We start from the raw sequence: 72,089 nt of genomic DNA on the forward strand, positions 1-72,089 counted from the left end.
GTCTCCTAAAAGAAGAGGAGATAAAGGAGGGTGCTAGTGAGACTGGGCAAGTCTCCTAGACACATAGGTGGGCTCCAAGTATCCTTATCATTGCCCTTGCAATGATAAAATAGATATCAGGGCAACTATTAGACCAAGTCGGTCTCTATCTTAGAGATAAACTCTATAAATGAGGCTAAGGAAACCTCTTAAGGCTGACTCACTATCGAGACAAAGACTGTCTCTCCAAAGGATTTGACTTTCTTTTTTCTTTTTTTTTATTATGAGACATAGCTTGTCTCGTAAAGGGGCTCCAGATGACTCTTTCATTGCCCTTGCAATGAATGAGTTTCTAATGTACAAGGGATACAAACCATACAGACTGGGCAAGTCTTTTAAGTAAAAGAGGGGAGTGCTACTTGGACTGAGCAAGTCCCCTAATGATGGGCTTGGGCTAACGCCTTCATCGCCTTTGCAATAAAGGGAAATTCTTTTTCATTTCAAGGGTATTCCCTATTACTAAAAAAAAAATCTATTAGAACTAAGCAGAAAGGAGAGACGAATGTGTTCTTCTAATACAGTTGTCAACATTAATTATGTAGAATCCATCACCAGTTCAGAATAATGTCAATATAACCTTGTACCATGACACTAAATCATTTTATCTTTAACTTTAAATATTGTAATTCTTAAAGAATATTGATAATCATGAGCATTACCTTAAATACTTTTATCAAGTCATATAAGCATCACAACATTTCATTCATTGTAACCCACTATGGACATTCTAACCCTATATAAACAGTTTTTACCATACAAACAAAATACTTAGGTCTAAAATATACAACATACAAAATGAAAAAAACACTCATTTGATTTTGACTATGACAATATAAATTTTTTTCTTTTTGCAGACATTAAAAAAAAACAACTCTCCTAATCTAATGAAATCACTTCCTTTTGCAGAAGAGAAATTGAAGAGCCACAAGGGTAAAAGAATCTATAGATCTATGGATTTCCAACTACTTTTTACAACTTATTTAGAAATCTAATTTTCCATTGTTGGTGACTGAATTGGATACCAAAGGTATAAATTTCAATGAAAAATAAGAAAAACACATGCTCTAGTAATGGATCACAAGGACATCTCAGTTGTAGCCACCACCATCAAGATAAAACTGTATTGATTACAAAGAGTGGGCAGGCTATTTTCAAAGCACAGTGAAATGGACAAGTGCAATGCTATTATAACTTCCTTAAGAAAGTCACTATCTAAGATAAAAGAAAGCTAATTGTTCGGTCCTTTAGCAAGTGATGCTAGGCTTGGTCCCTTTTCTACTTGAGGTAAGGGCTATTAATGTCATAGATATGTGAAGGCTGCCATTATTAAAGGTGTGGGGCTGCCATTACTAAAAAAGTGTGGGCTGCTATAATTAAAGATTGTGAGAGGGTTGCAAATATCAAAGTGTTAAGAGGGCTGTTAGGGGATAAAAAATCAATTAGAAATGACTAATTCAAAGAAAAGCTTATGGTCAAATTGCTATTACCTTGATGATACTTATCCCACTCGATTAGGTTAATTACATAAACAAAAATGGTCAACTCAACCAACCTGGTATTATAATAGTATCATAAGACTACTTTGACCGAAAGTTAACACAAATTAAGTATTCCACATGTCATAGCATTTATAAAAAAAAAACATGCAAGCAATACACCAACACAACATCACAAAGATTCCCAGATTAAAGTCATTATCAGACTTGCTCCTAGACAACCCAACCTAAACTGAAATTCTTGTCCTACTCTAAAATGGTTTGAGATCGATTTTTTATCTATTTTAATAAAACCAAGCCTAAACATGAAAATCACATTAATACCTAATCCCAATCAAAATCTGACCTCCTTGCTTTCCATGAACAAACATCAACAGACAATATCACACAAACAATTATATAAGTCATTTATATCAAGCATCTGTAACCATATTTTTTTTAGAAATAAAGTGAATCATGGATTGATACTTTAGCAAAGAAATTTATAAGAATAAGCAATGTTACCTGTATCGAATGGGCAATGTTACCTGTATGTGTAGACAACATGAATTGGCCGAATGTTGGAGATGGTGTCCACGGCAATGGGGTGCAAAACCCTTGCTGAATTGAGTAACTTATTGCCAGAATTGCACTTCAGCGAGGCCAAGCTAATGAAGCCCAAAATAGATGATTTCACAAATCTTTCATTTTGTTCACTGCGTGTCAGCTCCAATTGGCAGTAGTTATGGATCCGGTAATGGCCCTTTCTTTAGACAAAATATTAGCTGGATCAAGGGTTATCAATGGATAGAATTTGACCTATAGAGAATATAGGGACGATAAAGAGGGTTTCAAGTGTTCAACTCAGAAATCGAGAGATCTAAACTTCAAAATAATGATCAAAGCTCGTATAAGTGGCCAGAAATGAGGAGTTGTTGCGATAAAGGTTAATGGACGGAAATGAAGTAGAAAAAGAGTCTATAAAAAGACTAGGGTTTGTAGGAGAAAATAAAGGTATAGCAAAATGGAGATTTAAATGGCAACAATGGAAGCAAGAGGTGGAGGTAATGGCGATGTAATGGTCAGATCTCCGACGGAACGACCGGATTCCGACGAGATCTCTCTAGAGAAGATAAAATTAGGGTTTGGATTTAAGGTTTAGAGTATAGATCAAGGGTTCTATGGTGTATATCTAGGGTTTTGATGATTATAAGAGTGAAGAGAATGTGGAGGAGATGAAAATATCTTGAACAACCAGAGCTTGACCGGATTCCGGCGAATTCGGTCGGAGAAGAATCACGAAGTGTTAGGGTTTCAACAAGGATTTTCTCCCTGTCTTGCTTTCTCTCCCTCTCTCAAGGCATTGACCGGTCGGAGCTTGCCGGAGCATGATCGAAACTCGATCGGAGAAGAAGAAGAGATCGGAGTTAGGGTTTGGCTTTTTTCTCACTCTATTTCTCTCTGTGATTTTCTAAACGAAAATTAGAAGCCTCCTCAAATGAGGCCCTTCACCTCCTTTTATAGTGATTTTGGAAAAAAAAAATTAACCCCCTTAAGTTCATCAGGACAACCCCCCCCCCTATATGTATCATGACTACTCTTTTGCTTCTAAGGGTGGCTAGGTAAAAATATATGAAAATTATACTCATTTCTTTGTGCTCACAGACTAATATTGGCACACCTCTACTACGATGACTCACCCCCTATTTCACTACACCACATTACACTATGAACCAAACTTACTTTATTAAGCAAACCTTGGTGGATTTTTTTGAAATTTTTTAAGGACCTAAGAGGAACTCTAACCTACTCTACGGTGAAATATGGGACCCTAATGGACTGATTTGGTATGGTTTTGATTAAAATTGGAAGGTTTAGGGCAAGGTCAAAATGGGGAGTCTACACCAACTTTTTCCAATCATCAGGTTTTAGGGATTCTGGCTTCTTCTCTATACCCTCAATTGGCAAATAGAGGTCTCTTGAATATAACAGGTCTTCCATCTTGGCTTTCCAGATTAACCAATTTCCTCTGTTTTGGTTAATCATCCTTGATGAGGTACTTGCCTCCATCTTTGATTCACAGATAAATAATAACCAACAACCAATGCTTTGATACCAGTTTGTTGGGGAAACACGGATACACCGCGGTAGATAAATTTCCCCCTTCTATCTGTGAATCAAGAAAATAGCGACGAACAAGAAACCACAAAGTGTAAAAATAGCAATCCACCACACAAATCAAGAACACACGATTTAACATGGAAAACTCTCCGATGTGAAGGGAAAAACCACAAGACAAACTCCGAAAGAAATCCACTAAGGAAAACAGAAATACAAAGTCTTTCTTCTCAAGTTTTCCCAAAAATTTGAGGCATACACCAAGAATAGAAGGTAAACAATAAAATTTTGGAGGAAATACAGGTTACCTCACAAAGTCCTTGCAAGAGAACGATTTTCCACTTCAAAGAACCAAGTGTGAGAGATCTTCTTCTCCAAGAACCACCCCAAAAGCTTAGGTTTTGGCTCCTTCTTCTCTCTTCCTTCTTGCCCTCTTCAAAGACTTCAACCTTCAATGGCTAGGTGTTAGCCCAAGGGTTCAACAAGTACTCCTATTGAATTGTTTTGATGATTAACAAACTCAATTTGTTATAAAGGTTTTATACACTAATAATTTCCATTGGCAAAGTTATGATGTTCACAGTGTACCATCCTCAAGAGTGCATGACAAGGATCAACTCAAGCACAAGAATGGCAAATCAACTCAAGCACAAAAATGGCAAATCAACTTAAAAGTTCAAGCTTGGCTCAAGCATCAATGGAGTTGAGTGAAGACATGTCAAAGCCCCTACAAGGTGCCAACAAGATTGAAGACCAAGTAAATTTAGAATGTAAATGGTCCTTAATGTTTAGTCTAGGTCTATGGCACAAAGGAGAGTAAAAATCAACCTAGATAGAATTTAATGGGTTTGTGAATGTTCATAGTGGTGTCCCAACATTGTTGGACCCTCATGACATTCCATTTATCTTGAAAAATCAAAGTTCCAAAAGCCCAAACAAAAACAGCAAAAACATAAGGAAATTCTGCTGTTCGTAGGCTTCTCGGAACTCCGAGAAAATTCTCGGAGCTCCGAGAATTGTTCCAGGTTCAAAAATTATGTCGCTCGGAGCTCCGAGCCCGGAGTCCGAGACGACCGTTGGGGAGCGAAATTTTGTGTTTTCTTTGCCCTCCCTATATATATGAACCTAGGGACTCTTGGGCTTTTCACCTAAGGATTTTACAAAGATTTCAAGAGCACTAAAAGCCATTTATTCTCCTTCTCTTGAAGATCTTCACTCTCCATCTCTCTCTTGTGCCATTTACCTTAGATTATTCTTGAGAGACCTTAGGACCTTCATTTGTTCATCTTGTTCTTGTGAGAGTAAGTGAGCTTTACCTTAAATTAGCCTATCTAGAGGCAAGCAAGCCTTTTTCATTTCATCTTCTTTGTATTTGGCACAAAGGGCGCCGTAGAAGACCCTTGGAGCGTGGAGCTCGATTTGTACAAGGCGGAAGGAACGCTGTATTTAAGTTCCTTTGAGAAGATAGTGGAATCCTCAAGGAGAGTAACTTGAGAAGAGTGGAGTAGGTCTTGAGCTAAGACCGAACCACTATAAAAATCTTTGTGTCAAAGCTTCTTTGCCTCTTCACCTCTTCTTGTGTGGTAAGTTTTCACCAGTGCTTTGAATACTATTTTTGATTTCCTATTAAATCTAAAACTAGTGCAATCTAAGTTTTCAAAATTCTTAAAATTTTAAAAAAAACCCAATTCACCCCCTCTTGGGTTGCTAAGTGGAATTTCACTTGGTATCAGAGCATAGGCTCTTACATAGGAATTCTCTTTGAAAACCTACAAGGGAAAGATTCAAATGGCAACCTTTTCTCATAGCAATGAGGGGCAATCCACCACTAGACCTCCCTTCTTCAATGGCTCAAACTATCCATATTGGAAAGCTAGAATGAGAGTGTTTTTAAAATCTTTAGATTTTGATGTTTGGAGAAGTATCCAAAATGGATATAATGAACCTAGTGTTGATATGGAACTATGGGTTGAAAATGAAAGAAGAGAATCCACTATCAATGCAAAAGCAATGAATACCTTGATTTGTGCCTTATCTCCCGAGGAGTTCAATCGAGTTTCTACTCTTGAAACCGCTAAGGAGATTTGGGATATGCTAGAGATAGCTCATGAAGGGACAAATCAAGTGAAAGAGTCCAAGATGAATCTTCTCTTTAGAGAGTATGAGCTATTCATGATGGACCCAAATGAAACCATTGCCGAAATGCATACTAGGTTCACAAACATAACAAATGGGTTGAGATCCTTAGGTAAACAATTGTCTAGCAAGGACTTAGTTACCAAAATACTTAGGTCTTTACCTAAAGATTGGGATCCCAAGGTCACCGCCATTGAAGAAGCAAAAGACGTATCAAAAATGGGCTTAGAAGACTTAATAGGTTCCTTAATAACTTTTGAAATGGTTTTAAAAGGAAGAGAAACCTTAAACAAACAAAAGGAAGATACAAAAAGGAAAGGAATAGCTTTCAAAGCAAGAGTTGAGAGTGAAGAGGAAGAGAGTGAAGAAGACACACAAGATGATCTTGCTCTCTTCACCAAGAGATTCAAGAAATTTCTCAAATTCAAGAAAGGAGGCAACTCTAGCCAAGGAAGAAATAGGCCTTCAAACAAAGAGGAGATGAGATGCTATAAGTGCAACAAGGTTGGTCATATACGGCCAAATTGCCCACTCATCAACAACAATGACAGGGATAGGAAGAATAGAAGACATGGCAAAAAGGCCTTGTGTGCGGCGGCTTGGGATGAAAGGAGTGCTTCATCCGGAAATGAATCCAACGGAAAGGATGAAGATGACCTTTGCTTCATGGGACTCGCCGATGTAACACAGGATATCTCCTTATCCGAGGTAAATGATGTTGATGATATATCTCATGAATTCTCTAATGATGAACTAATTTTTGCTTGTGAAAAACTTCATGAAAATTTGGATTTACAACTCGCCAAAAACAAAACAATGAAAAAGTCCTTACAAAATGTCACTAGGGATTTTGGGTTCATGAAAAAGGAATTCGATTTGCAAACCAATACAAGTGAAAAATTGATTTTGGAAAACAAAGCTTTGAATGAAGAAGCAGACAAATTAATCTTTGAAAACAAAAGCTTAAAAGAATAAAATGAGAAACTTGTTTTGAAATGCAAAGAACTTGATTTAACATTTAAAAAATTCTCATGTGGCAAAAATAAACTAGATGAAATTCTTGAAAATAAGCTTGTCTCTCTAGAAAAAAATGGTCTTGGTTACCAACCCTTTTCTAAAGGAAAAGCCTCATTCAAAAATAAAGTTATAGGAAATTTCTCCCACATCCATGCTAACACTAGTGCTTTTATTCCCACTTGTCACTATTGTGGTAGAATAGGACACTTAAGGTTTGCATGCAATGTTAAGAAATCAAAAGCAACAAAATTTATGTGGGTTAAAAAGAATGAGCTTTATGATGTTGCTAACCTTGAAGGACCCAAGAAAAAGTGGGTACCTAAAACTTCAACATGAGCTTTGTTTCTTGTAGGTGTGCTTGAAAGGAAAACCCTCAAAGGACAAGTGGTTCTTGGATAGCAGTTGCTCAAGGCACATGACGGGAGATGTAAGCAAGTTCGCCTTTGTCACCATGAGTCATCAAGGAAATGTCACCTTTGGGGATGATACAAGAAGCAAAATCCTCGGTGAAGGTACCATTAAAATTAAGGACTAATAAGGTTGAACATGTTTTGCTCGTTGACGGTCTTTCATTTAATTTAATAAGCATTAGTCAACTATGTGATCTTGGTCACAAAGTTCTTTTTGAAAAAGATAGTTGTAAGATTTTGAATGCTAAGAACAATGAAATTGAATTTGTTGCATATAGAGATGGCAATATGTATTCATTAGCATTAGAAGACCTTGAAAATCAAAACGTCCAATGTCTCTCCGCCATGGATGATAACCCTTGGTTATGGCATAGGAGACTTGGTCATGCTCATATGGATTTGATTTCAAGATTATCTTCTAAGAATCTTGTGAGAGAGTTACCTAAACTCAAATACATTAGAGATAAAGTTTGTAATGCTTGCATTCATGGAAAACATGCTAAAAACTCGTTTAAACCCATAAGTGTATTATCTACCTCTTGTCCACTACAACTTCTTCACATGGACCTATTTGGTCCCATGAAGACTAGTAGTAGAGGAGGTAGTAGATATGTATATGTGATTGTTGATGACTACTCTAGGTTCACTTGGGCGTTGTTTTTAACTAGTAAAGATGAAACCTTCAAGAAATTTCTCAACTTGTGCAAGCGAATTCAAAATGAACAAGGGGTTTTCATAAATGAAATTAGAAGTGATCATGGAACCGAGTTTGAGAACATTGAGTTTAATACCTTTTGTAATGAAAATGGAATCAAGCATAATTTCTCGGCTCCAAGAACTCCCCAACAAAATTGGTAGTTGAAAGGAAAAATAGATCACTTATTGAAATGGCTAGAACCATGTTAAATGAGCACAATGTTCCAACAAACTTTTGGGCGGAAGCCGTTGACACGGCTTGCTATATTTTAAATAGAGTGCTCATTAGACCTCACCTTAACAAAACACCTTATGAACTATGGAGTGGAACACTCCCCAAAGTTAGCTATTTCAAAGTTTTTGGTTGTAGATGTTTTATATTAAACATGAAAGACACCTTGCACAAGTTTGATTCAAAATCCGATGAAGGTATCTTCTTAGGCTATTCAACCCATAGTAAAGCTTATAGAGTCTATAACAAAAGAACTCAAATTGTGGAAGAATCCGTGCATGTCAAATTTGATGAGTCATTTGAACCTCCTAAAGTCATTAATGAAGATGATGACAGTGTCAATCTTCTAGAGCCTCATAGCCAAGTAGAGTCCATTGTTCAACTCTTAGAAAATCTTGATTTAGAAGGTCAACATATAGAAGAACTTGAAGTAGAAAGTCTTCCTAAACATAGTAGAATCATGTCTAGTCACCCTTCTACTCAAATCATAGGTGAAACCTCACAAGGAGTTAAGACAAGATCTCACTATAAGAATGTTTGTGCCAACATGGCCTTTATCTCCCAAATAGAACCCAAATCCATAAAAGAAGCTGAAAATGATGAATTTTGGATGATTGCTATGAATGAGGAACTAAACCAATTTGAGAGAAACCAAGTATGGAGGTTAGTTCCTAGGCCTAGTGATCACCCGGTTATTGGGACTAAATGGGTGTTTAGAAACAAACTCGATGAGCATGGAGATATTCAAAGGAATAAAGCTAGATTAGTAGCCCAAGGTTACAACCAAGAGGAAGGTATCGATTATGATGAGATCTTTGCTCCGGTTGCTAGATTGGAAGCCATAAGGATGCTACTTGCATTTGCATCCCATAAAAACTTTAAGTTGTATCAAATGGATGTGAAGAGTGCATTCCTAAATGGGTATATTATTGAGGAAGTTTATGTTGAACAACCTCCCGATTTTGAGGATTTCAAATACCCTAATCACGTATATAGGTTGGATAAAGCCTTGTATGGTCTAAAGCAAGCTCCTAGAGCTTGGTATGAGAGGCTCAGCTCCTTCCTATTAGAGAGTGGCTTTCAAATGGGCACGGTTGACAAAACCTTGTTCATTAAAAGAAAAGGAAAATATATGCTTATTGTTCAAGTCTATGTAGATGATACAATATTTGGTGCTACCAATGATAAGATGTGTGAAGAATTCGCCCAATCCATGCAAAAAGAGTTTGAGATGAGTATGATGGGAGAGCTTACCTATTTCCTAGGACTTCAAATCAAACAATGTAAAAATGGAATTTTCATCAACCAAGAGAAGTATACTAAGGAACTCCTTAAGAAATTTGGCATGGATAGCTCCCAAATCAAGCCAACTCCTATGAGTACTTCCACCAAATTAGAAATGGATGAAATTGGCAAACCGGTTGATGAGGAAAAGTTTAGAGGAATGATAGGTAGTCTATTATATTTGACCGCTAGTAGGCCGGATATAATGTTTAGTGTGTGTATTTGTGCTAGGTTTCAATCGGCTCCTAAAGAGTGTCATTTGAGTGCCGTTAAGAGGATATTCAAATACCTCAAAGGAACTCCCTCTTTAGGTTTATGGTATGAACGATCGAATGAATTCAATCTAGTAGGATTTTCGGATGCCGACTTTGCCGGTTGTAGAATTGATAGAAAAAGCACAAGTGGCACTTGTCAATTCCTTGGAAGGTCTCTAGTGTCTTGGTTTAGCAAAAAACAAAACTCGGTAGCCTTGTCTACTACTGAAGCAGAATATATTGCGGCCGGCGCTTGTTGTGCACAAATCCTATGGATGAAGAACACTCTCATGGACTACAATCTTGCATTTAGTAATGTTCCAATCCATTGCGATAATACAAGTGCCATCAACTTGACCAAAAATCCAATTCAACATTCTAGAACTAAGCACATAGAGGTAAGGCATCATTTCCTAAGAGATCATTCTCAAAAAGGGGATATTGAAATTAAGTACATCCACACCAATGAACAATTAGTGGACATCTTCACAAAACCCCTTAATGAGGATCGATTTTGTGACCTTAGGAGTGGACTTAACATTTGGAGTCTAGATCAAGTGAAAGAGTTTGCACATGAAGCATGAATAGAAGACACAATTATCTTTGTATATGTCTATATATCTCATATTTTGATTGTGACTACATGGTTTTAGATGATGCAACCCTAACTCTAAAAATCACTCAATTGGTACCCATAGCCCACTTCATTTCAAGGGGGAGTCGGTACCATCACCCTAAATTAAGATACCTAAAACTCTGGCCATGCGCCATCATCTACACCCTCGGTAAGTCATCTGCGTGTTCATGCATTGTATCATGGTTAAGTTGCAATTCGAAATATCACATGTAACTATGTTCTCCTCACATTCATTTCAATTCAATTCAAAAAAATTCTCGGAACTCCGAGATTTTGTCTCGGAACTCCGAGAAAATGGACAGAGGGCTCTGGAGCGTTTCTCGGAACTCCGAGATTTCTTCCAGATTGTCCTCGGAGCTCCGAGAAAATTTCTCGGAACTCCGAGAATCGGACAGTAGAAAAATAAAAAAATTGCGTGTGTTCTCGGAACTTCGAGAATATTTCTCGGAACTCCGAGAATCGGACAGTAGAAAAATAAAAAAATTGCGTGTGTTCTCGGAACTCCGAGAATATTTCTCGGAGCTCCGAGAATCGGGCCAGGAGCGTTAAAACCCCTGGACCCGGTTCATTTTTACTTATTTTTCTCTCCTCCTTCCCTCTTCATTTCATTTCTCCTCAAACCCTACCTCCATTTTCGTTGTCTTTCTTCCTTTTTCTCTCTACACCTTCCTCCACAATACTTTTCTCCCTTCACAATCCCTCTCTTCTTCCCAAAAACTTTTTTTTTCCTCTTAAAACCCTAGAATTTCACCCATTTTTCGTTCTTTCCTTCTTCCCTTCTCCATTTCTTCTAATTTCCTCCATTCTAGGGCTATTCTCTCTTTTTACACCATTATTCTTCTCTATTTCCCTCTAATTCTCTCTATTTCTCTCTATTTCTCCAAATTTCTTTCATTTTAGGGCTCTCTTCTCTTCTTTATTTTTCTCTCCACCCACATCTTTTTCTCACCATGCCTCCTAAAACCAAAAATCTCAACATTGGAGGCTCCTCCCAAGCTGCAGATCCCGAATACGTTCCTGAAGAAGTTCCCGAGGACGAAGGGCCTTCTCGGAAGAAGGCGAAGGCGAAGGCTGTGACGGCTGAGGTTGTGCCCAACTCATTTTTTACTGGAGATAAAGCCAAGAAAATCTGGGCCGACGTCGGCACTAGGGGCATCCTCACCGGCAGGTACATTGATCCCCCTATCCTTCAACATTTTGATTTACAGGCCAAATTTGATGCCCTCCATTGGACACCCATCCTTCACCTCAATGAACCAGTATACCCTCGATTGGTGCGTCTCTTCTACGCCAATCTCACAATTTCCCCTTCCTTCTTCAAAATTGAATCCAAAATCAAGAAAACAGTCATCAAACTCAACTATCACACCTTTGCCACTCTTCTTGGGATTACCTCTGATGGCCTCACACACTATTTCTGGCCGGAAGATGGGACACATTCACTTGATGATATCGATCATGACACGGTCTATGGTCGGATTACGCGGAGCTACCGCTCAAATATGCCCGTCCAATCCGCCGACCTCATTCCGGTAGCACGCATGCTTCACAATTTCATGTACCACATCTTCATCCCTCGTGCTGGGATGCGTGAAGCCCTCAGACCTTTAGAGGCCTATCTTATCTACAGCATCCTCGAGGGCCGCCAGCTTTGTCTGCCGTACATCATGTTCCGCTTCATGTTTCAGACCCCTGGCCGCTACCGCTCTTCGTTGCCTTATGGCATGGTCATCGCCCGTGTCTTCCGTCACTTTGGCATCACCTTGGATGGAGAACTGACCATGACTCCGACTACCCCGTTTGACATTCAGACCTTTAACCGCATGGCTCTGAATCAAGCAGCAATTGAGGTTGATTCTGACGATGAAGGCGGCTACGAAGCCGAGGCCCAGGCTGCACCAGCACCCCAGCCATCACAGGATACCTCTCAGTTCTGCACTCGCCAGGATTTGGCTCACATGTGGAGGCTATTGAGCGATCCATGGCCTCACAGTTCGCGCAGCTGTCTACCCATGTCGACTCTGAGATTTCTGCTCGCTTCCAGACCCTGACTACCCATGTTGATGACCAGTGGACCGCCTATTATCGCTACCTCTCCAGTGAGCAGTGGGGCCAGGCGCCGGGCAGCTCTTCTCATCAGCCACCGCCTCCTCCACCTCAGTAGATGGCTCGAGTTCTCTGATGTTGACTCTTGTTTTTGCTCAGATTTCTATTTCTATTCGGCGTATCTATCTGTTCTATTTTGTATCGATAGTCTTTGGACTATACGTTGGTTGTATGGATTTTTTTTGGGATGTATTAGGTTTATCTACATCTGTCACTATTATGATGTGTCATGAATGCTATGTACGCTGACTGATTGTATGCACTTTTCTGTATGCCATTTCACATCCTCTATATATATATCTTTTGTTTTCTGTGCGGTGTGCTTTTATGTTCCATTCTTTTTGCTTGCATACATTGTATTATGCCTACTCTCTCTATAGCATTACACGTTACTTGTTCATTTGCTCTCACCTACCCTCACTCCTTTTGTTCCACCTTTTTGGTGATGACAAAAGGGGGAGAATATTTGAGCTCCCAATGCATATATTAAGGGGGAGCAAAGCTCTATGCTTAAAATTTTGCAATCAAATTTTCATCCTTAAAGTAATGCCTTAAATGTTCAATTAAATCAAACTCTTAGGGGGAGCCCAAAGTGTTTTATTCATCCCTAAAGGGGGAGCTCCTACCCTAAAACAAATTATGTTTGTCATCATCAAAAAGGGGGAGATTGTTAGCCCAAGGGTTCAACAAGTACTCCTATTGAATTGTTTTGATGATTAACAAACTCAATTTGTTATAAAGATTTTATACACTAATAATTTCCATTGGCAAAGTTATGATGTTCACAGTGTACCATCCTCAAGAGTGCATGACAAGGATCAACTCAAGCACAAGAATGGCAAATCAACTCAAGCACAAAAATGGCAAATCAACTTAAAAGTTCAAGCTTGGCTCAAGCATCAGTGGAGTTGAGTGAAGACATGTCAAAGCCCCTACAAGGTGCCAACAAGATTGAAGACCAAGTAAATTTAGAATGTAAATGGTCCTTAATGTTTAGTCTAGGTCTATGGCACAAAGGAGAGTAAAAATCAACCTAGATAGAATTTAATGGGTTTGTGAATGTTCATAGTGGTGTCCCAACATTGTTGGACCCTCATGACATTCCATTTATCTTGAAAAATCAAAGTTCCAAAAGCCCAAACAAAAACAGCAAAAACATAAGGAAATTCTGTTGTTCGTAAGCTTCTCGGAGCTCCGAGAATTGTTCCAGGTTCAAAAATTATGTCGCTCGGAGCTCCGAGCCCGGAGTCCGAGACGACCGTTGGGGAGCAAAATTTTGTATTTTCTTTGCCCTCCCTATATATATGAACCTAGGGACTCTTGGGCTTTTCACCTAAGGATTTTACAAAGATTTCAAGAGCACTAAAAGCCATTTATTCTCCTTCTCTTGAAGATCTTCACTCTCCATCTCTCTCTTGTGCCATTTACCTTAGATTATTCTTGAGAGACCTTAGGACCTTCATTTGTTCATCTTGTTCTTGTGAGAGTAAGTGAGCTTTACCTTAAATTAGCCTATCTAGAGGCAAGCAAGCCTTTTCATTTCATCTTCTTTGTATTTGGCACAAAGGGCGCCGTAGAAGACCCTTGGAGCGTGGAGCTCGATTTGTACAAGGCGGGAGGAACGCCGTATTTAAGTTCCTTGGAGAAGATAGTGGAATCCTCAAGGAGAGTAACTTGAGAAGAGTGGAGTAGGTCTTGAGCTAAGACCGAACCACTATAAAAATCTTTGTGTCAAAGCTTCTTTGCCTCTTCACCTCTTCTTGTGTGGTAAGTTTTCACCAGTGCTTTGAATACTATTTTTGATTTCCTATTAAATCTAAAACTAGTGCAATCTAAGTTTTTAAAATTCTTAAAATTTGAAAAGAAACCCAATTCACCCCCTCTTGGGTTGCTAAGTGGAATTTAACTAGGGTTCCAAACCCTCTTTGCTTTCTTTATCCCAAAAGCAAACCCTAGAAGACACCAAGAGAAAACCCCTTTTTTCCCCTTTTTTCTCTCTCTCTCTCCTCTCGTCCTTTTTTTTGTTTTTTGTTTTCTCACTCATGAAAAAAGTCCCCACCGACTCTCTCTTTGTCTTATTCATCTAATTCATATGAGGTGCTGCTCTCCAATGCAACAACCGGTCTACGGTCCTCCCCAGCAAATCCCATATAAGATATGTTTTATATATTTGAGAGGTTCAGTCAGTACACCACTACTCCTAAAGCCATGTAAAAAGTAAGAGGGAGCCTCTATAGTTTTTACTATAGATAAGTTGGCTTGAATCCACAATGTCAGGCTTCTTTTATGTACAGTAGGTATAGATAAATGGGATTTGCTAACGTCCATCGCATAAGGCATTTCGCAGATGGTCTATTGCATCTGGCAGCAGCCACCTCGTGAATGGAGACAAAACCTGCTGAAAAGTGTGCATTGGTGGCTGCTGTCATATGCAACCGACCATCTGTGAAATGCCTTCTGCGATGGACGCTAGCAAATCATCCCTACATAAATAATTATTTAATGAGATTTTATATGGTATGTGTGCGTGAAGTCCAATGTTTTTAAGCAGTAGAGTGGGGACCACTCCACATGATGATCCAAACCGTTCATTGTTGGGCCACAATGTAATTAGGTTGTTTTCCAACAACCCTATAGGGTGTTTGGATCGCCGGAATCAGAAATTGGTATCGGTATCACGTTCCAATCCAATTCCAATTCCCCCTGTAAACGGATATTGATTCCAATTTTTGTGTTTGTGTAAGCACTGGAATTTATCTAGGGAATCATTCATGTTCCGATTCTAGCACCAATGCCGGAATGGAATCAAATTTTCAATAATTATCTTGTTTTTTCCTAATAAATGTAAAATCATATATATGTGTGTCTAAAACATTGGGTATTGCAATCTCTCGTACGATACTTACAGCAATCTCTCAGATGAAGATCCCAAACAATTTCTCGTCAGATCCACTTTTTTTAAACAATTTAGTCTAGATAATAATAGATGCAATAAAACAACAAAAAGACTTAAAGAAAGGTACAAGAACCAGATTCATAACTGTACTTTGGAGGGGAAATGGAAAATCTGATCACCCGCATCAAAAGGATATGTGGAAAAAGAACATAAATAATAATATCACATACTTGGGCATGAAGAACATACTTGTAAGTTCAATTTCTTCAAAAAATGTTTGGAAAAAAATCAATAGGACCATTGATATCTACATAAAAAAGAAGAAAAGAAACAAACCCTAATACAAATATTGAAACAGATCCTAAAAAAATTTTGTGGACTGAAACACATCCTAATTACAAGCAACCAAAGTTGTGTCTCCGAGACCATCATCTTCAAGCCTCGGTGGTCAGATGGACTTACAAACCTTCTTCTGCTGCTTTTGCCTCTATCATTCAAACAATATTCAAACCCTAACCGAGTAACCCTATTTTCTTTCTGTTGGAGAGAGAGAGAGAGAGAGAGGATTCCCCACTCTGGGTTTCGAACAAAAACAAAGATGAGAGGGAGAGAGACAGAGAGACCTTGTTCCTTGGTATGGATTTGCAGAGCCGGGTAGAGAAGAAGAGGAGATGAGACGAGGGATATTAGTTTGGGAAAGGAAATATGGGAACACAACAATAGAAGAAAAAATGAGCCTAGATTTGACGCTTTTTTCCATTCGTTTCCAGGAATAAGAATACCACCCCCTGGGCGGGTATCCAAATGCTCTTAGGGTATGTTTGGCGTACCGTTTGAAATAGCATTTAAAACGCTGTTTTGCAAAACGCTGTTTTGGTTCAAAACGGTGTTTTGCCAAACGGCGTTTTCATGTTTGGTTGGCCAGATCAAAACGGCATATTAAACGGCAAATAGAGGTATTGTGTGTTTGGTTGCAAATGCCCCAAAACAGAGTTTTAGTGGTAATATGACCAAAAAGGGCATTGTTTGGTTGGCCTCAATGTAACTCAACTACTCTCTCATTAGGCCCAATATTAAAAGGTCATTAGGATCTCATTCAAACACTACTAAAATTAAACATCATTGCCAAAAAAAAAAATGGTTGTACCTTTGGGGTTCTTTTCCTTCTTCTTCTTAACGGCTGGATTTGCCGGATTTGACGGACGAGTGGAGGTGCTGAAGCAGTGAGGCATGAGAGGGTTTGCAACTTTGCAATGTAGATGAAGAAAGTAAGAAACTAGGGTTTCTTTTAATTCTTTTGTTTTTAAAAAATCAAAATTAAGTGATCATATAATGATATCAGCAGCCCCCTGTTTTGAATTAAATATTAACAATTTAATAAATTTGTGTATTCAAGAATGATATTAACACCCCCACTTTTTTTGTATTTGACGTAACGCATAAAATCGCAAGCATATACGTTAAAAATGGGTTTTGGTGAGGGCAAACATGTAAAAACCCACAGCCCAAAAACTCCGTTCAAAACGGCATTTTGCAAATGGACCTCCTCCCCTCCGTTTGCAAAACGCCGTTTTGAACCCTCAAAACGGCGTTTCAAACAGTGGCTGCGCACCCAAACACTCCCAAACGGCCATTTGGGCCCAAAACGGTGTTTCAAACGCCAAACGGTGTTTTAAACGGTACGCCAAACACGCACTTAATATTCCAGTGTTTATTCTGATGGGAATAAAAAATCATTTCCCATTCCATTTGGCAAATGCAACCAAACAAGGGAATCACCTAAATCGGTATCAAATACCGACAACGATTCCCGATTCCGGCGATCCAAACGCACCCGTAGAGTTTCCTATAATATGCAGCCCCTGTACCGATCGAAGGGTTAGGATCATCCAATGGAAATAATTTATCGGATACAACCTATTTAAGTTGTAGCCTAGTGAATGATAGACCTGGCAAACGGGTGGGTCGGGTCGGGTCGACCCGCGGGTCATGTGGGTGTGGGTCACGCGGGTTGTGGGTCAGCAACCAGGTGACCCGTACCCAGTGCGGGTGGGTCGGGTCGACCCGCATGTTTTTCCAAAACAGAGTTTTTATTGGGCGGTGATAAATTCACCCCCTTCTATGTATGAATTCACCCCCCAATTTTCAAAATGGACTGTACAACCTACACCATAGGATTATCCAAACCGTCCATTTGATGGGCCACAACGTAAATAGATCGTGCCCCAAAAATCAGTGCCATAGCACGACCTCAACCATTCGATCTATAGAAGTTTCCATATTGTCAGTCCCTCTTTAGATCGGAGGGTTAGAATCATCCTATGCTAATGATTTTTTGGGCACAACCTATTTACATTATGGCCCATCAAATGCACGGTTTGGATCATCCTATGGTGTGGGCTGTACCTTCTAATCATCCATTTTAAAAAATAGGGAGTGTACTCATTCATACCAATTCAAGTAAGATGCAACAATAAATCCCACTGGTTTGGAAAGAGTACACAACTCTTTTTTATCTCCTATTCAAACATGAAAACCTTCAAAAGGAAATTCCCAGTCAAACAAAGATGTGCCTCACTTATCTCATGGGAAACAAGACCAAATCTAACAACGAATGCTTGTGAAGATGATGAACCCATGACTGATATGTTAATAATAATGAATGGTGAAAAGCTCAGTGAGTGAAATATAGTGTCCTTTCCTAATTTAATTGCAACTTGATTTTTTATTTATTAATAAGATCCTAATATTTCTTAGGGTAATTTGCCTACAATTTTAATTTCTCCTTGTCTTTGTATGCTTAACATTTCACTAGGATCTTACACATTTTTACCCAGACTACAGTAGATTTTTTTCTCTCGGAAGCTAAACACGTCCTTGATGTGGTAAAGAATTCTGTAGCCATAAGATATTGAAGACTTTTTTGGATGGGATTTCACGTGATAAGATAAGGGAGATTACAGCTTACGAGTAGCTGCCCTCCAAAAGGCCATGCTGCTGACAACACTTGTATCACTAAAGACACGACTGAGGCCAGATGCCCATGGTGTTAGCTCTCGCCCAAATGATTTTTTTTTTTTAAATACTACCATATACGCGCTGACGCCATATAAAAACTCCATTTATATTACCCACCCCACCAGTTTTTACACAGTATCAGGAGATTTTATATGATTAGTGGGTGTGGCGGTGTAAACCCGTATTTTTCAAAATGTATGGTACGGCCCACTCCACAAATGATCGAAACCGTCCATTTGTTGGGTACAATGTAAATGGGTTGTTCCCCAAAAATCATTTCCACAAGAGGATCTTAACCCTGCGATCTATAGAAGTTTCCATAATGTGCAATCCCTATATAGAGTCCGCATTCAATCATCCATTTGTTTCCATCTCATTTCCTCAGCCAATGAATTGTGCCACTCCGGTAAGACTGAGATACTCTTAGCCCTTGATCTCATTTTCTATTTTAAAATAAAAAATGTTTAAAAAATCTAAAAACTCGCGGGTGCCCGCAGGTTGACCCGACCTGACCCGTGTTTTTGCTGGTTGGGTCACCCGCGGTTCGGTTTTCGCAGGTCACTAAAACCCCGACCCGTGCCTGCAAATTTGCAGGTGGGTTGGGCACGGGTCGCATTTGCCACGTCCAGTGTATGAACAGTTTGGGTATATCTATTTGTAGGGAAATGCTAAATTAAAGGGCGCCCTTGCAAAAACCCAGAGGGAAGGGCACGCCCATTAGATCCACCTCACACAAATGCATTAATCATTCTTTTAATTTTTCATTTTTCAATGCCTTATTGTCATAAAAGCCATTTTCTTGCTTGTTTTTATAAAAGGACAAAAATAAAATTTGCATAATGCGTGGGCCATTGGAAATTGAAAGTAGGCCCCACTAAATGGACGATCTTGGAAATCCATGCGTCCATTACACCTCACTCAACAAATCTCCTTCAACCCACAAAAGTCCGTCGATCGGACGGCTAGGATCGATCAAAATGAAGAATCCAAGCCCGATCAACGCGTAATTTGAAATTCTACGCGTTTTGCGTTCTTCGCGGAGTTTACTCCAATTAAAACAGTAGGTCCACGTCGGATTGACTGATCTGGCATTACTCAGCCTCTTCTTCTTCTCCGTTTACTTCACAAAGACTCACCAAGACAGTTTTGTTCCGTTGCTCCTCAAAAATAAAACCCCCCTCTTTTTCCTTTCTAACACCCCCGCATTCCCATTTCTTCTTCTTCTTCTTCTTCGAGTTAGGGTTTCTTCTTCTTCGAGTTAGGGTTAGGGTTTTGTTCTTCGGAAAATCTTCCGGCAATGGCGTCGCAAGATCATCTGAATAAGATGCAGCTCCGGCAGAGCTACCGGAATGTCTGGCACACCGATCTCATGAGCACAATACAAGCGGATTTTCCATGTAAGGATTCTCTTCTTTTCTTTTCTATTTTAGGCCTTTGGATACATAGATTTTCTAATCCATGTTTGTAACCTTGATTTTACAAGCTAGAACTTGGATTTTATAAGCTAAAACCTTTATCTTACAATCCTAGATTATAAAATCCAGGTTTTAGCTGATGAAATCTAGGTTTTAACTTCTAAAATCTAGACTTTTGCCTTTAAAATCCAGGACTTTACAATCCTGGATTATAAAATTCATGTATCCTCTATTCAAAAAAAAAAAAAAAAACTCAGGTATCCAAACAGCTACTGAGTCTTTGGACATTTGTATTTCTGTTTTTTTTTTTCTCTTTCTTTCTTTTTTTTCTGTTTTTTTTTTCTGATCTGTAATTAGAACCTTACTTTGGTTTGATTTTGTGCAGATTGTTGTTTCTCCCTTTGGTGGTGAGTACTCTGCTCCGTTGAGTTTCCTTTTCGGATCGATTCAGAATTGCGATTTAGTTCTTTTGTTAGTCTCTTTTCATCTATTGCTGTCTAATTTGTGATGCTAATTTCTACTTTGTTGCTACAACCTCATTGCCGAAAAGTCTATTTTTTTGAGACCTAGGGTTTTTTATCAGACGGTTTAGAAGAATTTTGGAGAGTTGACTTGGTGTGACTTTGTGTTAACTTTTGAGAAACTTCAACTTATAGAGTTTTAAAATTGATCCAATTTATACCTATTATTATGATATTACGATCAGAAAGTTCTCTGTGCTGCTAATTTCTACTTTGTTGGGACAAACTCATTGCCGAAAAATCTATTTTGTGAGATCTAGTTTTTTTATCAGATGGTTTAGAAGAATTTTGGAGAGTTGACTTGGTGTAAATTTGTGTTGACCATTGAGAATCATGTTGACCTTTGAGAGTGTTTAAAGTTCTTGTGTGAGATCTAGGATTCTTGATCAGATGGTTTAGAAGAATTCCGGTGAGTTGACTTGGTGTAAATTTGTGTTGAGCTTTGAGAATGTTATAGTTCTTTTGTTACTCTCTTTTCATCTATCGTTGGTTAATCTGTGCGCTGCTCATTTCTACTTTGTTGCAACAAACTCATTGCCAAAAATCTATTTTTTTGAGATCTAGGGTTTTTTATCATATCGTTTAAAAGAATTTTGGAGAGTTGACTTGGTGTAAATTTGTGTTGACTTGAGAATGTTTAAAGTTCTTGTGTGTTTTCGTGAGACCTGGGGTTCTTGATCAGATGGTTTAAAAGAATTGTGGAGAGTTGACTTGGTGTAAATTTGTATTGACCTTTGAGAATTTTGAAGTTTTTGTGTGTTTTTTTGACATTGATGATATTGCTTGATGAGTGAATGTTGAGGAATTGGTAAATTTCCATCTCTTGGATCTTTCAATGGGGTTGGATTTCAAAAACGAGCTTACATGCTCATTCATAATGATTTTTTTTGCCAAAAGAGCCAATAAGTTTGTTTTGATCTGCTATGCTTTTCAAAGTTGATATTCAAATAGCACTCTAGTGCAGAAACAAGATGGTTAGGGAGTTGGTGGCATTATTAATCCATGGTTTCATTTAGTTCTGTGTAGTCAATTTTGAAGAGCTACTGGTCAATTTTACTTCCTCAAACCATCAAACTTGAACTAATAGTTTCACTAAATAAAATCATAATGCTATAGATAGAAACACAAAGCCTATCCGTGATCATAAATATCATTAACTCCGTTCTTTTCTGATGAGAGCATATTTAGAAAACCAGTTCGCTCACACATACTAGAATCCATCTTTATTGGTTCTGGTCGATTTCTGTTGTTCTTCCATAAAAGGAAATTAATACTTCATTTATTTTCACCACAACATACCACTATTTGGCTGGAACTAATGTTTCTTAAATAATTGTTGGGCTGAAATTTTCCTTGATCCCATTTCCAAGCCATTCTGGCTGGGTAAATTTAATGCCCCTAGTGAATCTTTAGGTAAGAGCAATGATGCCCGCAATCCGGGGTCGCTGACTCGGTCGTTTTCGACCCGGATCGCCAAAAATGGCGACCCGAGCAACCCTCAGGAAAGGGAGAGATGCATAGAGAGAGAGAGAGAGGGAAGAATGGCGAAAGCGAACAAAAGAATAACTTTCCTTCTGCTTCAATCTAATCATACCTCATTAGAGGCCAAAAAAAGAAGAAACTTAGAAGAGGTAAAGAGACTAACCTGAAACAGATGTTGTTCCCACAGGAACTTCCACTGAAGATCGCCAATTGAAATGCAATCTATGTACAATATTGTAAAACCTCCTTCCCTGCTTCCTTGGTTTTGCAGAGAGAGAGAGAGAGGTTTGTAAATGGCATAAGAGATGAGGGACAAAGGAGATCGTGGAAGGCATTCAGCCACCTAAACACCCTAAATAAAAAATCTAACCACAAGCCTACTGACATTGGTACTGCACGTTTTAACCTCTTTTTTAAACAAATGTCATATGCTATTGCATTTCCTAAAAATTGATATTGGCAATACAAGTTTTAAACTCTTTTTTTAAATAGCAATGAAATGTGATTACCTTTTCCAAAAATTGTCAGCAACCGCTAGTTGATATGCCTGACTATCATATTTAAGATAAGGCCTAACAATGCTTTAGCATCTCTTGGCATTACATTAAACTAGATAGAGAGAGAGAGAGAGAGAGAGCATCATAGCGATCCGGATTAGCGCTCCAAACCGACCCGCCACCCCATATAGCGAACCAACTTAGCCTACCCTCATCGTACCGCGTACCAGGCTATCATTGTACCCCGTACCCCTTCTCGTACCGCATACCGGAACTAACCACATTCCAGGTAACCTTGGGTAAGAGACCCTTGAATTTAATGAAGCACTAAAAAGACCACAAATATCCCTTCCCTATAATTCTGAATCTGAACTTACTATCCTCATAAATGTTAAATTGCGACATAATTGTCCTTCAACTCTATACATAAAACTGTTTATATATCTTGTAATATGTGATCATATGATTATATCTTAAAACTTGATTCATGTTCACTTGCTGATTTAGGCCCCCACATGTTTAATAGATTTTGTACTCTGTCTTTCTTATTTTTTCACAAATTTCCTTCCTATTTAATGGTCTCCTCAAAACAGAATACCATAATATATGAAAATTGAGTTACCATCTCAGTCAATAAAATGTAATGCCCTTCCAAAATTTATTTGATAACTTAGGTTCATGTCCAACTGCTAATTTAGAATTTGATTCATAATGGGCATGTAAACCCTAAAATATTAAGTAATCCCATGGATGTTATTCTCTTTGCGTGGCTATTGCAAAAATCTCTATGCATTTCTGGAAAGCCAGAAGGATCTTTATGTGTTCTGCTTATGGTTTTTGTTCCTGTAATTGACATGAAAGAACATGTTACCCACTTGGCTAGTATTACATTTTAAGTCATATACAGATTTTGTTTCCGAAAAAACAGTATACTGATTCTCAAAAGTAAAATTTGTAAGTGATGCATAATACTTGGAGATTTGAGTATGCCAAGTTGAATGCAAGGCCAAAGAATAATAGTTAACGAAAAGGGTTATAGTTGGGAATATCATTCTTAGATTTGAAATGAGATCTTTTCTGGAATCGTATTAATTTGTTGAATCTGATGCAATGGCTGCTCCATATGACTCAGAGTGGGCTTGGATTTGAACAACTAGAACTTAGATAAGGATCACAGGAGGATTTGATTAAGATCTAATCCATTAAGGATCTGAACTGATTGTGTTTGTGATGCTTGAACAGGTTCAGAGTTGGGAGTGTCATTCTTAGATGTGAAATGAGATCTTTTTCTGGATTCGTATCAATTCGTTGACCCTTGGATGGTCCATATGACTCAGAGTGGGCTTTGATTTGAACAACTATAACTTAGATAAGGATCCCAGGAGGATTTGATTAAGATCTAATCCATTAAGGGTCTGAATGGGTTGTGACTTGGCAAGCGTGGATCCTACTTGAAACTAGTCTGTTGAGAGCTCTAAAATATAAGTAAATATTGGAAAACTTTAACTGGGTTAAACTTATAAGAAATGATTAATAATATATTGATTATAGCATATTTAAGACTCAAATAATCAAAATTTTTAAGTTGTGAATATGCACAATTAACAATAGAATAGCATGATAATATCATTAAAAATAAAATAGTATGATAATATTCTATGAGACTGTCATGTACTTGAAACATGATTGACAAACACAAGTATACATGCAATGTCTAGTATAAGTATCACTATCTTATCACGTCGGCCATGGGACATTGGATCTATACAGGTATCCATGTATCGAAGTTTGTGAGAATCTCTTAGTTGACACATATTTTGAACATATATTCCAATAAAGTGTTGTGGCTATTGCTACGATGGCTCCATCATACCCATTTTAACTTTACTTGGACTATTTATATATTTGCAGCTTTAGAAATTTGTGAAACATTCGTGTTGTCGACAATCTAAGTTATTATAAAAAAAATTTCAGAAATGACTTTATTTCTTATAAAAAGTATCTATTAAATTTTGATGCTTTATTAATCATAAATTCATATTCTGCTTTCCCTTCAATACTTTCTTGAGAATTATAGCTTCTCCTTCCTGCTCCTAAAGACATGTGTGCTGTATGAGGCTAAGTGTTCATCATGTCTCTGATAAACTAGCATGTAAAAGAGTTGGAGGAGTTGTATATTGCATAGAATTATTACGCTAAAAGAAAATATTTTATTGTTTAAAATAATTTTGTTGCTTAGCAGTTTATTTAACAAAAATTCCTGATGTAAAGCAATCATGTGAAGTGAAGTTCATACTAGTCTCATGTTTCTAGAAAACTCTCATAAGAGAAGAAATCTCTTTTGGTGCTCCATAGTTATTTGTTTTTAATTTTTCAATGTTCCTTACAAAAATTAAGAAGATGATAGATGTTTAATAGATTGATTTTGATTGCATGTCAAAAACTGCCAGGCTTGCTAGTTCCAACATTTGCATTATTCTTGCTCTAGTTCTGACTATTTTATTTCTTAACAATATGCATCTGGCGCCATCATGTTGCTATTTCTTGCTGAAAAAATGGCGAATTTCAGGAAAAACTTTGGTTTATTTTATCCCAGTACATAGAAATATGTATATTTGTTTTATTCAATTAATAAATTCTTTCTTCAATTCAGCCTATCTAATGTACTTATTATTTCATTGTAGTGGACCATGTGTGTCATACTTGCTCCGCAAACGGGCACTTTATAATGATATGTCAAGGTAATTTTGATCTTCTTTTTTTTATTGAATTCTTGATTATGAGAATTCTGCAAGTGGGTTTTTGAGATACTTTTGTTTATTGTTTGTTGTAGGTATGTATGTTGTGCTGGATACATGCCATGCAGCGGCAGGTGTGGGGAAAGTCGTTGTCCTGAACTTTGTCTCTGCACTGAGGTATAGAATTGTTTTTTTTTTCCTGCTATGCATCTTAGTTTTACTTCATCCAAAAGAAAAAGAGATTTTCTAATTTTCCATCTCGTCACAATAAGCATAATGGGTGGATAAAGAAGATGCATATGAGGTTTTATTGTAAGTGGTATTTGTTGTTGCGGATGGTAAAGTATCTATTAAAATGAATTATTCCCTTTGTTCAATCCCGAAAAAATAACAAAAATCAAACTTTCATTATCAAGTTTCTTAAAAAAGAATGATTCATTTTTTGGATCCAATGTCAAGGTAGTCTAACATGCCATGTCTGTAAATGCATTGATAACTTCTAGTGAAAAGACACTAGAGACTAGGCATTGACATAGCTTCGCTGGTGTCTCTGTATGGTAACAACTGATAACTATGCTATTTTGCAACCTGATAACTATGCCGTTTCGTTGCCTTCCACCCCTGTATTTATTGACGTAAAAAGCATGTAGAGGTTGACCGTTACATCCTCTATTTGTTCTTCACTGAACATGTTGATGCAGTTACAGGACACTAAATCAGTCTAAGATGACTGTTGTAGCAGATCCAAACGGTGTTGTTTTTTTTTGAAAACGACATATATATTATAACTGATAAGAGAATTACAAAGGTTAGGGACAAGGAGTCCCATTGTGATTTACAATATTTGGGATCCAGTGGATCACCAATTGGCCATAATCCAAAAACTCCTCAAGCCACTTCAGCAACATTCCCTCCATCAAGATAGCTCATTCTAAACCTATCATCATCCAAAAAACAAAATACCTCCAATCTAAGGCTCCTGAAGAAAAACCTTTCAACACCCTGATGTATACTTGTCTAAGCCTGTACAACCTACTATTGAACGTCTTGGTGTTCTCCTTAAGTTGAGCATTTTTGTAAGTCCGACAAGAGTCGTTCAATCTCAGATGCAAAAACCTTCTCGTCGAGACTAATAGCCGGGGCTTCCTCGACATTTAGATCATTTTCTTCAGGTGCTCTTTTCCATTTAATCTTAGCCTCCAGTTTCTTAATTCCCGACTGCTTATCTTCTTCCCATCGTAAACGCCTCAAGTTCTTTTCATCCTCCAAGACCTTGGCGAAGAAGGGGTGCTTATGCATCGGTGAGTGGGTTTCTTTAACATTATGCGACCCAGTTACACTAAAAAATATTTCCAGCCTCCTGTTAGCGGCCTCTTTGAAGAGCTTCCACTGGCTCTTCAAGAAGTCCCTAATGACTTCTCTCGGCGTTGGCAATAGTTTAGAAGCCAACTCTTCATTGTAGACCATCGCCTTCACCCTGCTCAAAGTTTCCGCTATCTCCATTAAACACATAGTACGCTTCCTCTTCCGGCCCACCATCATAGTACTCGAGGAAGATGGCCGAGTTAAGGAGGTATCGTTCAAGCTTTCCATCTGGTTTTCTTGAGTGTTTTCTTTTCCTCTACTCTTACTATTTGCAAGGAAATCGAAGAGACGAAAATTCCTACTTTTGTAAAACACCACCATAAAATGACCACTGATCAAGGGCCAGGTGTCCATACACACTCATTTTGGCGTACAAAAATATCTTCCTGCCATAAATGGGCATTAATGGCGCCGTATTACTCATTGACATCCATCCCAACTCGAGGAAACCTTTTCGACTTCCCATGATGAAGAAAACTTCAAAAGTTGAATACTTGAATTAAAAATTTTAAAATGCCTTAAATGCTTATCCCAAAACGGAAATCCCTATCATTCCTTTCTTTAAATAAATATGCTCATTCCTTCGTGAAATACCATCTCAACACTGCCAATGGCAGGGTCAATAAATAGTAGATGTACCTTCCTCGAAGCCTCCCCAATCCCAAGCACCATCATCCAGAGGCTGGGGAGATCCCAGATAACCTTCATCCATAAGCGGCACATACCTTGGGGATTTGGGGAACCCACCCAGAACTCACATGGGTCGCGGCAATATTTCTCTTTTTATTCTTCAGCCATTCAAAAGGAAATTTATTGGAAGCATCCATATTTCATAGGTAATTTTCCACGAGGGTACCCCCTATGACGACCGGACACTTCCACTTTAGATCTTTGCTTCCATGCAAAGCTAGATTTCAGCTTTCGAGGTCTGGACTCTGACCCAAAAGATACCTCAGGGGAAGATAGCTCAGAAATCCCAGATTTAGAGACTCCCAAACATTTTCTTGGTTTCGCAAGCCTGTCCTTCCGGGTCAACAGGCGCAAAGCTAGCACGCCTAGGTGAATGATAAGGACCCTTCGGCCTCAAACCTTCCTTAGTGGGACCCGATACAATGGGTAAAGGGCGATCTTGTACAGGTTGAGTGTTTGATGATCCCAAGGCACCTCCGCCAATCACAGAAGGGACCAGAGCGGGGGAAGGAAATTCCTCCTGCAGATTTCCTGACACTTCAGCTGAGTAATGAAGTTTGAAATTTGAATTCAAAGGAGCGGGCCCCAAGGGATCAATGGCTCTCCTTCCCTGATTATCCAAAGGCTGTAGAGAAGGCCCCATCACCATTGCCGATGGCTGCCTTTCCAAAGTCAAAATTTCATTCCCCGGGGAGGGTAGTAGCCCCGAACAGTGGCCTAGCTCAGAAGGAGCAGAGTTGGAGCCCCGCTGTGATTTTTGGATTTCAATTCTAACTGTGTAATACTAGCTAGAGATCTGAATTTGGATAAGGGAAGGGGATAATTTCCACCATGGAGTAAGAATTTTAGCGGACACAAAGCTGTGTAATACTAGCTAGAGATTTCTGGATTTCAATTCTAACTGTGTAATACTAGCTAGAGATTCGAATTTGGATAAGGGAAGGGGATAACCTCCACCATGGAGTAAGAATTTTAGCGGACACAAAGCTCATACATTGGTTATGGCGGAGAATCACCCTCGACCGATGAGGAGATCATCCCAGAGTCCGGTCAATGGTCATCTTCCTTACTAACCAAGGGGGGCTTTCGAAATGGTGTGGTTTGCGTCAAGAGTTGAAGCACCTTTCTTTCTATCCAAAAGGAACCTTCGACATCTGCCCCACCATCTGAAATTAAGATAGTCGCAGGATAAGCAACCCCAGTCTCCAGGCCTTCGGATTTACTTCTCCTTGTTTCTTGCTTTCCACAAACCCCCCTTTGGAGATGGGGTAACTCCAGATAGGTGATCCCGTTTTTTCTGCTTACACCATCGACAACAACTCCGCCATTTAAAGTTGCAGTAAGCACAAGCTAAGCAATACCAATCCCCCACCCGTCTTACCATTTTTCATGACCAAAATACCAAGTAAGGAGGTGGTTCTCCTCTGTTCTTAAAAGATAACCATAAATTTGAAAAATTCGTCTTTCCCCAAATGGTGTTAGATTTCAAATAATCTAACAAGTACAAAAAAAAAAGAGCTAGGGAAGAAAATAAGAGAATAATGAAGACCAATTCACACAAAATAGCAAGAAGAAATCGAATTAGAGGGGCGAGTGTAAAAGCATATTACTAGAAGGGAAATACTCAAAATCCATTACTAAGCTCCACCTCAAATCCACGAATTGAAGGATGCAACAATGAAGAGAAAGTTCTCTCTTTCCCATAGAAAAATAAAGTCCAATGACCCTATAGTTTGTGGGGTTTGGCTTCCCTTTTTAGACCATTACATAATGAAAGTTGGAAAGACACAATTACCCCATCTTAATCCCCTACCTTAATATAAACCAATACCCCTTTATGCCCAATTAAAATAGCTTTACCTAATGAAAGTTGGATCACGTGGCCCTTTAGTGGTTCGTTAAGCTCCACCTCAAATCCACAAACTGAAGGATGCAACCAGGAAGAGAAAGTTATCTATTTTTCATGAAGACTCCGTTGGCATGATCTTTGCTGTGGTGACCAGCCTCTCAAGGTATCCTTTCCTGGCCTTTTTAGAGTTCCTTTTGATAAATAGGCCAGTGTTAGTGGATTTTTGTTCGCCATACAGGTGTTATGGAGTGGGAGGTCAAATTCAGCGGGACTTTTTGACAAGGAAATCAATACAATGGCAGCTTTCATGTGCGTCTAGAGTTGGTCTTCATCATGCTGCAAGCTGAGGATAGAATGTTTTGGGGCTCCGAACCCCAGAGGGTGATTCTTGGTGTGCTCCTTTTTTAGGTGGTTAGTTCTACATGTGGCTATTTCTCTTGCTCTCATGTGTGTGCCTTCTGCTAAACGACTTCCTTGGAAAAGATTTTTGACCATTAACCAACTTTGTAGACATCAAAGGATGGTTTTAAATGAGTGTTGTATGTTTTATGTGGATACAGAATCAGTGGATCATTTCAAAAAAAAAAAAAGAATCAGTGGATCACATGTTCATTCATTGCAGGTTTGTTGGGGAGATTTGGTCCTTCATTTTTTGGCCTTTTCAGTGCTCCATGGGTTATATTGTTCCATATAACCGAGCTTTTTGAAGCTTGGGCCCATGCCCTCTGGTCTGAGAGGGGAAGCTTGTCTTGGAGTAATGCAATTGCAGCATCTATTTGTTTGATCTGGAAGGAGAGAAATCGAAGGATTTTAGGATTAAGTAGGAGCGGACATAGTATTTAGCAGGATATTCTCTCTTTGATCCATTGAGTGGTTGTGCTTCTAGCCTTCAATGGCATGTCTGAATCGACTATCCACTATAACCGGGGTGTCATTTAAATGAGTGCTCTTCAGGTACTTTGGTGTTTCAAGCCCCATTTCAGGAAAAAAAAATGATGTTTCAAGCACAGAGAATCCAGGTCCATGTAGGATTCGTGGCCTTCTCTTTGATGCTGACAATTTCGGTCGGTGGGCCTTTTCGGGACCCATTGGGGAGGCTTCATGAGACATGAGTTTGAGCCATTCTGCAGGGCTTCCACAATATTGATCCTTCATTGCTTGATTCATTGGTGGTTGAGGGAGATTCTCTCAATGTCATCAATTGGGTGAAGCTTGACAGGGGTTTCCTTTGGGTGTTCGATGATGCTCTGGATTAGATTCTTGACTATTTGGAGGGGCATGCGGTTGAGTTCCAACATGTCTTCTGTTCCGCCAATACTGAGGAAGATGGGTTAGGCATTTGGTCATGTCTCTAGAGGCCGTCTTGAGATGTTCGACCATCTTCCTTCCAAAGGGATGGTTGGTCTCTGTGTGTGTGTGTGTGTTTCTTTTTTCTGTCTTCCATTTTTTCTTTTTTGCTTGGAGGCCTGGACCAGCTTGGTCTTAGATCTTTGTTCTCTTTTTTATTTATTAATATTATATCACATTAAAAAGTGAAATCAAGTCCAACAACCCGAAACTTCGTGGGGTTTGGCGCCCTCTTTTAAACCCTTGAATAATGGAAGATGAAATAAACAATTAGCCCTCACTTAAACTCCTTACTTTAACATACACAGTACATTTTATGTCCAGCTAGATAACTTCTAAATATAAGAACTTTTAGCTAAACATAAATAAGAAAGAAACCCCCCTAAGGTTATTTAAGGTCTGGTGGACCATAGCCCCTGCATATGCCAATCCTTGGTGAGCCATGGCTCATGCATGCATCACGATTCACATGTACATATGCTATTAATGAAGCAAAAATTTATACATACAAAATGCACTCGTCCAAAGGACGATACAAAGGGCAAACTCACAGAACCAACTATAGGCCGCCTAGTTATACATCACCCAAATTGTCAGAAATTATACAGCCAAAAATTTGTACATATGATGTACATCTGATATGTATACAACCCAATCTCAATTTTTACTGTGATCACTTTGTTTCTGAAGTTATATACAAATCTCCAAGGGGGGGAGCTTCTTTTTATGCTATTCTATCACCTGCTTTGAGTCATTTTGATCTGGACATTTTGTGCCATATTTTCAGCACTTCCGCGTCTATTAAATGCTCTTTTCCTACCTGACCCGTGTCAGCCAATAGGACATCAACCAAATTGTCAGAAATTATCCCTCCATACCCTGCTTGACTACTTCCAATCCCTTAAATGCTTGACACCTGAGAGCTTCTTTCAGAGTTTAATTTCATGAAATCGTCTATTGGGGCTTCTCAATATACCTTCTCTCATGCTGGGTCCGAGAAATTGTTGCATATACCGATTCAATCATTAATAAGTGTGATTTAATTGGATTCATTTGAAGCATTTTTTCTTCAAGGCTTCTTTAGATACATTTGTTATGATGACTAAAATCATCGCCGACATATCACATCGACTACCCTTTGAGACACGAGTATTTCACTTCTAGATATACTCCATGATGTTTTTTAATAGCAAATATACTCCATGTTATTGACGAGAGAAATTACATTCCATAAGCATTCGAAATCTGACTTCTCCATTGGATGGCACCACCTTTTCAATAACTCTGCAAGTGAATCTATTTACTATATTCGGGTGGACATTGAAAAGTCCAAAAAAAGGAAAACCGTATTTGTTTGACCTAGGATACAACATCAAATATGTTTGGCTGTTTCAAAAGTCTCCAAAAACAACAAGAGGTTGTCCTAGTTAAGTGATCCCTGCTTAGACTTTTACCATGGACTGCTATCCGTTGAAAGGTGATAGCCCTAGAAGATGTTCCAGATCTCCAAAATAGACATATATCAAATAGGCTTAGGCCTAGAAAACCTCATTTGGTAAAATACTATTTGACGAAAACTTTCCCTCAAGGTTCAAGGCTCCAAACCAGCTCAGCCGCCGTCCTCTGCCCTCTATTAGTAAGGGCAACGAGATTCTCATCTTAACCAAGAGAAGAACCCCAGAATTCGTCATTCATGATGTGCCCCCAATCGAAGATCCATCCCAGTAAATTAAACTGAAATCTGCCAAGAGTCTAGGAATTCTCTACTCTTGGGAGCGTCGTCCACTGCATCTCGCCAACTCAGGAATCTTTTTCCGGTATCCTTAGTGACCATAACTACTATCTCTTCCCATGGCTTATATTGATTTTGGACAAGCAAACGTCATGTCGGGCCGGGTCAAAGTGAAAGACTTTAGGCCTCCCACCATACTTGTATAGTTCCTTGGATCAAGTCTTTGGTCTCCTTCATATGCACTCTGCTTCTGAATCATTTCAGCTGGAGTCAATATAGGCTTGCATGATGTCATTCCAAATTGAGAGAGGAGGTCAAGAACATCTTTGTGCTGTGATCATTTCATTCCTGAAGATGATCGGTCAACCTATATTCCAAGAAAAGATTGAAGAGGCCCCAAGTCTTTCATTTCAAATTTCTGAATCTACTCTACTTCTACTCATTCCTGGCATGGATTTGTCGAAAGTGGTTTTAGCTCCTCCTGGGCCCCTTCTCCTGGTATGTTTTGAGTAGACGGAACGGCTCTACCATAGGCAGAAGGTCAGATGCCCAACCCCACCCCAAAAAAGGAGTTCATCAATATATCTCATCGGACAAAGCTCTTTTCTAAAATTGTAAGTAATTCTAAGTACTTCTTTGATACCCTTCTACGGCATCGCATTGTAACAATATGGCTCCATAACACTTTTGGCTTTTGTCCTAGCTAGATTCGTATAAATTATTTATTTATTTTTTAAATAGATTCATTTAATCTTTCTAATGTATTAGAATTATGGCTCTTTGAAGTGGTTAGGAAACCTTACTGCAATAATCTTCTCATGTACAAATTTTCTAGCCAAAAACAAATATCCTTTGTGCGTGTTAGAGATTAGAATGTGCTTTTAGCAGTTTACTTGATGTATCAGTGACTAGTTTATGGTTATGGCGGGGCCTATTTTCATTAATGTTGTTATTGTAATTCTTGTTTTCTATCCCCTTTATAAATATAAAGGTACGGATTTTGTGGGGAGTCTACAAAATCTCTCTTCCTCTCTTCCCTTCCCTCTATTCTACTTCGTGGGTGATCTTCTCCACGACTCAGCTTCTTTCTTTTGCTTTAACATGGTATCAGAGCATCCCCATCTTGGTTTTTTGTTTTCCTTCTAGTTACATATATTAAAAATCCTAGATTTGTCTCATACTGATCGAACCACAAGATCTAGGTTTTTCCCATTGATTGTGCATAGAAATTCTATGTAAGTTCTATCAAGGAGGAATTGTGATGCTGCCCAATTAGAGCATGGTAAGTGGTGATATCCAGATTTGGAGTTTCTATGTGGGCTATAGATTGTGCACTACCCACATGCATGGAGTTTAGTCTGCGTGGACTTCATGTTGTTCTCGTGGCTTGAATAGTACCTTTCTTGTGTTCATGTGGCTTGGATGATACACTCGGTTTCTCATTTATGTGAAAATTTTGTTGCCGTGTTCATGAATCGTGAGCAGTAGATACGAGGACTTGTTAAGGGGGAACTATTCGATCAAGATGTTTCTAGACACAACAAAGGAAGTTTTGGACACAATTAAGGAGATTTACTCATCGCATGAAAATATTTCTCAGACTAATTTTGAATTGTAAATACTCGTACTTATGAACTCTGAGAATATTTCATGTTGGTGCAGGGACATAAATCCCTCAATGAGTACTAGTGTACTTTGAGAGGTGTGTGGGATAAGTTGAGCGTATATCGACCCTTGTCTGATGATTTAGAATTATTGAAGAGATAGTGAGAGGAGTTTAAAGTGGCTAAATTCCTATGTGGTATCAACCCTAAATATCACTCTCTTTGTGAAGATTTTGGCTAAAAAAGAGCTCTCCTCTCTTACCAACCTATACTCTTCACATCAGTGTATTGGTGTGTCGTCAACTTTCAGTGGTAATGTTGGTGATTGATATTTCTCTAATGATTGCAACAGACATATGTAATAGTACTAGAGGATGAGGAGATGCCTTTGGCTAAGGTTGTCGAGGCCGCCATGAGTTAGGGGGAGGATGTGGTAAGAGGTCGCGGAGTCAGAAAGTATATCCATTGTGGTCATGATAACCAAAATTTAGAGAAGTGTTCAGATAAGCTTGACAAGAATGCATGGGAAAATTAGGTTTTTTATGTAGCGGAGGATTATGATATTGTGGCGACAAAGGTGGCAATTCATATAGTAAGCAATTCAACTTATCGTGAGATGGCTAAACATATTAAGGTTGACTACTATTCTAATCAAGATAAGATCTCCAGTTTACATATTTCAACTCCATACGTGAAGTCCAAGCAATCAAATAGCAAACATCTTCACCAAAGAGCTTAGTCGTGAGAGATTTCACACTTTTGTTCCAAATTGAGCATAGATATCATCTATTCTCTAGATTGAGGCTGTGTTTTGATTAGAATGTATTTTTTGGTGGTTTATTTGCTGTATTAGTGACTAGTTTTAGGGGTTTTATGATGTGGGTTATAACTTATAATAGGGTCCCATTTTCACGACTGGCATTATTGTAATTTGTTTTTTTCTTCCAATCTTCTTCCCTTCCCTTTTGTTCTCTTCTCTTCCCTCTTACCTCTATTGAGTGATCCTCTCCATGAATCTTTTTTCTTTTATTAACAATGAGAATTACCACAACTTCATTTGTGTGAATCACCAATTGACATTGTATTCTTTCTACTTTTTGGTTGAATGAATCGATTGCATGCCCTTCTTTGGCCATGGTTGTATGTTGATGCATTATGCTTGATTCTTGTTAATTAGATTATATTTTGTTAATTAGATTATATTTTGAAAATAAAACCTAAGTTAATTAAAATTAAATGGTAATGATGCAGATAGCAGGCCAAATAAGTGTCATATTTGCCCATTAGTATTTATTTATATGTTTTTATTTTTTCATGTTATTTAGTTTTTAGGGCTTTTATTTTCCATAGAATTTTAGTTCCATTGCCTATATATAGGCCTCATTTATTAGGGATTAGAAGCCTTTGATGAATTAAAGATTGATTGAGATTCTTCCCTTCAATTTCCTCTCTTCTTCTCCCCCAAGACTTCTCCTCTATTCTTCTCTCTTCTCTTCTTCTATTCTTCCCTATCTTCTCTTCTTCTTCTTCTATGCTTCTTCTTCCACTCGTCCTCTTATTCTTCTCTCTTTTCCCTCTGCTTCTATTTCTCTTCCCGGTTCTACATCATAAAGTTTTAGCAAAAAATCATTTAGGTGGTCCCTTGTGTTTATACAAAGCCATCAATTGCAAATTTATGAAAAAATGGATTTCATGGCTGTTTTTCCATACCTGGAGGTTGGAGGCTAGATGATCTTCTGTACAATTTCTCTTCACCTTACGACCAGGTGATAAATCGTCTGCTTTGAACCTTTGAGTTCTATGCCTATTAACTAAAATTGGGTGAGAGCCTCCTGATTTCACTCTACCAAATGGATGAATAGGTTGATTTTTGTACTTTATATATCAAGACAAGTTTTATAGGGCATGTTCACTTTGACCGATTGAATTAAAGGGTGAAAATTATTTGTTTTATTAATATTGGTAGGTTAATTGAATCTTGTGTTCCTTGAGGTGCTATGTTACTTGAGGATGCCTTTGTCTGGTGTGCCTTGAAAAATAATTACTGTATTTACTTTGTGAACAAGGACCCATGGATCCATGGTTAGACCACTACAAAATGAAGCACCACAAGTAGACCAAGTAGTACTTCTAGGAATTGACCATTGAGTATGGGCCATGGCCTCTTTTCTGCTCCACATTTTCTGAAATCTCCACTTACAGTCCCTTACAGCTAATATCGTCTGGTTGCAATGGTCCATCCCTATGGTGGCCCACTATATAAACACTGCCACTCACTAGACAAGTACGCTAGATGTGCAGTGGAGATGATGAGGATGGTAAGCCATGGTACTGTGGCTCATTTAAGCTATTATAGCACTGTTTTATTAGAATATTTTAACTGAATTTCATGTTAATTTTGAACACACACTTTTATAGTCTAAATCAACTATTTACCACAGTTCTGATTGTTTTGCAGCAGTACTGTTATCTGGAAAAACAATTCTGACCATTCTACCCAAGCAAACCTTTTCTAAATATAGCATTTATAACAAAATATTGTAAATTCACTAAGCGCTGACATTTGAGCTTGTGTTTGATCTATATTGAAAAGTATATTATTTATCTGCTTCTTTTAGGGAATCTATTTTTTATTTTATTTTTTGAAAGAAAATGTTGAGTAGGGTAACTTTTAGGGAATCTATTAGAACCATGGTTTTAAATTTTGACGGATTCTTCGGATTTCGGTCAAGACCGAAACCGAAACTACCTGTAACTGAACAATTTTGGTAATTTCAGCGGAAATTTCGGAAAAAATTGGCTGAAATTTACTTTTTTCCGAAATTTCGGTACGAGTTTAAAATTTGTTTTTTTACCGGTTTTGGCCTAAATTTCGGTTTCAGCTATGTCCGAAACCGAAATTTTAAGCCTTGATTAGAATTTACCATCTACATCATGTGTTTTATATTTACTGCTTTTCTGTTTTTTATTCTTTTCCCCATTTACTCATGGATTTGTACATTCCTTCAGGTTTTTCTCTGCTTTCCGAATTCAGTTGCCTCAACCCGTTTCCTGCTGCAAGATGAGTTCAATATACAGACAACACAATGTGACAACTGCATTATTGTACTCTCTCACTCTCTCTCTCTCTCTCTCTCTCTCTCTCTCTCTCTCTCTCTCTCTCTCTCTCTCTCTCTCTCTTCTTGTCAGCAATTCAAATTAAATTAATCACTCCACGCCTAGTTTAACTTAGGCACTCTTTCCTATGGTTATGGTGCTGTAGGGATTCATGTTCTGCCTCCAACAACTTGCATGCATATTTTCCATAGTTGCATGTATTGTTGGAAGTAGTGAACTTCAAGAGGCTTCTCAGATACTATCCTGTGTTTCTGATTTCGTTTATTGTTCGTAAGTTCCTTCCTTCCCTACCCGTCATATGCTAAAATTTTAAATCCTCTTATTAATTCTACCACTTGCATTTGCTTTGCAGGGTTTGTGCGTGCATGCAGGTATGAAAAATTCAATATATTATATCTATATTATATCTAGGGAAATGATATCAGCACAACCATGCTTTTATAATTGCACTCACCCATCTTGTCGTTTATTATTTAAAGAGCGTTCAAGGGTTATTACAGTTCCCAAAAAGCTCTTACAAAACAATTAAAGAGGAAAATACAAGCTGTTTTTGTGCAATAATTCAAGAATGGTTGTGCTGATATCATTTTCTTATATCTATCTCTATTAACTTTCACTTAGGCTCCATTTCTTTCAACATAAAAATGAACATAAAACAAATTTTATGCTCATTTTTAAGTGTAAAAATGGGCGTAAAATGCGTTTTTTCACCCATTTTACGTCGAAAGAAACGGAGCCTTATTTCCTAATATATATTTAGCTGATTGATGTTACTGTGGAGTATTCCAGACCCAGCATAAAGTTGAAATGGATAAAAGAGATGGTGTGTTTGGGCCACCATCAGCGATGGGAGTGCCCCCTATTCAGCAGATGTCGCGTTTAGATCAGCCTATTCCACCTCCGGTAGGATATCCACCTCAACCGGCTTATGGGCAGCCCTATGGCTATCCCCCACCTCAGTCTCATGGTTACCCTCCACCTGGTTATCCTCCTTCTGGCTATTCCCGATGATCATAATCGAGAAAGCAGAACAGTGTACACAAGCAATCACCATGAAGTTTTTTCCAGCAAATCTACTTTGGGTTTATCATGGTGATCATTATTGCAGTCATAATTTTCAGATTTGTCCCTCAATCTGGTTTATTATATTACGAGGAAGTGATGATTCTATTGATATTGATGATGAGATGAATTGTGTGCGCATTAGTACTCAGAGATGGTGAAAGAATTATACATTGTTTATTATGATTGTGTTTGTTGTTTGGAATTTACTTATGTTGTTTTCTGCACTTGTCCTCTGTCCATGTTAATTGAAATTTAGCAGTTTATCATTTGATACTAGTGATTTTGCAGATTTATGGATTTTATGGATTGAGGCTATCTAACTTCCACTATGTTGTACATTTTTTTCGCTCGTGATCGGCCATTGGATTTAACAAACAGATTGGATTAAAAGAAAAGGCTAGAAACATTGAGTTGGCCATCCAAAACTCCTCTATTTGGGGACTTGTAGTCGTTTGTGGATGTTGGGGGTTGAGAGGAGGTGGCTTGGATTTTTTACATTCCTTGTAGGGAGTCTTGGGAGCATAAGCAAAGGGTTTTCTCTTGAGAATAACCTCTTCATATATACCTCGAGCATGGCTCTTCTATTTCCATTGCCTTCGGGAGGCATGTGAGACATGGCCTTGCAAGCCTTAGCTCCTCACTTTGCATAGTCAAAACCTTTCAAAGCACCACTTTATTTCCCATTGGTCTTTCCATAGACTACTATCTCCCTGTCGCCGGCCTTGCAAGTAACCATCACAATTGCACCTATCTGGGGTAAACTAATACCCAAAAGAATAGGCCTATAAGGTATTAAGGATAGAAAGAAATCATCATCTACAATGTGGCATGCTTAACCAACATAGTGGGTCCTACATTTAAGTGATCTGAACCGTTCATTTGTTAGGCCTTATTTTAGATCTTCTACTCCCAAAATAAGGATTTAGGAGAGAGTTTTTCATTTCTTCTTGTGAGCAACTCTCTGCGTTTTTTCCAATTAAAGAAAGATGTGCGTTCAAATGGCAATGATTTTCATTTCTTCTCGCCTCTGTTTTTTCCCTCCAGGAAGAAGACTCCCATTGGGTGATTTTTACTTGTGCTATAGGTTGAATATGACCGAGTCAACTGGTGATTTGATATACAAATGCGAAATCGGTGAGATTTCAGATGCTCATTGTCCAATTAAAACATGATGTTCACTCAGTAGGTGATTGAAGAAAACCGAGTCCACTGGTGAGTCGACTCATTAGCAAGCAGAGATCTCTGATTTTGATCAAACATATACATTATCCAATGCTAGGATTGAACAATTAACATATTTAATAAATCCGGTCGGGGTCCTGCCTAAACCCAACTTGCCCATCAAAAATAAAACAATTAGCATGAATTTTGTTCCATAGGAGATCCAAAACAAGTTCTATCAAATGAAAGGTTTGGTTCATAGACTTGAAATTCTGTATACATTTTACCTGATTATGACAGGACATGTATAATACATTTTTCTTAACTTGATTTGAAACTTCTATCTTCGAGTCTAGCTCAACATTCTTTCTCTGCAATTCATGTTTTTTGCAAGTGATCATTGTCCAAGTATTTATAATCATTGTGTATCTCCCATTTCTCATTCATTGTTTGGAATAAATGAGATAAAATTATCTATCTTTTGCGCTTCGACTTCAAACTTGTTGATGATTGAGAGTTACTATGCCAATTGCGCTTTCTTTGGTTGATGAACCAATTGTTAATTTGTTTTAGCTGCAATCCTGTCTCCTCCACAAGTTTTGCCTTGTCATCTTCCTGAAAAAAACATGTTGAAATTAATACTTTTTTTGTTTTTATTAGTGTATATAGAAATAACTAATCTAGAGCTTGACTGGTCTTCATTGGAGTTATGATAAGAAGTAATACTACTACTGATTTTTTATTTGGAAAAAAATGCCTTTGGGTGTGGCAGATGCTAATTTGCAAGCAATATGAAATGTTTTGGGAATGTCAACCAAGTAAAATGAGGAGTTTATTGTTTTGGAAATGAAAGCATTATTCTTTCTGGTTTGGATTAGATATTGAAAAAGAAATTATTCTTTATGATTAAGCGCAAGTCTAGAATGAAATCCAAAGTTAATTTTGTTATATTTCAAAAAGCTTTCTTCAAATGGCTGTCTTACTACCATTTCGAATTTGTAATTCTGTTAGAATTACTTTTGTAATTCTGTTGGAATTTGCGAAAATACCTGTTCATCGTGAATATTTCTTCTTCTACTAAAGCTTCAATATTTCTTCTTCTATTAAAGCTTTATTAGTGCTGATAAAGTACCTTTGTAATTCTGTTGGAATTTGTAAGATTACCTCAACTATTGTATGGGATATTAGTCTAGTATGAATTTTGTAGTGAATGATTCTGGTAAGAATGAAGCCTCATTTTCCAGGATTCGTTTGGGAACTGAATTTTGAAATATAACTTCTTTGCAGGCAATTACCAATTACTACCTTGTGGCAAAGTTGGCACGTAAAGACTTATGAATTTTTTTTTAAATCAAGCAAGCTATTGCTTGGAGACTAACTGATTTAAGTATTTATGTTTAGCCTTCTGAAATTTTAGACTTGAGATATGTTAGGAAGAATTGGATTGTAAATGCAATTTGCTTACTGTTGGGTAAGGCCATTTAGCATGTTGTTGCCACCAGTTTTTCAACAGCGAAGTGGTGTCACTAGGCAACTTGCCTGCCCTTCTCTTTCTGAGTATCTCCTCTCTTACATCTTCAATTCTTGACCTAAAACCCTGCACATGAAAGAAGCTCATGTTAATATTTGTTGATCCTTCACCTATGAAGTCTAATAAGAGTGATCAAGCTAAGAATGATACACTGATTTTTCTCCCCAATTGAAATGAAATAAGTAGCTGAGTTCGGATAAAAATATGCGTTGTGAGCTTGAAATAATAATTCAAAAACATTACCTGTTTCAATTCGATCTTCAATTCTTGCCTAACTCTTTCCATTAAAGTTCTCTCTGACTCAGTGGGGAGTAGAGGACCAAATCCCATCAAATCTTGCCCATCTGTGCCAATATCCAAAGCATAATCTATCTGTAGTTCATCTTCATCATCTGACATAGTTGCACCAGTTCCTTCGCCGAGCGATACTCCTGAAATAGGAAATCATATGGTTTTGGAATCATATAATTATATTCTTAGGTGCTTTGAGCATGAGCAATGCATAACTGTATAAAAGTTATATGGTTGTTTTTATTCATGTTAAGGCATACAAAATTCACAAAGGCCATTATTATTCATAGCTTCAAGGAACTCCCTGTGTGCAAAAGTAATTGGTAAAATAGCTTAAAGACATGTCATGCGATGCAGATAATGCAACTTGTTGGTGTGATATTCTAGTCCCACAATGGCCATTATTGTTCATAGCTTCAAGCAACTCTCTGGGTGCAAAAGTAATTGGTAAAATAGCTTAAAGACATGTCATGCGATGCAGATAATGCAATTTGTTGGTGTGATATTCTAGTCCCCTTGAACTAACACGTAACTCTTCCTTTCAACCCTCTTGTCCAACAGTAGCTTGTAATGAGAAAGGCATAGGTGTCACTTCCTTCATTTAGGCCAGGTTTGGAAACCATGATTTTCTTTTTTATGGAATGTTAGTTTACTCAGTTGTGGGAGAGAGGCAAGAAAAAATTAAGAGGAGATGAGTGAAATGAGTGAGAGGGAAAGAATTGAGAAGAGATGGTGAAATGAGTGAGATGGAAATAATAGAGACGAAAAGAATTGAGAGGAGATGAGTGAAATGAGTGAGAGTGGAGAAGTGGCTGAAAAACAGGGAAAAGAAAAACACTATTCAAAATAGAATACACAATAATAGATGTTATGAAATAAAGCTTTTATTAATGAATTAATGTCGATACAATAAATTTGCTGGCTTTTAGGGCACATACACCAATAATTGTAGTCCATGTATTATGCTACATGCATGTGTCGTTGATATCTTTTATTCTACCAATGGGAAGCTCTATTTCCCATAAACTCGCTTTGGAAGTTAAGTTCTTCTCGCTTTTCAAATTTAAGAAAAGTATTCTTGTAATTTTAACCACTCGTGAATTATTCTTTACTACGTGTAATCCTGACCTACATTAACCATTCCTCCCTAACCTAATATAACTTTGGTCTTTATATATACTTGTTCACTTCCAATGAGGCTTATTACATGTTTGATGTTGACTTTGAATGATGCTTCCCATACATTTAGTCTTTATTTTTTTTTTTAGTTTTTTGCTTTCTACATTTTCTCTTATTAAACCCATTGCTTCTCACATCTCTTCTTGTACTCGCTTCCCACTCTGGCAATTATGGTTTTCTATGTATTTCATATACGCACACATTTCTCAGGTATTTTTGAAGTGCTTTTCCATTTTTTTACATTGCATTTCCATTTCCAAAATATGTTTTTTGGTATAATATTCCCCCCTCCATTTCCGCTAACCATGGTCCTAACACCCCTTATGTACTTATTTAATTTATCTCTTGCGTGTTGGAAAAGAGCACGTTGGTGAGAACATAGAGAATTTTCCGTCAGAAGTGATTAAATACAAGGATTAAGGTCGGGTTAACTGAATACACCCAATGTTAAATTTGCTCACAGAGATCAATTTAAGTCATTCTAGCCTTGCATTTTCCCCATGGTTTTGCTATCTTCTATGGATTAAAATGAACAATTTATCCGAAATGGGGCCAAATAATTTAGGCCTGATTCCTTCAAATCACAAACAATATGTTTTTGCTTGAAACTAATTAAATTAACTACACTCTGTGGTGAATGCAATGTTTTTTGAGGATTCAAGCTCAGCATTTTCATTATCGTTTTTGTGTCCATGTATTATGCTACATGCAACTGTGTGTGGTTAATATCTTTTACCCTACCATGAGTTATAACTATATTTTAAATGGGTTTCTTGTTCTTTCTATACAGCCACCTAAAGTGTCCAAAATCTCAATATTCAACCTTTCTAATATAGTGTGTGCCATAGAGGATACTTATGTGGAGGAATGTGATGTAGGAGGCATACGATCGGATAACAGAGAAGATGATCCAATCAAAAGATTACGAAAGATAATCGTGGGGCTTGAAAGCTAGCCCATATTTGGAGGGAAACTCCATAAAACAAGTCTAAGAACACCATTTCTCCACAAAATATACTTCCCATTCAATGTTTTAATAGTAAAAAAACAAGCTGCTCTTCTTATTCCATTTGACCGTCTTTATAGAGATACGCTCTTTTTCCAATTACAAGTGCTATTAAAAGAAGCAACTAAAATAAAAATATCTCTGAAATCCTATTCAACGAAACTACCTAAAAATAACTTAAGGGCCCGTTTGGATACTGAGAAGATTTTGATTTGGATTTCTCACATTTGCAGCCCATTTTGCGTTGTGATTTGGATACGGATCAAATCCTTGGATTTCCAAATTAGCGACTGACAGTGAAAAAAATCAGATTTCCAAATATGCTGTGGAAATAAGTAATTGGAAATCCACAGATCTAGCAGTTTCCTTCACCCTCTTGGCTCCTCAACCTCTCCCCTCCAGTCGCAAGTACCCCCTTCCCTCTCTATCTCCCTCAACATCAGCTGCCGGATCTATTCATTTTGTATTCAAAACTCAATTCCAATTACAAATACAAAATATGAGGTATCCAAACGGGCCCTAAGTATAATAGGAAGTCGCTATCTAAAATGTTCTTAGAATATAAAGTTGGCAATGCAAGAAGCCAAAAAACAAAATAAGAAATTTGCTTAACTTAGAACAACTAAGGGAAAATATAAGTTGTTAAATGCTAGAAAAACCTTAGAAATAGAAAAGCTTCTATATCTAACTTAAGCCATCAAATTCGAAGCATTCTAATTTTGACTGTTTTGCAAGTTTGACAAGGCAAAATTGCCACTCACATGCCATGTCACCCATTCATGCCACATCACCTTTCATGGGGTCACCCCAAGTTGTCGATTTTAGATCCTTTGGGATCATCTCATGGCCTTAGGATGATCCATCTTTGGCTGGTAATCTTCAGCCCACTCTTAAATCCAATCAATCTGATCCAATGCACTAAGATAGAAATATGCTACTTCCGATCGCTGATCTGAACCGTTGATCTATATGATCCGGGGAGATGCTCCTGCATCAGAGCCGCTTCTTGATATAAACTCAACCATGAGTTCCAATCCAGATTCTTTCTGATTTGGAGAGTAAGGATCTGAGGTTCCATGGCGGAGGTACTTCTCGTGCCTACCTCAAACTAAAGTCCTTTCCAACGAATTAGATACTCCCATCGTGCTATTGATCTGGAACTTTTGGTTGGGTGGTAGAACTTGATTCTACCAGAAAATGTGCTCTCGAAATGCTCATCAAACTAAGATAGTTGAGGTAGAAAGAAGCCATCACTATTCTAAACGATGGGGCATTCGTCGAGGTGGGCCAATCTTTGTCCTTCAAGGCTCACTCCATTCCCCGGTGAAATTCTCGTTCTTCATATAACTGGTATGTCAACTCTTCTATATGACATTCCACTCTGGTATTGGTGATTTGTAGATCTTCCATGGGAGAGTTTTGATGCTCCCGATAAGTTATCGATGCTGAGTAATTCGAACCTCCAGGTGCATTGAAAGACATCAATCGCCCATTTGATTCTTAAGTAGTTGTTATGGGCAATCTTCTAACAAACCTAACTCTGAAAAATATTGACAGAAGTGACATAACTTCTGTATTCATTCTTAGCCCGATATATTTGCCATGTCTTTTGAATTATAAGATCAACAGCCTTCTTTCTAGCACAGTCCTTGGCCTTTTGAGCTTTATGGTCACATATTGTTCTAGCTTGAAACTTTAAGGATTGTTGATCAATTACCGATGCAAATTTTTTTTTTTTAAATGACCGTGTACCTCCTCCTAATTATTGAACGGTGGTTTTCCTAATTTGTGTCACTCTTGCTCCATTAGTATCTACAAAGAGTTGGTGCAAAGGGCTACAATGTTCTTGGCACACTAAATTTTTTATCTGTAGCTTCGCCCATATTGCACATCACACGTCTCGATGGCCTCTATCCAAGTAATGCATTGGTACTCATACTCACCATAACCAAAGAAGATGGAAATTCCATACGGTCTATCCATATGTTAGAGAGCTAAGATCTCTTTCCAAATACAAGTAATATTAAAGAAGCAACTAAAACAAAAATATTTCCTAAATCCTATTCAAAGAAACTAGTTAAAAATAACTTAGGAAGACTAGGAAGTTTCTATCTAAAACGTTCTAAGAAAATAAAGTTGTCGATGCAAATGACCTAAAAACAAAATAAGAAATTTGCTTAACTTAGAACAATTAAGAGAATATAGAAAGTTGCTAACTGCTAGAAAAATCTTAGAATTGGAAAAGATTCTTTTTTATCTAACTCAAGCCATCAAATTAGAAGGGTTCTAATCTCCGGTTTTGTAAGTTTGGCAAGGCAAGCTTGCCACTCTCATTCCATTTCACCCATTCATGCCACATCACCTTTCACAGGCTCATCCTATGCCGCCGATTCTGGAGCCTTTGGGATCACTTCTTGGCCTTATGATGATCCTTTTTCTGTTGGCTATATTCGATCCAATGCACTAAGTTGAAAATATGCTAGGCCCATCATCAATATGAATCGTTGATCTGTGTAATCTGATGATGCTCCTGCATCAGAATGTGACCAAACTCAGAGAAGCAAGGGGTTGAAGAGACATTATTACGATATTGAGGCGCGCACGCACAAACACGTGAGTGCGCAAAATTGTTTTGGCCGTAACTTTTGATCAAACGGTCGGATTTGAGTAATTTTTCTATTGTTTTGAATCGAGTTAAAAAAAAATGCCATTTGATGGGAATTTTTTGTATTTTAAGTTTTACGCTTATTTTAGTCTTTGGTATAAATGCTTATTTGTGGGGATTTTTTGATATTTTTTGTTATGAAGGAATTGTGGAGCATTAGCCCAAGACTTTTGGGTTTCTTTTCATTTCATTTAGTTTCTTGAAACCCTAGGCCGATCAAAATCTGTTTTGACATGGTTCATAGCCATTTTCTTACATGATCGTTACTATCATACGATCTTTTTTTAAATGGAAAATAAGTTTATTGATAAAAGAAGGGGGGGGAGTCCGCGACCAAGAAGGTCAAGAGAACACTACGAAGATGACAAACACGTTGTATAACTCCATGAAGCTGCCCAAGAGCTTCCACTAAGATACCACAAGTCCTCTCAATGCAGGCAAAGTCAAAAACTGTTAGGCCATCCTTAGAAACACCTTCCCTAGCCATTCTATCAGCATCCCTATTAGCAAATCTTTTTACATGTATAAATGAAATCCATGAACCTTCAACTTTGTCTTGGATTTCGTTAAACCAATGGGCAAATCTCCAAGGAATAGGATGACTCCCCTTGAACAATCTAATGACATTGAGGGAGTCCCCTTCAACTACTACTTGATCTATGAGATTAGCATCAAGCAATCTTAACCCCCGATGCACTGCCCTCACCTCTGCCCCATTTGAATCCGTAGCCGATTGGGCCCGAGAAAGCCTATAAAGTGTTCTCATTTTCATTCTTTAAAATGCCTCCTATCCCAGCTGGCCCCGAATTTCCACTGCTAGATCCATCAAAGTTGAGTTTTAGGAATCCAGAAACCGGTGGTACCCATTCTTGGATTTGATCTGAACCTACTTCTGAGCCAATATGTACAAACCTCCCTCCATCCATACCACGGATCATGGGTTGAAACAAATCTTAAGGACGGAAAAATATTTGCCCAAGATATGGTTAGGGCAACTATTTTCCAAAATATAAATTGGGTCCCCTTGAATAGGCGTGCATCACTTGCACAATTCCATTAACAATGTCAATTAAACAAAATTTAAGGTTTATTATAAGAATATTTCAAATATTATAATGCATGCTTCATCTTCTTCTATTTATTAAACAATATATTTTGTATTCCAATTGAAAAAATAGTAAAATTTTCCTATTAACTCTAAACAGTTGTGTTTGAAACACATCATTTTATGTTGAAATATAAATAATTAAATTACACCAACTCTATCTGCTTAAGCTTTTTGAGTCATTGGTTGTTTAACATGGTATCAAAGTTGTTGCTTCACAGCGGATCCTAGGTTCTAAACCCAACAATTCCTTGATATGAAAAATCCACGATGATGCACCCAAAAAATAGGGGCCATATGTGAGAGAGAGTGTTGAAGTATAAATGATTAAATAACACCAACTCTATCAGCTTAAGCTTTTGGAGTAATTGATTGTTTCACATTTTATAATTTTGTAAATTGCACAATTTCTCTAGTGTGTCATACTTCAACAACTCACAGCTTAATTAATTCCACAAACTCAGCACCATAATATATACCTTATAAATGAGATAAAAAAAAGCCTAAATTTTGAGGTCTCAACTTCAATATTCCATGGCTTACTCTTTTTTTAACACAATTTGCCACATTAGTAAGTGCGTGATTATTGCACCATCTATTTCTTGTGGTTTTATTGTTTTGAGTTGTCATTTTCCCATCCCTTCAATTAGTTGCTCGGCATTCTGCCTTGGGCACCTATTCAATCCTACATTTTCTCTTCCAGTGGTTATTGCACCATATCTTTGACCATATATATTTACAATCTATAGTACATATCAGTATATTACATTCAATAAAATCTGTTGTATTTTAATGTATAGGTGTGTAATATGCATGTGTTTACAATTTCCTAAGATTACTGTAATATGTTTAATCTCTTTCTATCACAACAACACCATCTGGGTATCTGCCCTTCTTCTTTTGCTCGATGTGTACTTCTTATCTGTGCTTTAGGTTTAATCTTACGCTGGCTTGCTTAACTATCTAACATTTCTACCAACAAAGATTAAAAAAACGTGAAGGGTTTTTTATTCTGCCTCCTACTTTCCTACCCTTCATGTTTTTAAAAACAAAAAGCTTCATAGAGACTAAATTAAAATTCAAACCCGTGACCATACAGCTGTATTTCAAAAATGTCTCTTGAAGCAGACAAAAAGGAAATCATTCTAGAAAACCCATGTCTGCTTTGGACCTTTGGTGTTCTCTCTCATATTAGGTACCTAACTAACTAACTTCTCCTAACTATAAACTATTTTAATGGGTCCTACTCCACCCACCTCAGTACTAAAAGACATTTCAAGAAAGACATGAACCTACCCAACTCTCTCTCTCTCTCTCTCTCTCTCTCTCTCTCTCTCTCTCTCTCTCTCTCTCCCCCTCATCTATTACCTTTAACTCTCTCTCTCTCTCTCTCTCTCTCTCTCTCTCTCTCTCTCCCCCCCCCCCCCTCATCTATTACCTTTAAAAATTCAATAGTCTATACAGATGCATGTATCCTATGTGTCTCTCTCTCCTTTTATCTATTATCTTTAAAAATTCAAAAGTCTATACAGATGCATGTATCCTATGTGTATATTTATAACATCTAAAACAAAAACCCAAGTGGTCAATAGCATGATTGTTTACCATATCAAGTAATAACCCAACACTGAAAAGTAAAGAAGATGAAAAGCAAAAACAACACAGAAGAAGAAATATAGATACGGAATGAATAAATAAATCAATGAATACCAGTTAGAGCTTGGAATGACTGTTCTATCTCTCTGCAAGCCATCACAGCCTCCACAGCATGAACTTGTACATGCTGCTGAAGCTGTTCTTTAAAAGAACGCAATAACATCATATACTGAGCCTGCACAGACAAAAAAAAGAAAGAAATAAGAAACTAGATTATAAATGAGAAAAAAAAAATCAAAGACAGATCAGAGATGGGTTGGTGCACCCAGAATGTCTTATTCTAAAAAGCAAGCAGAAAAGGATTCTTGAGAAAACTAGGCCCTATTTGGATTGCAAGAAAAATATTTCCAACAGAATTTTTCTTTTCTTTCCATGGTTTAGAAGGAAATGTTATGATTATGGTTAATTTAGAGGGATAATATCATAGAAGGCCCCTCTAAATAAAAATTGAATAGAGTTGTTTCAAGATATATGTTTTGGTGGCTAAAAAAAAGTAGAGAATTTTAGAAAAATTTTCCTTGCCAAACTTTTTCTAAAAACTCATGAAATCCAAAAACAAGGCCTTAGATAAAAAGTTTTCCTAAGAATCCTTTTCTGCTTGATTTTTGGAATAAGACTCTCCGCGTCAAGAGATTGATGTTGCTACATCATGGGTTTTACTTACGAGGAAATTGTCGAGGTCTTGTTTGTCATGTGGGGAGAGGATTTGATGGTGGTTTTGTTGATAGAATGAGTGGTAAGAGCGGAGGAGGTGGTGGGATTGCGCGATCTGGCCATCGATTAGAGGGAGCTGATCAATCGGAGTTGCCACACGGAGGCATCCGATGTGGGCCGAAAGAAGTTGCTCGTAGAGAGGATGTGCCACGATCTCGGCCTTTATCCGCCGTTGATCTTCATCATTTGATCCCATTAGCCCCATCTCCATCCCCATCACTAAGCCCCCTTCTTCCATTTCTCTTCTTCTTCTTCTCTTTCTAATAGATATATAGAGATCATATACAATAGAAAGTGAAGGGTATTATCAAAGTTTGAAGAAAAGTTATGTGGTTTTAGAAGGGATGGACCAAAGCATCTGTCTCTCTCTCTCTCTCTCTCTTCTTTCTCTAAAAGGCAGTTTTCTCTTTATCTGTGAAAAGCTTTGTCTTGGGATCAGAGACTCAATATTTTCTGGACCAATCTCAGGTCTGAGAGAGAAAGAGAGAGAAATACGGAATTCTTCAATATGGGTGTTTGAATTTATGACATATGGATGAAAGGGGGCAGAGAGGAGTAGAGAAACTACCGAATCATTACTCAAGAAATATGTCGGCTAAGAAAGTATTCCAGTCTCTCTCTCATCTCTCTCTCTCTCTAGACTCTTAACCCAACCAAAGGGTTTGGGTTAGCTTCAAAAGTGGGGATTCTCACCACGTTTTTGGATTTTTTTGTCTCTCTTTCTTTGATTTCTTTTTTGAACTTGAATTGTAGGCTAGTGGGTGGTTGAGAATTAGCTGAGCTGAGAATCTCCTCGGCTTCATGTGTTATTGTCGTTACATAGGGAAGTAATATATTCGCCCCCTTTTTCTTCCCTCGGCCAGCTCCTCGACGGGAATCTGAAATTTCGGTCCTCAATTTTAGGTTTCGGTCGAGAACGAAACCGAAATCGGTAATAAAGGAAACCGCAGTTATTTTGGCTGAAATTTCAAAATTTCATTTGTCCCGAAATTTAATCCAAAATTTAAGGGATTTCACCCAAAAATCTCGATTTTTTATAATTATTTAATGTTATCCCGAAATGTCAGCCGAAATTGCTGAAATTTCAGTTATAATTATGTACGAGATAAAATCGCTGTTGTATTGATTTCGGCCGAAATTTCGGTGAGAACCGAAACGCATTCTGAAACAGAAATTTGAAACGATGCAAGTGGGTGGCAAAAGGGAAGATAAAGCAGCGACTATATCATTTCACTTGTTTCCTTTACAACAACTAGACATTCTGATCAATGATAACGGTTAATTTTTGGTTAGGAAAATATAATTAATGTGTGATCAAGACCGTTGATCTTATAGATCACAATGAGGCAACCTACATGGTTTTACTTAAGATAAAGGACTACCAAAAATCAACGGTTTAGATTTTGTTGATGGAAACCTAAATGATCAAGCGGGCTACGTTCATCTAATCAATGTGGGGTCGATGGGTATGGGCAAGACTTGACAGCAAGGCTGGGGTGTTGTATGTAAGAGCTGCCACACAGGCTCTGATTTTGTCTTATTCATTTAATTCATCTGAACTGAGGTGGCTGCTCCCACATGCAACAGCCCAGCCGCAAAATGCCTTCTGGGATGGTCCCTAGCGAATCCCTTATTATATATATATATATATATATATATATATATATATATATATATATATATGTGAAAAAATAAAGGCTGGTAAAAGTACAAGTGGGGGGTCTCAGAAATATCCGACTGGGCTTATGGAGCCTCCTGATCCAGGCAAAACCCCCTCCCCCAAGGGATTTGAAGGCGAAGAAAGGCCGATTCAAAATACCCCAACTGAAAACTTTCATAACTTCGTGGGCGATCTTCACGAAACCTTTCTGAAGACAAAAGCCCTTCAGAAGGATGGTTCTCCAACCCCTAAAATCTGCAAGGAAGACAGGATCCTCTCTTCCCCTGCTCCCAGATTTTCTGAAAAATCAGATTCTCCCCAAAAGATTCCTTCATCGCATAGGTTCCCTTCTCGAAATCAGTCTCTTGGAACCTATGTCTGAGTCCCATGTTCAAAAAGGAACTCGAAATCACAAAATCTTTTCAAAACCTGCCAAACCCGCTAGTGCCGTTTCACCAGCCAAGAAACCCTCTCCCATCAGGAGCAAAACCTATGCTCAGAATGATTCTCTCACCACGGAGGAATTTTCCCCCCCTCCAGCTCCCCTTGTTAACCATTTTTTTCATCTTTCAACTCCTGGGTCAGATCCTTTGCCTAAAAACTCACCCCAAATCATCCCCACCCCCTCAATCCAGCTAGAAAATTTCCCACCCCTTGTCACTGGAATCCAAATTTCTAATTCCCCACCTCAGTCTGCCATTAACATCCCCGCCCCGCCACTCCTCCCCACCCCGCCCTCTGAACCTAATGGAAACCCCTGGAAAAATCTTTTCATCAAAGCAAAGCCTTCAACATCAACCAATCTGAGAAGAGCCTTTCCAAAAGAGCCTGGACTCACCAAGTCCTCCATCGATTTCTCCATGGAAGAAGTCAGCATTGGCAGTAACAAATGGAACCACTGCCTCGTCGGATTCTTCCTGGGAAGAAGGCCATTTGTACAGCATCTTCAAGAAAACCTGCAAAGGAAATGGAACCTTAAGGGTAACATACAGATCTCCACCCTAAGAAATGGCTTCTTTCTCTTCCGGTTTAGCTGCGGGGAAGATTGCGATCAAATTCTCGAAATGGGAGGACACACTTATGCCAGTAGACCCCTCATCCTCCGTCGATGGTCTCCAGGGCTACCTCTCGAACAACCTGAACTATCTACTGTTCCTATTTGGGTAAAACTGCCTGGCCTCCCCTTACAGTACTGGAACAATGAAGGTATTAGTAAAATTGGCAGCGTGATTGGAAATCCCCTCTACATGGATTCCAAAACAGCGGATGAAACCAGGTTAAATTTTGCAAGGATTTGCGTTGAAATCGAAGCTGGGGACCCTCTCCCAGATTCTATAGAACTACATTCTCCCTTTGGAGTCGCAACCCAGTCATTTGAATACGAATGGAAACCTCAGTCTTGCAATCTCTGCAAGATTTTCAACCACTCAACTGAAAAATGCCCTGTTTCAGCAAAGACCAATCCCAAACCTGCCCAGGAATGGAGACCCATTTCTCGAAAAGAACCCCCTAAAGCTCCCTCTGCCCCTTCCTCTGACCCTGATCTTAACCAGGATACTTCTACCCCCGCCTCTTCCCCTAAACCCCAATCCCCACCAAGAAATGAGTCTAATCTCTCCATTGTAACAACACAGAACCCATTCGACATCCTCAATTCAGTTGACACTGACGAAAAAAATTCTGAATTCATTTCAGAGGATGAAGATGTTAGTGCCACCTCTGGCCCCTGTGCAATCCTCGGGGACAACAGGTCCTTGGGTCTTGATGGTCCCAGCTCCTCTGACCCTCTTTCTTTCCCAGGCCCCTTAACTGATCCAATCGAAAATACCCTCCCTCCTTCTGACACTGAGCTGAAGGACACCCACCCCGAATCCTCTGATCTCCCTTCCACCCCCCATGTTGATCACACAAGATCAGCCCAAAACTCCCCCCTGCAAAATTCTCATGATTAAGCTTGGGACCTGGAACATAAGAGGGCTTGGTACCAAAAATAAGAGAAAGGACATAAGAGATATTATCCGTAAAGAAAAGCTTCCATTTCTCAGCATCCTTGAAACTCATGCTCCTATCCACAAAATCCATGAATACATGTCAGAAATGTGCAGTGGTTGGAATATTTCAACTAATTATAACAGCTCTGATAGAGGCAGAATTTGGATCATTTGGAACCCAAATTTGGTGCAGGTAAGAATCATCCAGGAAGCAAATCAGTTTATGCACTGTGAGGTTAGATTTCTTCAAACCAATATCACCCTCCTTGTTACCTCTGTCTATGCTCTAAACAGAGGAACTGAAAGGAGAGTTCTGTGGAATCATCTATCTCTCATTGCTAGAAGTGTCTCCCTCCCATGGATCATTATGGGAGACTTCAATATCATAAGATTCGCCTCTGAATTCTTGGGGGGAACTGGTCCCTCGGCTCGTGATATGGACGACTTCAACTCCTGGATTGATGAATGCTCCGTCTCTGATCTTCGATCCTTTGGGCAAACTCTTTCTTGGAATAACAAATCGAATGAGAATAATTGGAAGTTTAGAAGGCTAGATAGAGTCCTTGTTAACGAAGAATGGCTTTACCAATACCCCTCCTCCTTCGCATCTTACCTTCACCCTAGGCTATCTGATCACACCCCTATTACTATCCAGTTAAACCAATCCCCTCAAATCCCTAAACCTCCTTTCAAATTCTTCTCCATGTGGCTTGAAGACCTCTCTGTGTTTGAAGTCGTGGAGAGAGCATGGAACATAGAGATCGATGGATCGCCTCTATTCATTGTAGTCAAAAAGCTCAAAGAAGTGAAAGAAAGTCTAAAAATCTGGAATCGTGAAAATTTTGGCAGAATAGACATTGAAGCTCCTCGGTTGAGACTGCTCCTTGAATCCATTCAAGAAAAGATTGCATCTTCCCTTTCGGATCCGACGTTGAGAGATGAAGAAGTCCGGATCAAAGATGAATACATTAGGACTGCTCGAAAGGAGGAGTCTTTCTACAGGCAGAAATCTCGATCCCAGTGGCTGAGCCTTGGGGACTCGAACACTGCTTTCTTCCATGCGGCCTTGAAAGCCCGAAAAAACCAAAACTGCATACAAGGCACTGTTACTTCTGATGGGTCCATTTCAACTAATCCCGAGAAGATAGCAGCAACTATGGTTGAGTTCTTCTCTTCTCTTCTCAACAAGGAGGAATCATCCCAGCCAGTCCATCCAAGCAGCATCCCCGAACCGACCAGATTTCTTTCGGAAGCTGACTCTCAGTGGCTAACCAGGAAATTTTCTGCTGACGAAATCTGGGATGTCATCCAAAGCTCCGATGGGAACAAGTCTCCTGGCCCTGATGGATTCAATGGGTGCTTCTTCCAAGCTTTCTGGTACTTAATTGGGCCTGACATTGTTAAAGCAATCCAATTCTTCTTCCAAAAAGGTAAAATCTTACCTCAACTAAATGCCACCTTTCTAGCTCTCTTGCCCAAAACCCCTGATGCGAGCTCCCCAGAGAAATACAGGCCCATATCTCTCTGCAATTTCTTGTACAAAGTCATCACTAAACTCCTGGCAAATAGACTTAAACCCATTATGGATAGCCTCATTAGCCCTTTCCAGTCAGCATTCATTAAAGGTAGGAGTATCCATGATAACATTCTCCTAGCTCATGATTTATGTCATAATTTCCACAGAAAAAACCCGAAAAAAGCAATGTGTCTTAAATTAGACCTCAAAAAAGCTTTTGATAGTGTCAACAGATCCACCCTGATTACCTTCATGCGAAAAATGGGCTTCCCAGAAATATGGTGTCGGTGGGTGCATGAATGCATATCTACTCCCTCTTTTTCTGTCCTAGTCAATGGGTCTCCTCGGGGATTCTTTCGGTCTTCAAATGGCCTCAGGCAGGGTGATCCCTTATCCCCCCTGCTCTTCAGTTTTGTAATGGAAATGTTATCCTGTCTTCTATCCTCCTTCCAAGCCCAAGGCCTAATTTCCTCCCCCTTCTCTAAAGGAGATTTATCCATTTGCCACACCCTATTTGCTGATGATGTTATGATCTATGTTGAGCCTAACATCACTTCAGCTGCAGGGATCCTAAAATGCTTAGAGTCATTCAAGATTTGCTCGGGCCTTGAATTTAATCCTGGCAAAAGTGAGGTCTTCTTTGCAGGCATCCAAAACAGCAGCAAGAGAGCTATTTGCAACATTCTTAAGATTGGAGAAGGAAAGCTCCCAATAAAATACTTGGGTCTTCCCCTAATCACTTCAAGGCTCACCTCTAGAGATTGCCAACCTATCATGGACAAGATCAAACAAAGGATCTCGTCGTGGTCATTCCGTCACCTTTCTAGAGCTGGCAGAGTGGAGTTGGTTAAATCCGTTCTCAGCACTTATCAAATTTATTGGTCTGCAGCGTTTCATATCCCCAAAGCAACTCTCAATAATATTGAGAAAATCCTTCGAAACTTTATCTGGGCAGGCTCAAATCTTGAGAAATCTCATCACACAGTATCTTGGAACACAATCTGTAGCCCCAAATCTGAAGGAGGCCTCGGGATCAGAAAGGTATCAGATTTGAATCTGGCTGCCCAGATCAAACAACTTTGGCTCATCCTTACCAAGAGAAACTCTCCCTGGGTTACCTGGTTTGATCGGAAATATATCAGAGGAAGAAGTTTATGGACTCTCCCCATGCCTACATCCCCATCCTGGGCAGCTAGAAGCATTATAAAATCTCGTGACATGGCCAGCAAGCATGTCTGCTTCATTGTCGGATCTCAGTCCCCTCTGCAATTTTGGACAGATCCTTGGCATCCGAATGGTCCCCTCTCTGCCCAGTCTTCCATTACGACATCATTCATTCCCCAGAAAGCTTCTATTGCTGAGGCTAAATTTCAGGGTGGGTGGGATTTGATTCAAGTGCTTCCTCATCTTCAAGAGCTTAAGCAGATCATCAATTCTGGTCTTTTCACTAAAGCTGCTAATTCTAACCCGATTTGGAAGCCGGAATCTGATGGCAATTTCAGGCTACGAAGTGCTTGGAACACCGTTAGATCTCCTAATCCTAAACCTCCTTGGGCATCATCAGTTTGGTTCGCCGGTCACACTCCGAAGTTCAGTATCACAGCTTGGCAAGCTCTTCAGGACAAAATGAGTACCAGAGATAACCTTCATTTCCTCGGCCCCAACCTTGATCGCTCCTGCCTTCTCTGCAATTCTGCCTCCGAAAGTGTCAACCACATTTTCTTCAATTGCTCTTACTCGGCATGGATATGGCGAGTGATTCTCCGCCGCATCTCAGAGAGAAGAAAGCAAAAAAAATCCCTATCCGATGAGGAAAACTGGATTCGGAGCAAATTCAAGAAAAAAGGGCAGACCTACACCCTTGTTCGAACTCTTCTCACTGCTTCAATCTACTTGCTCTGGCAGGAAAGAAACTCAAGACTATTTCAAAAAAAAAAAACCCATAAAAGGTTCCTTTTAAGTAGAATTATTAGTGCAACTAGGTCTCGCATTTTGGCCCTCAAGCTGGAAGATGAAGACTCTGAAGAAAACCAAAGAATTTCCAACTCCTTTAATCTTCCCCTGTTCAGCAAAGCCACTGACCCAAAATTCTGCCATTGGGAGCCTCCTGCTGCCTATGAGATCAAGTTGAATCCGGACGCCTCCCTGGCTAGTGAAACCGCCTCGATTGGAGGCCTTCTCCGAGACCACAAGGGTACAATCCTATCTCTCTTCTCTGTTAACTGCAATCCTCACCCAATCCAAGAATTAGAAATTGAAGCCATCCATCATGGCATCAAATTAGCCATCAAGCACCAAGTTAAGAGTCTGTGGATAGAATCTGATTCGCTCATCGCTGTTATGGCCATAAACCTGCTTTGGCCGTGCCCATGGCGGAAAATCCCAACACTCGAATCAATTAGATCCATGCTCATCTCTTTTGAGAGCTGGAAGCTGACCCACATTTGGCGTGAAGGCAATAGAGCAGCTGACTTCTTATCCAAACCCAACTGTATCTGTAAAGGAGACTCAATTTCTCTTGAATTGGTTCCGCAGGAACTTGCAAAAATTATTTCTGATGATGTATCGGGAATGATCTATCCTAGATTGTAGATTGTAAATTTTCCTTTTTCTAATATAGCTGGTGGGGGTCTGCCTAACCCCAAATTACCGATCAAAAAAAAAAAAAAAGTACAAGTGGGGACCACTTGTACTTTTCTAGGGTGGTTTATTCCCTATTTCGGTGTAATTCTTACGTGTCCCCCGGAAGTTGGCCAGGATGTGATTATGACGATATACCATGTATTTCTTAGCTGGAAGAAGATGATTCGAACGCGTGAGAGTGAAGCCTGAGTCCTAACAGTTGTTGCTGGTGATGTGGCACGCCAGATCGAGGAGTCTGCTATCCGGAGAAAACGAAAGGAGATGTTGTGTGAGCCGTTAGATGACTAGGTGATACGTGTCATGATCTTGAGGGTGTGTTCGGATTTTACCCCTAACACTCGCTAATATATTTGAGTTCGGGTTTCAACTTTTGACCAAACTTGGTTTGGCTTGTTCTCATTTTAATTATGGGCGGACTTTTAGCAGGCCGAACTGGCGGGCTTCGAGCTTGCCCATCCCGATTGACAGTCCTAGATACAATCCAATTTCTCTCTCCTTTTGCCACTCCTTTCGGATTCCGATCATGATTTTCCTACCCCCATAGGTAAAGGAAAGGTCCTTCCCTTTTGGGCCGGTTGTGGGTGAGGGAGGATTCGAACCCCCGACACTGTGTTCGTAGCCACGTGCTCTAATCCTTTGAGCTACAAGCCCCACCCCGGGGAGCTTAATCCAGATGGGGGATGGATTTGAATGCATCACGGGCAAGGGGTGCATTTGGCCCCCGTTTCTTGACGACGAGAGGTCGGTTATAGGTTATACACCAATATGACCGATAAATTTACTTTTCCATATGAATGTGTGTGCTAGTATTCTTCTTTATCGTCTTCTTTTTTAAAAAAAAATAACAATTAAGGCATTGCATTTATCTAGTGTCAACATGTATCCCATGTTACCCCTTCTTGTGTTTCCTATGGGTAAGTTGGAATTGAACCTACAACCTCAAGATTGAGGAATAAAGCCTTCACCAATTGAGCTACTTGCTCAACCTCAAAGTGAGCCCTTACATATTTGATAAACGGTAGGAAGATGTCCTTGAGACACCTTGTTCCCCATTAAATCAAATCCAAATGTTGTTAGAGAGGGATGATTGTCTTTTTGGCACTTGTGGGCCTTGTTTGTCGTTTCGAGAGATTGAATTAGATTATGTAGTCCCACATTGCTCGGGAAGCGAGAAAGAAATGTCTAAAAGGGAAAAATGTTGGAGAGGAAATTTGAGAAACATCTATAAAAGTCAATATAAAACCTCTAATAAGCCTCGTTAGAAGCAAACAAGAAACATATGAAAGAAATATGGCTCTATTAGGTTAGAGATTAAGGGTTAATGTAGGTTAGAGCCAAGGGTAGTAAGGAGGAATTCACGGCTGATTAGAATTACAAGTTTTAAGGCTATATTATTTTATATATTTTATGCATTTATATTTAACTTAAGGGCAGGTTTCACAATGGTAAAAAAATTATTTCATGGAACATTTGTAGGCCCAATTATGAAAGAGGAGCTGAGAAGGAGAGGAGAGGGTTAAGAGGGCATGGGAGGAGAGGGCAAAGAGGGCATGAGAAATCCCTACAAACAATGAACAAAAATCCCTAATTCAAATTGAGTTTTGGTTTTATATTTTCTAGGGCTTTTCATGCTTCCCTCATCCCCACTCTCAAGTCTCTCCTTCTTTGTTGATACTTACAACTAGCCCCACTAATATTCCATGTAATATTTTTTCATGGTTGCCAACACACGCCCTAAGCTTTTAGAAAAAAGTGACATAAATCCTATTTGAAACTTAAGATTAATTAGTTAATTTTTAAATAAATATACTCGTTCGACATTCTCAAAAGAAGACTACCCTTTTAACGTTAATACCTAAATGGAAAGTGTACTCATAAATAAGAGAAGTGTGTAGGAAGCATGCTCTCCTAAACTGGGAAGTGAGAAGAATTTGGCTTTCAAATTGAGCTTTCCACCCTACTATTAAGCTGCTTCCACTCAAGTAGTAAGATTTTGGTAATTATGATATTAAACCATTGATGAAAAACAGGATGTCTTTCTTTCAACCCATTTCATTGAACCCAACTTACGTACGTATGAGGAGGTTGAAATAAAGAAAATTTGATGAATGGCATTTTGATCTTATATTTTAGGAAATTTGGTCTAAAGGGTCCAAAAAATAGCGGAAATAGTGAAACGGTACCCCCACATTTTAAATTTGTGAAATGGATCCATTTTACTTTTCCTGACATGTTTTTTACCAGAATACCCCTCAGGCGGTTTTGTTTATTTTAAAAAATATTCGGTTCTTATCTGTTGGGCCTGGAAGGGGTTATCGGGTCAAGGAAAATGGGGGTATTGCATATGAAAATTGGGTAACCAAGAGATGAAATGGGGTTATCACACCGGAAAAATTTTCGGTTCATGTCTGTTGGGCCTGGAAGGGGTTACCAGGTCAAGAAAAATGGGGGTATCACATATGAAAATGGGGTGACCAAGAGATAAAATGGGGTTATCACACCTGGAAAATTTTCGGTTCATGCCTGTTGGGCCTGAAAAGGGTTACCAGGTCAAGGAAAATAGGGGTATTACATATGAAAATGAGGTTCTCACATATGAAACTGGGGTTATCACACCTGGAAAAATTTTGGTTCTTATCTGTTAGGCCTGAAAGGGTTACCAGGTCAAGAAAAATGGGGGTATTACATATGAAAATGGGGTGACCAAGAGATGAATTGGGGTTATCACACTTGGAAAATTTTTGGTTCATGTCTGTTGGGCCTGGAAGGGGTTACCATGTTAAGGAAAATGGGGTTCACACATATGAAACTGGTGTTATCACACCTGGAAAAATTTTGGTTCTTATCAGTTGGGCCTGGAAGGGGTTACCAGGTCAAGGAAAATGGGGGTATCACATATGAAAATGGGGTGACCAAGAGATGAATTGGGGTTATCACACCTGAAAAATTTTCAGTTCATGTTTGTTGGGCTTGGAAGCGGTTACCAGGTCAAGGAAAATGGGAGTATCATATATGAAAATGGAGTGACCAAGAGATGAAATGGGAGTGTCACATATAAAAATTTAGAAATTACCATGGATGGAGGGGACCTCTATTATTACTGGACCATATCAGGTCGAGTTATGCCAAACTGTGGGACCCACTGTAATAATTTAGCAATTGATCCGTTACCGTTTCAAAAATAAGGTGACTTCTACTCCAAAAAATTTATAAGTGTATTTGAATACAGCTACTGTTTACAAAATAACCAAAAAATTCGTAAGAGTATATGAGTACATAAAAAAATCATATACAACTTCTCCTCAAAAAAACCCACACCCTTACGCAAAGAAGGGAGCTTGACAAGGTACGCCCGACCTCGTGAGTATTGGTGCAGAAGGTCCAATAGCGGTTTCGTCGAGGTTCGGTCCGACAACGGGAGGTTCTTTACAACTTCTTCTATTGTGACTAAGTTGTCGGCATCGGGTGCACTTGTAATGTAATCCACTTTTTAATGTATCAGCTTCTATCTCTTGGGCTCCAACAAACATGACATCTACTTCTGTTGGCCCACTATCGTCACTCAGAACCGATTGAGTACCACCTCTGATAGGAGTACCCCCTCTGATAGGAAAGCCTCCGTTGATAGGCTGGACGGTTGGACTAACAACGATGTTTTCATGATGATCATCCTCGTCCTCGTCCTCGTCCTCGTCCTCCTCATAATCATAATCATCATCATCATTATCATCATTTCTTTCTTCTTCATAATCTAAATCCCTTACATAGAAATCATTTTTAAAAACATTATTGATGTCCACTTCATGATCTCCAACATTTTGTAACTCATCTATACCTCCGGTAAAATAGTTAGCATGCAAACCACTTGCCAATGTTTCATTTAAGTCAAATCGAGACCTGTATAGTTCAGAAATATATAATTAGCCTCAATCCATATGATTAATTCATAATTTGAACTGTGGAAGTCTTGAAAGGTAGTTTCCAGTACCTAAATGTGGGTTTTCTATGAGATTATCAAAGCCAAAAAATAATCCCTTATAATCCCTTAGACAGCCCTAATCACGGTAGTTATGAAATACCTAGCAATAGTTCAACTCAATGGTAGGGCCATCAAACATTAATAATACTTAACCCTTATAAACCCTTAGACAACCCTAATCACGGCAGTTATAAAATACATAGCAAGGATTCAACTCAATGGTAGGGCCATAAAACATTAATAACACTTATAAACCCTTAATACACCATCATAAAAAGATAGAGTTATCTAACACATTAAATGAGATATTAGGGGTTACAAACCCAAACCCTAAGATGACAAAAATAAAACTCATATTTTTCTCCTTTTTTTGTTCCACGCGTTAATGGGGGTTGGGGAAGGTAAAGGGTTGGTAGAAAAAGAAGGGAACACTTTTTTCTCCCTTTTTTTTTATGGCTTAACGTGTATTTTGAGGGTGGAAGGGTATTTCGGTAAAAAACCTTGTTAGGGAAAGCAAAATAGAACCCTTGACAAGTTTGAAATTCAAGGGGTCCATCTCACTATTTCAGATATTTTGAGGTATCATTTGACCAAATTTCCTATATTTTATTTGAATTGTGAAAAGAAATTGAAAAAAAAAAAATTCCTTAAAACGATTATCCAATCATCATGCTTCATGTTTCGTTGTCATCTAATCAATAACCTGATAGTGACAAATCCAAGGGTCACAATTATAAGGAATGTGACGTAGCTATTTTCGTATTTTACATCCATTAGAGGAAAACAAAACAATAGATAAAAATTGGGTGATGATAAATGTACCCCCTTTTAATGGGGGGACACCCACTTTAGTGGTTGTTGAACATTTTTTGTCTTTAGTTATAAAGCCATAAAAACACAATGACAAACAAAACAGGCAAATTGATCATGCCCTTTATAATTAGTTACATGTGCATTGTTAAACAAGTACTAAACACTTCATGTGACACTCATGCACCCGCACAAACCTTATGGTGTGGCCATGCATGGGTGTGTCCCCCACCAAATTTCACTCGTGAAGGCTCATGGCCCGAACATTTTTTTAATGACCGTCCAAAATAAAAATGTGTTTTTGCCTATAAATCTCTAATTTGGATCATATTTTCTAGTTAGTGAAAATTATGAAATGCCAGTAAAGTAAAAAATTGTCTTAGTGTTTCTCATATTAAAAAATATTGTATAAAAAAAATTCACGTAGTAAATATCACGCTTTCGGAGATATGAAAATGATCATTTTCTCAAAATAAATAAATTAGCTGTAATGTATGTTAACATAAGATATACTTAAGGACTTAATTGAGTGGAAATTATTATAAAAGGTAGATCTTTATCGTTGAATCATGATTCTTGTTGAAAAATTAGGGCGATGATATTGTCACCCCCCCTAAATTACGCATTCGCTCCCCTTTTGGCTTGATTTGACGTCAAAAAGCATTAATAAGGGGGGCGAATGCGTACGCAGGGGGGGTGACAATATCATCGCCCTTTAATATTAATTTTAAAAATTATTAATTTATAGGTGAAAATCCCAAAAAAACAATAAATAAAAGAAAAATATGCAGGGTTCATACCTAATTTGATTTAGAAAAATATGAAAAGAGTGTCACTTTTATGCTCACTCCTAAACAACACTTGTTTGGCCCACTCATGCTTTGTTTGCATGATCGATCCTTTGATCCAACTGATAATCATAAGTCCGGGCAAAGGTATATTGCTGAGTACATTGTTAGGTTTCATTATGAAAAGATATGCTATTAATTTTGGGAAATATTATCAGCACTACTGTATTTTGATGAGGGCACTCCTCACTTTAATAAAAGTATGGTATGGCCCGCACCATAGGATGATTCAAACCGTCCATTAGATGGGCCAAAGCCTAAATAGGTTGTGCCCCAAAAATTATTTCCATAGGTTGATCCTAATCCTCCGATCTTTAGAGGGTTAGGATTAACCCTCTAGCATTCAGATCGGAGGGTTAGGATCAACCTGCGAAAATGATTTTTAAGGCACAACCTATTTAGTCTGTGGCCCATCTAATGGACGGTTTGGATCATCCTATGGTACGGGCCATACCGTACTTTTAATAAAGCGAGGAGTGCCCTCTTCAAAATACAGCAGTGCTCATAACATTTCCCTTAATTTTTGGAGGGAAAAAGATATATTCGCCCCATTTTCTTCCCCATAGCACCCTCTTGTAGTGTAGAAAGACTAGTCATAAACACACTCGAGAGGAGTTGGGGGAAGAAAAGTAGGTGAGTATATGGCCTCCCTTTTTGTAATCATTTAACTTTCATTAGGAAAACATATATAAACTATTAAATTTTGTAGTCATTTGACTTACCTATGGCCAGGGGTGCAACTCGGGTTGGGTTGGGTTGGGTTGGGTTGGGTCGGGTTGAAGCCAACCCGACCTGACTTGACCCGAGGGTTGGGTCGGGTTGAAGCCAACCCGACATGACCTGACCCGAGGAACCCATTTTTCCAACTCGAACCCAACCCGATTTCCAACAGAGGTTCAACCCGACCTGACCCGAGGAACTCATTTTTCCAATCCAAACCCAACCTGACCTGACCCGACCCAAGTTTTTAAGCTTAAAAAGATTTTTTAAAAAAATTATAAAAAAATGTTGGGTTTCACTTGGGTCGAGTTGCCAAACCTTCAACCCGAACCCAGCCTAGGTTGGGAAAAGTCAACCCGAACTCAACCCAACCCGACCTGACCTTTTTTCGGGTTGAACCCAACCCGAGTTGCACCCCTACCATGGGATGTCCGTTCGAGATGGGATGAAGATGATGTGGGCCCCACATGATGTTCTTCAAGATCAACCATCTTTATTTCATTTTAATGCCAGCTTATTTACAGCCCAAAATTTACCTTTTACCATTGATTGTAAAAATGACTTTTACTTAATTAATATTTTTAATTTATTTAAAATACAAAATGACTATTACGCAACTTTTACGATGGAAGGTAAAATGTGGTTTTTGGGCTATGTAGGAAACAATAGTGTGGTCATGTATGTGAAATCAAGAGCATTGATCTTGTAGAACATCACGATGCGGTCCCACATGCTCTTAGTCATGTATCGAATTTACATCTCATTGTAGATTTAGATTGCAAGAAAAATATTTTTGACGGAAAATATTTTCGTAGGAAAATGTTTTCTTCCAGATTTGGTGGGAAATGACATGGTTATGGCTTATTTAGAAGGATATATTATCATAAATTGAGGGTCTCTATAAATAAAAATGGAATAATAGGGTTGGTTCAATTCAAGTCATCTATTTTTGTGTCTTGAAAAATTAGAAAATTTTACAAATAATTTCCTTTCCAAACTTTTTCAGAAATTTCCCGATATCCAAACAGGCCCTAAATTAAGACATGATGGAGGTGGGGCCCATAAGTGTCTTTATTGAATATCTTTGTATTAAAATGAACGGATTTCCTAGGGACTATCAAACAAGGCATTTTGCAGGCCGGCTGTTGCATGAGAGAGCAGCCACATAGGCTCAGATTTTGTCTTATTCATTTAATTTATTGAGATGGCTGTTCTCTCTCATGCAACAGCCTCCCTGCGAAATACCTTCTGATGGTCCCTAGCAAATCCCATACAAATTTAATTCACGTAGGCCGTACAGTTTATACGGTTAGCTTCTGAGTGCAAGTATGATCCAAGGAGCCGAGCCGTTCCGTTTAGCCGACGGGTTTAATACGGTGAGTACAGCTGTGTGTTTTTGTCGTTTAGTGAGGAAAAAAATGGTCCCCACCAAAAGGCAAAATAATAAGTTTTCGTCGCTTTCACACTGATTCTCGATTTTCTTTGGTCAATCCCTCAACCAATCATCATCGACCTTTTATATTTTTTATTTTTCAAATTTTAAAATAAATATTCTGTATTTAATAATCATACGAGCAATGAAAAAAATTAAAGCAACATTATAAAATGTCTACTGATATTCGCACTACCATGATTTTATAATTGAACTTACTCATCTTGTCCTTTATTATTTATACAGCTGTCAAAAGTTATTACAGTTCCCAAAAAGATCACAGAAACAAATTAAGAGAAAAAAAAGACATGTTGAGTTCGTGCAATTATCAAAACATTGTAGTGCCAATATAAGTGGCCTATAAAAATAAAAAAAACAAAGATAAATTTCTCCCCCTCTTTGTCTCCCGCGCCACCAGACCAAACGGCAAGCCGTACAATATAAACGGCGTTTGTCGGTAAGAGACGGCGTTAGGTTAAGTTGGGTCGGTTTGTTGGTTTGCTGGGCTTTAACGCCAAGCTCCTCTTATTTTCCGGATCTAATGATAATGACTAATGAGTTATAGAGGGATTGCTTTATTGTGGTGCGACCTCATTGTAATAAGGTGAGGGCTTTGTTTTGGATCTCATGTGGCCCCACCTTTGGTTGATCGAAACCGTCCATTTGATATGCCTTTGCTTTTGATCGTTATGGCCCAAAATCAAATCAACCATCCAATTTTATGTTTGTAACATGGGATTTGCTAAGCTCAGTTTTGTCCCCATTCAAGAGGTGATTGGTCTGACTTGCGATAGACCAGCCGCGAAAAGCCTTCTGCAATGGACCCTAGCAATTCCTTTGTAACATTATATAATCTGTAATTTGGTTATTCAATGATTCACTTTCTTTTTTTTGAGACGATTCAATGATTCACTTTCTAGAGCAGAAAAAAACACATCATTGGATGTCAGGATTTTTGGGCGGTATGAGATTCAAAGAACATGTGTGGGTCCTATCAGAATAGATGATTTGGCACGAAAATGTGTCATTATTGAGTATCAGAAGGCATTTTATAAACGTTTTCAATATGTAGCTTCTTGTGACGCACTTTCCTAGTTTCATTTATGATCATGACCCCACAAATAAACTTGGTTGCCTTTCTTTTACCATTAAACTCACTTTTACAATCAATTGTAAAAGGCGGGACTTCATGTTCAATTGAGACCGTTGATCTTGTAAAACATCATTGAGGCAACCCAAATGGTATAGGTTTCATAAAAAAAATGAAGACCATGTGAGATAATCGACTAGAAAAAAATAATCAATGGTTTAGATTTTCTGGATGGAACCCTAAACAAGATTTAATGGATCAAGCCCGATCTAGGTTTTCTCAACTTCATTTGGCTAGGCTTATAGGTGCCGTTATGAACCATGGATCCGATCACATGTGCAATGGCCCTACTTTGACGTTTAACCCACCTTGATGTGGTGCGGACCCCATCACTTGCGCCACTGGAAATATGCATTGTTCATCATGCAATTCCGACAAATTATGGCAAGTGAGTCCCAGCTTTGATTGATGTGACCCGATCATTTAGTAGGTCTTACATTAGATCACTTATATAGCCCAAAATCATGCAGATACCATAAGTTCCGTTTGGATGTAGGCAATATATAAGGAAACTAGTAAAAATGCACCGGCGTTGCACTTGCAATCAATTTCCTGTAAGAGTAACCACAAATTAAGTTCTATAATATTTATATAAGTTTAATTGAAACCACGGTGCATCTCAATTGATATCTATAAAAATAATATTCGTGAAAGCTCATTGGTTCTCTGAAGACAACATGCCCAAGTTTAATGGTAACTAAATACTCACAAGTAGAACGATATTGAGATATTCATAAATGGGTAAAAGCATCTCTGAGAGGGAAGGCACAACTTGAAGAATGAAGGCATGGCATTTGCCGAAAGAATAACATTCCAACAGGTACAATTCCTACAAGCAATGGCAGATTCGTGACTGGCCCCGGCATTGGACTGCCTTGTGGCTGACAACTTGCTAGTCAAAGCGGCCAACTCTAAGTCCTGCTCTTTCTTGAAAAACCTCTGAGCTGTATTGGTGACTTATCTTAACAATGAATTTGATGAGCACGAGCGACACAATAGTATTCCAGATGGAACCAATTGTTAGATCACAATGATCTCCCTGGAAAATATATTAAAAGGATTAAATTTCAATTATTATCAAAGAAACAATAATATTTCAGGTTACATAATAAAAAAAATAGAAACCATAAGCATTATATCGAACAACCTAATGGCAGAAAACATAGATCGAAAGGGAGTGCCAACATATAAAATTCACAAGTTTCAGTAAAATCGATTGCAAAGTTTAAATCTCTTGGTGGATTTGAACCACCATCCTCTTGGGAACATTGTGGTCAGACCTCATTTCCTAAGGGCTTTCCATTTAAGCTAAAGATCCACCTACTGTCCGGATATGAGCAATCCAATCCATTCATATGTTGGGCCCTAATGTGAATAGGTTGTGCCCCAAAAATAATCTATGTTGGATGATCCTAATGACCTGCACCACATCAAAATCTCCATTGATAGGATGGCCGGGATCATCCTATGGAGAGCATTTTATTGGTGCGGCCTATTTACACTCGGCCCCAACAACTGATGGTTAGATTATTGAGTAAGGTGGATGCACCTTTTTTTTAGGAAAAAAAATTTAGCTGCATCTACATACGGACATCACATAACGTGTATTTATTTAAAAAAAAATCATTTTTCCCTACCTTGTTTGAAAATCCAAACCATTAATTTCTTGGGCCCCAATGTAAATAGGCATTTTTATAAAAATAATCCCCATGAAATGATCCCAACACTTCGATCTATAGAGGTTTATTTATGGTGTGGTACGTCTACATATCGAAGAGTTAGGATCATACCACGGAGAAGAATTTATGAGCAGGGCCAATTTCTGTTGAGGCCAAACAAATGAACGGTTTGGAAGTTTTAATGTGGGCCCAAGTGATTTTGTTTTTCAAATACACATTATACAGTGTTTGTACATTGTTGTAGGCCCACCTGGATCAAAGATCTATACCATTCAATTGTTGGGCCTCAACAACTGATGGTTTAGGTCTTTGAACAAGGTGGGCCCACTCTAGCTTTAAAAAACATATTTTGACCTACATACAGACACCACATAACGTTTATTCATTAGAAAATTCACTGGGGTGCATCTTGTTCAACAATCCAAACCATTCATTTGTTGGGCCCTATTGCAAATAGGCATTTCCATAAAAATAAACCCCATAACTCTCCGAGCAGTAGGAGAGAGATGGGCAAGGCCTATTTATATTGTGGCCCAAAAAATAAACGGTTAAGATTTATTAATAAGGTGGGCCCAAAAAATAAACGGTTAAGATTTATTAATAAGGTGGGCCCAAGTGAGTATGTTAAAAAAATACATTGTATATTGCCTTTGTAAGTCGGTGTGTATTTTTTTTTTTTTAAATCCTATTGTTATGTTTTTAACAGTGCATTCAATGTTGAGAGAGAGTGAGTTTATCAGCGCCCTATCAGTAGCACTTGTTAGTTTTTGTTGAAATGACAGAAATGCCCGCCGGGACACGATGGGAATTTATATGAAAGGGTGGAAGAACAAAACCCACGGTTTTCCCTTTATAGTACGACTGTGCTAACATGTGGCAATATTTTTTGGACGCTTGTGCTAGGGTATTTATTGCCCGAAATGAATGCCGATAATACCCCTAAGGAAAATCAGAAATGTCAATGAAAAAGGTATTGTGCTGAGCTGTGGGACATGAATTAAAATAACGAAAAAATGAGGAAGAATTTAACCCATGATTCACGCTTTATATATAGTATAAGGATTAAGGAAAATAAATTCCAAATTCTTTACTTTTCTTCTCCTCGTTATTTGGGAAGAAAGTCCTTTATTTCTTTTTACTTTTTTTTAAGAAAGTCAGAGTTACCTAATAAGAATTGAGAGTTACTGCTATTTTCTTATGGGAAATGTTATCAGCATTATTGTATTTTGATGAGGACACTCCTCTCTTTATTAAAAGTACGGTATGGCCTGCACCATAGGATGATCCAAACCGTCCATTAGACGGGCCACGTACTAAATAGGTTGTGCCCCAAAAATCATTTCCATAGGTTGATCCTAACCCTCCGATCTGAATGTTAGAGGGTTGATCCTAACACTATAGATCAGACGGTTAGGATCAACTTATGGAAATAATTTTTGGGGTCACAATTTGTTTAGGTTGTGACCCATCTAATGGACATCTTGGATCATCCTATGGTGCAGGCCATACCGTACTTTTAATAAAATGAGGAGTGGCCTCATCAAAATACAGTAGTGTTGATAACAGTTCCCTTTGTTATATTTATTAGATTTTGTTATTAATGACTGTTTCCATGTAGGTATATTATTACCTAAGCAAGTTGCATTAGCTAGGGTTAAGGGTGTCAATTTTGGCTCGGGCTCGGAAGCTCGCTCGAGCTCGGCTCGAAAAAAGCTCGGCTCGAATCCTTAACGAGCTGAGCCGAGCCGGCTCGCCAGGCTCGTTAAGCTTAACGAGCCGAGCCCGATTTAGGCCAGGCTCGGCTCGTTAAGGCTCGTTAAGAATTTAATATATTTAAATATATATATTATATGTAACGCCCCGGATTTTTTAGACATACCAACTCGGTGCGTAGAAGAAAATTACATCATCTTTCTCAAAAACTTTCATTATTCCCAAGATTTTAAATACAACAACTACGTTTAGAGGGTTTACAGAAATTAGGTCTAACTTATTACATCTTAATTCAAGACATAGTTGATACATATTTAAAACATATTTGTCCTTTAGAACAGTTCTGGATTCAACTCTAACATTCCTCATCTTTCATCTATACTTCACCTGGGGGTTGGACCAATAAAACAAGAAAAAAGGGGTGAGCTCAAATAGCCCAGTAGGGTATAAACAACAAGTGATGTAGAATTGTCAAGCTCATAAGAACATGATATTTTGCAGATAAGACATCTTACATTATAAACATGGAAAGAAAGAATAAGCACAACATACTTTCCAAACGTATAGAGAAAACTTACAGAACTTGATATCAAGAATTATATATATAGAATTATATATATAGACTTCATTAAGCATAGATGCTTTCATTCATAGCCATATCTCGGCCCATTCATAGCCATACCTCGGCTCATAATCCTCTAGATTTACACTCTCTAGAGTCGTCTTTACCCACGTGCACATGGAGGACTATAACGCGTCCACCCGTCATCATATCAGCCATACATCGGCTCATAATCCTCTAGATTTACACTCTCTAGAGTCGTCTTTACCCACGTGCACATGGAGGACTATAACGCGTCCACCCGTCATCATATCATAACTCAGTCCATATCCAGAATTAGCATATCACAAGATAAACCCTAAACATAAACATATCTCACGGAAACAAGTTTCGAGGATACAAAATAGAATTATAGCTTTATCAGTAAAATCATTTATCTGAAAGGAATGGGGTCTGAAAGAAAGGATCCCCCTTGGATTCTCATCAGTTGTGGATCTTAGAAGGATAGAAACTCTTATAGCAATTGCGTATAAAGAGAATCAAAGAATATGAAATATTCACATCCAATATATCAAAAGAGAATCAATGGAGAAAACTCTTACATATAGCAAAAGAGAATCAATGGAAGAAAACCCTTACATATAGCTTTCTGATTACAGGTTTGTTTGAGCTTACACTTTGGAGTGGATAACCTGTAAATATATTCTAATTTTATCAAATTCATGTTTTAAGGCAGTGTCCTTTCTGTCCAGGTAATGTCCATCTATGTCCAAAATAATGTTCCCTGTGTTCAGTGTTCTTTCTATTAAATTTTTAAAATCATGGGGCCCAGCATGCACTATTCATATGGACCCCACATGTTACTATTCATGTGGACCCCACATGTTACTATTCATGTGGACCCCACAGGTTACTATTCTCAGCAGTTCACCATTCTTTGATTTAGTTTATTTCTTGGCTACTATGCTCAGCAGTTCGCCTTTCTTTGATTAAAGTTTACTTTACGGTTACTATGCTAGCATTTTACCGTTCAAATAAGATGGGCTACTATGCTCAGCAGTTCGCCTTTCTTTAATTAAAGTTTACTTTACGGTTACTATGCTAGCATTTCACCGTTCAAATAAGATGATAAAACTTGCATAATCTATAGGGAGTTATCGCCTCTTATGCATGCTTTATCCTAATATTTACATAAGTGGTAGAACCAACCATATTACCCATAATAAATACTTTAACTATCTATATGAAAGACTTACCTTGGTAGTGATGAAGTGGATTTCCTTTTCCTTCTCCTCTCTCTCTTTCTCCCTCTCTCTCTTACTCTTTCTTCTCTGAAATTTTTTAGCTCTACTAGGGTTTGTCGAAATAACAAAATGAGAGCCTCTATTTATAGATATTACATTCTTAAATTCACAACTACTCTCTTAAATGCTTCTCTTAAATGCTTTTACAAAAATATAGGAATAGTAAAGGTATAAATAAATGAATAGTAAAGGCTGCTTGAATAGTAACAGGATGATTAATATTATTTAATTATTATTTTCGTTGGTGAAGCGCAACTACTCATTAATGATAGTGGTTGTGGAGTGACCCGCTTAACCAATGAGTTAATGAAAGTGGTTGCGGTGTGTCCTTCTGGTAGTGGTTCCCACTAGTGATGGGTCCCGCTGGCGTTGGGTCCCGCTATTTGTGGGTCCTGCTTGTTGTGGGTCCCACTGGTGGTAGGACCCGCTTGTGTGGGGCCCGCTGATGTGGGACCCACTGTTGGTGGGACCCGCTTGTGAATAGTACTCGGTGGGTCCTACTATGAATAGTAATTTTGAATAGTTTATCTCAATAGTGAACTTGCATAGTATTTCTGCATAGTAATCTTACGTAGTATTTCTGCATAGTAATCTTGCATAGTGACTATTGTGAATAGTAATTATGAATAGTGACTATTGGTAATTTTTAATATGTGTAAGTATCTACTTACTTTTAGTTGACATCTGGGGTGGTGGTTTAGTGGTAGGAAGCCGTTCAATCCTCGCTCAGCGTTGGGTTCGAATCGCGTACGCCCCATTATGCCAGATGTCCTCATGCCAAATTAACTCGGGGAAAAATGAGTAATGGCCGATGATTACCCACCTATGAGGCCATTTTTATTTATTTGTATATATATATATATATATATATATATATATTTTTACCGGTTATTACATTCTACCCCCCTTAAAAAAAATTTCGTCCTCGAAATTTTACATACCTTAAGAAGTAAATAGATGAGGATACTTTTGTTTCATCTCCTCCTCCGGTTCCCATGTTGCTTCCTCGATGGCTTGGCTCCTCCACAGAATCT

The 72,089-nt window shown here is 38.4% G+C and overlaps 2 protein-coding genes across 2 annotated transcripts; one reads left to right on the forward strand and one right to left on the reverse strand.

The window, feature by feature from the left end:
- The first annotated feature begins 18,988 nt into the window (after nucleotides 1-18,988).
- LOC143885300 (uncharacterized) lies at nucleotides 18,989-38,055 on the forward strand. The gene is made up of 8 exons (XM_077389406.1): nucleotides 18,989-19,715; nucleotides 20,119-20,140; nucleotides 24,918-24,974; nucleotides 25,067-25,148; nucleotides 36,568-36,663; nucleotides 36,821-36,945; nucleotides 37,028-37,046; nucleotides 37,465-38,055. The coding sequence occupies exons 1-8, from the start codon at nucleotides 19,616-19,618 to the stop codon at nucleotides 37,684-37,686; spliced, it is 723 nt and encodes a 240-aa protein (XP_077245521.1). The 5' UTR covers nucleotides 18,989-19,615; the 3' UTR covers nucleotides 37,687-38,055.
- Nucleotides 38,056-39,035: 980 nt separating this feature from the next.
- On the reverse strand, nucleotides 39,036-49,664 carry LOC143885299 (homeobox protein knotted-1-like 3). Its single transcript, XM_077389405.1, has 5 exons — nucleotides 48,999-49,664; nucleotides 48,389-48,509; nucleotides 40,676-40,863; nucleotides 40,367-40,498; nucleotides 39,036-39,516 (listed from the first exon to the last, which is right to left on the reverse strand). Exons 1-5 carry the CDS (start codon nucleotides 49,284-49,286, stop codon nucleotides 39,376-39,378), a joined length of 870 nt encoding a protein of 289 aa, XP_077245520.1. The 5' UTR covers nucleotides 49,287-49,664; the 3' UTR covers nucleotides 39,036-39,375.
- Between the last annotated feature and the right edge of the window lie 22,425 nt (nucleotides 49,665-72,089).

The sequence above is a fragment of the Tasmannia lanceolata genome, unplaced genomic scaffold, assembly GCF_043159265.1.
Source record: "Tasmannia lanceolata isolate RefF3 unplaced genomic scaffold, GAP_Taslan_0.1 ptg000008l, whole genome shotgun sequence".
NCBI lineage: Eukaryota > Viridiplantae > Streptophyta > Magnoliopsida > Canellales > Winteraceae > Tasmannia > Tasmannia lanceolata.

Excerpts from the sequence above, each read along its gene's own strand:
- LOC143885300 (XM_077389406.1), top strand. The coding sequence starts at position 19,616 with ATGGCGTCGCAAGATCATCTGAATAAGATGCAGCTCCGGCAGAGCTAC. Across the intron at positions 20,141-24,917 it reads TGTTGTTTCTCCCTTTGGTG|TGGACCATGTGTGTCATACT; the intron begins GTGAGTACTCTG and ends ATTTCATTGTAG. Across the intron at positions 36,664-36,820 it reads AATGTGACAACTGCATTATT|GGATTCATGTTCTGCCTCCA; the intron begins GTACTCTCTCAC and ends ATGGTGCTGTAG.
- LOC143885299 (XM_077389405.1), bottom strand. The coding sequence starts at position 49,286 with ATGGAAGAAGGGGGCTTAGTGATGGGGATGGAGATGGGGCTAATGGGA. Across the intron at positions 40,864-48,388 it reads GTCATTCCAAGCTCTAACTG|GAGTATCGCTCGGCGAAGGA; the intron begins GTATTCATTGAT and ends TTCCTATTTCAG. Across the intron at positions 40,499-40,675 it reads TGAAGATCGAATTGAAACAG|GGTTTTAGGTCAAGAATTGA; the intron begins GTAATGTTTTTG and ends TTTCATGTGCAG.